The sequence below is a fragment of the Pseudophryne corroboree genome (genome assembly GCF_028390025.1).
Source record: "Pseudophryne corroboree isolate aPseCor3 chromosome 3 unlocalized genomic scaffold, aPseCor3.hap2 SUPER_3_unloc_21, whole genome shotgun sequence".
Taxonomy (NCBI): domain Eukaryota; kingdom Metazoa; phylum Chordata; class Amphibia; order Anura; family Myobatrachidae; genus Pseudophryne; species Pseudophryne corroboree.
This window is the reverse complement of record NW_026967510.1, coordinates 467985-535011: the sequence shown is the minus strand read 5'-3', so window position 1 is coordinate 535011 and position 67027 is coordinate 467985. Positions and strand designations below refer to the sequence as shown.

The following is a 67027-nucleotide window of genomic DNA, read 5'->3' as shown; positions in this document are numbered from 1 at the left end:
CCGTAATACAGGTGGAGCAGACCCCGTCGTTACCGTAACATAGGTGGCGCAGACCCCGCCGTTACCTTAATAGAGGTGGCGCAAGACCCCACTGTTACCGTTATACAGGTGGCGCAAGACCCAGCCGTTACTGTAATACAGGTGGCGCAAGACCCAGCCGTTACCGTAATACAGGTGGCTCAAGACCCAGCCGTTACCTTAATACAGGTGGAGCAGACCCCGCCGTAACCGTAATACAGGTGGCGCAGTCCCCGCCATTACCGTGATACAGGTGGCGCAGACCCCGCCGAACTGTTATTCTATAAACGGGACATTACATGTGTTGTGTCCTCTGGCATTGTACTATACAGGTGGAGCGGCATATGTTGTATTAATATTCAGTGGAGCTGTATTAAAATACAGGGGAGTGGCATGTGTTGTCCTACTGTACAGGGGGAGCGACCTGGGGCATCCTCCTATACAGGGGTAGTGGATTATGACATCCTACTATACAGGGGGAGCAGCCTGTGTTGCCCTTTTATACAGGGGAAGTGGCCTGTGGTGTCTTGTTACTATTATTTTATAGGGCGAGCGACATGTATTGTCTTTCTATACAGAATGAGTGGCCTGTGTTGTCATATTACAGGGGTAGCATCCTGTACTGTCATAGTATACAGGGGGAGCGGCCTGTGTTGACATAATATACAAGTGGAGGGACCTATGGTGTCTTGTTACTATTATTATATAGGGTGAGCGGAATGTATTTTCTTTCTATACAGAAGGCGTGGCCTGTGTTGTCATAATATACAGGGGCAGCGGCCTGTGTTGTCATAATATACAGGGGTATCTTCCTGTGCTGTCATAGTATACAGGGGGAGCGGCATGTGTTGTCATAATATACAGGGGTAGCATCCTGTACTGTCATAGTATACAGGGGAGCGGCCTGTGCTGTCATAATATACAGGGGTAGCATCCTGTGTTGTCATAATATACAGGGGTAGCTTCCTGTGCTGTCATAGTATACAGGGGGAGCGGCATGTGTTGTCATAATACACAGGGATAGCTTTCTGTGCTGTCATAGTATACAGGGGGAGCGGCCTGTGTTGTCATAATATACAGGGGTAACTTCCTCTGCTATCATAGTATACAGGGGGAGCGGCATGTGTTGTCATAATGTACAGGGGTAGCTTTCTGTGCTGTCATAGTATACAGGGGGAGCTGCCTGTGTTGTATTTATTATTTATTAGCAGTTTCTTATATAGCGCAGCATATTCTGTTGCGCTTTACAATTAGAACAGCAGTAATAGAACAAAACTGGGTAAAAACAGACAGACATAGAGGTAGGACGGCCCTGCTCGCAAACTTACAATCTATGAGAAAATAGGCATAGATACACAAGGATAGATGCTACCTGTTGCATAATGGTCCACCAGATTGCTAGTTTATTAATGGGTTGTATGATATGATCACCCAGCGATGAGGTATAGATTGAGAACAGCAGAGGACTTAAGACTGAGCCTTGCTGTACTCCAACTGGTAGAGGTAGAGAAGAAGAGGTAGAATCAGAGAAGTAAACACTGAAAGAGCCATTAGATAGGTAGGATGAGAACCAGGAGAGGGCCGTGTCCTGAAGACCTAGAGATTGTAGTATTTGAGAAGAGAGTGGTCAACAGTGTCAAAAGCAGCAGAGAGATCTAGAAGAATGAGTAATGTGTAATGGCCTTTAGATCTAGCAGTGACCAGATCATTCACTACTTTGGTCAGTGCCATCTCTGTGGAGTGTTGGGCATGAAAGCCTGACTGAAGTGGGTCCAATAAAATGTGGGAGTTAAGAAAGTGTGTGAGGCGAGTGTAGGCAAGTCTCTCAAGTAGCTTGGAGGGATATGGTAGCTGAGACATGGACGGTAGTTAGAGAGTGTGTTTGGGTCAGAGTTGTGTTTGTTTAGTAATGGGAGTAATCACTGCATGCTTAAACAGAGAAGGAAAGATACCAGTAGAGAGAGAGAGATTACAGATTTTAGTTAAGGTTGGGATAAGCACAGAAGACAAAGTTTTACTGACCTGTGAGGGTATAGGATCAAGAGGAGAGGTAGTGGAGTAGGAGGATGAAAAGAGTGTTGATACTTCATCTTCACTTGGGATCAAATGAAGAGAAAGTGCCAGAGGGTTCAGGTAGGGAATTGAGCAGGTCACTGGCTGAGGAAGAGCATACCATTCCATCTCAGATTTTATCACTCTTATCCTTGAAGTAGGAGGCAAGTTCTTGTGCACTGATACACAAAACACTATTATTTGCAGCGCCTGCATCAATTAAATAAAATCAGAAAAAATATTTTAAAAAATTCAATGGTGGGGACAATGCTTGGTATACGTTCACCAATATATAGGAGTTGTGTATTGCTCCTATTAGGAATAACTAGATGAAAGAAATATAATAGGGGCGCTTATATATCAAAACACTGTACCCAACAAGATAACAGCCATGGAGTCCCAATAGTTATTAAAATGACTTTATTATAAATAACAAATACTTTTGTATCTGTATATATTGCTATTAAATATTAACTATTCTTGTACAATTGTGTAGCAATTTCATAACACTTGTATAATTAATTAACAGTACTTACACATTCATATAAAAAGCAGCTAGAAACCAAATACATATATTAATGTAATTGTTCAGTGGTAATATGACCAATATATCCAACCGGGCGTCCCCGGAAAGAAAATATTCGTTGTGGCTTAAAAACAACTGCTGGAAGATAAAAAAACGTTTATATGCCAAGCCCAGGTGGGTGCCGGCACGGAACTGAGGAGAAGAGAACCGTCAAGTCCATTGGTGGAAAATCCGTTATGCGCTTGATGTATATTCTCCTCCAGGATTACATCACCTCTTCCACTATAGCTGGATTGTATGGGTAACGGTCCCAAGATGTTATCACTGTTGATAGAAGCGGCGTGTGGACCGTGTCCACAGCGGGGATGGTATTGCCGCTAAATAGTGAAGATCCCGTGGTGGATATATAAACCACAGTCAATTTTTCAGACTGGGGGCAGTTTGGATTCCCGTCTCTTATACGGGACTTGAGGTGACTCGTACCTTGTTTGTGCTGCCACTACAGCTTTATCATTGGGCTGATTGGCACTGGGATAAGGGCGCTGTTGGTATTGTCGGCATGTGAACCGCTGTTACGGCGAGATCGATAAGGCCGCTGTATAAGGTCATATGGTGAGAGTCCCGTGGTGGATGATATAAGCTGCAGGCAGGGGGATTAGCTTCCTGACTCCCGTGCAGGGCTTGAGATGGATTGATCGGTAATGTTCAAACAGGGCCGGTATATGGAGTAACCACCTGGACTGGTTTGTGCTGTTGTAGGCACTGATAGTAGCTAGTGGGGGAGGTGAGGGAGGGTAAAGAAGTGATTTAAATGTATTAAAAAGTTGCTTGGGGTTGGTGGCATGAGAAGAGATGAGAGATTGGAAGTATGTTTGTTTGGCAGTGTCCAGGGCCTGATGATAGGAGTGGTAGGTGGTCTTATATCTGAGGATTCTGAGATTTACGCCACTGACGTTCTAGTTTACGTGACAGTTTTTGTAGGTGTCTTGTTGATTTAGAGTTCCATGGTTGGCATCTAAGCCTATGTAGAGTGTGATGGGTAGCTGGAGCCACTTCATCAAGAGTGTGATGGGTAGCTGGAGCCTCTCTAGGGTCTTGTGCAGGTAGGATACAACAGTGTCAGGTGTGGTAAATGTAGGGATTGATGAGAGCAGTTGTTGCAGAGAAGTGGAAAGTTGTTGAAAATTTATATTGTTAGTATTTCTGCGGGTTAGAGGAGGCTTGCTAGGTTTTAGTGTCATAGAAGTTAGAGTAATAGAAGAGATTGTGAAGGTGATCAGGTTTTGATCAGAGAAAGGGAAAGGAGTGTTAATGAATTCAGAAACTGAGCAGAGCCTGGTGAACACAACATCAAGGTAGTGGCCCTCCTGGTGAGTAGAGGAGTCAGACCATTGGGTGAGGCCAAGAGAGGAGGTTAGAGAGAAGAGTTTGGAGGCATGAACAGAGTGTGGACTGTCAAGAGCTATATTGAAATCGCCCATAATGATGGTGGAGATGTCAGAGGATAAGATGCGTAGAAGCCAGGCAGAAAAATCTTCTAGAAATTGTTGTTCGAGTCGCCCAGGAGGGCGATAGATAGCTGCAAAATGCAGAGAGAAGAGGTGAAAATCCTGGTAGAGTGAACTTCAAATGATGTGAATGCGAGTGATGGAACCTGAGGTAGAACAGTGTATGTGAAAAATTGGAACAGTAAGATTCCAACCCCACCACCTTTACAATTACCAGGCCTGGGGGTGTGTGTGTGAAGTGGAAACCACCGTGTGACAGTGCTGCAGGGGAGGCCGAGTCTGATTGTGTGAGCCATGTTTCTGTTATAGCCAGCAGATTAAAGTTGTGAGAGATAAAGAGGTCATGGATGGATGTTAATTTGTTGCAAACAGAGCGTGCATTCCATAAGCCACATTTTAGTGACTTGGAGGGGGATGGGAGACACGTGATATTTATGAGATTAGATGGATTTCTATTTTGTTTTGAGATAGCTGAGTGTGAGAGGGACAGGTAGTTGGAGGCCTGGATTTGGTGATATGGCACCAGCTAATAAAAGCAGAAGAGTGAGATAAATATTGGTGGATGTTTGCGAGTGTTTATTCTGGTGACCAATTGCGGTTGTCAAAGTACTTGCAGAGAAGTAAGTATAAAGCTCGTGAGTGTTTAGAAGAGGGGAGTGGAGAATAGAAGCTGTAATGTGCACAGAGGGGTGAGTTTTAGGGTGAGTGTAGAATGTGTTACATTTGGTGAGAATTCCATGAATTGAAATAAGAAACAGAAGTTTGATGAACATGCTGTGGTCGTTTGTGAGACAATGTTGGGTTAAGTGGTGTAGGAATAAGTTGTTTAAGTAAGTTACCTTTCCTTGATGGTGCTCAATGTATGTTCAGCTGTTTTTTTAACTGTACGGATAACACACTCCTTAATTCCACACTTATTAAATTCCACGCAAGCGACCCCCAGCAAGCTGACCCCTTGACATTATACAGTAACACCAGGGGATGTGTCTGGGTGATGACTGGAGAGGTGACTGCTGGGAATTGGACATTATACAGTAACACCAGGGGATGTGTCTGGGTGATGACTGGACCGGTGACTGCTGGGAATGGGACATTATACAGTAACACCAGAGGATGTGTCTTGGTGATGACTGGAGAGGTGACTGCTGGGAATGGGACAATATACAGTAACACCAGGGGGTGTGTCTGGGTGATGACTGGAGAGGTGACTGCTGGGAATGGGACATTATACAGTAACACCAGGGGGCGTGTCTGGGTGATGACTGGAGAGGTGACTGCTGGGAATGGGACATTATACAGTAACACCAGGGGATGTGTCTGGGTGATGACTGGAGAGGTGACTGCAGGGAATGGGACATTATACAGTAACACCAGGGGATGTGTCTGGGTGATGACTGGAGAGGTGACTGCTGGGAATGGGACATTATACAGTAACACCAGAGGACGTGTCTGGGTGATGACTGGAGAGGTGACTGCTGGGAATTGGACATTATACAGTAACACCAGGGGCTGTGTCTGGGTGATGATTGGAGAGGTGACTGCTGGGAATAGGACATTATACAGTAACACCGGGGGATGTGTCTGGATGATGACTGGAGAGGTGACTGCTGGAAATGGGGCATTATACAGTAACACCAGGGGATGTGTCTGGGTGATGACTGGAGAGGTGCCTACTGGGAATGGGACATTATACAGTAACACCGGGGGGCGTGTCTGGGTGATGACTGGAGAGGTGCTTACTGGGAATGGGACATTATACAGTAACACCGGGGGACGTGTCTGGGTGATGACTGGAGAGGTGACTGCTGGGAATGGGACATTATACAGTAACACCAGGGGATGTGTCTGGGTGATGACTGGAGAGGTGACTGCTGGAAATGGGGCATTATACAGTAACACCGGAAGACATGTCTGGGTGATGACTGAAGAGGTGACTGCTGGGAATGGGGCATTAAACAGTAACACCGGGGGACGTGTCTGGGTGATGACTGGAGAGGTGGCTGCTGGGAATGGGACATTATACAGTAACACCGGGCGCGTGTTTCTGGGTGATGACTGGAGAGGTGACTGCTGGGAATGGGACAATATACAGTAAAACCGGGAGACTTGTCTGGGTGATGACTGGAGAGGTGACTGCTGGGAATGGGACATTATACAGTAACACTAGGGGATGTGTCTGGGTGATGACTGGACAGGTGACTGCTGGGAATGGGGCATTATACAGTAACACCAGGGGATGTGTCTGGATGATGACTGGAGAGGTGACTGCTGGGAATGGGGAATTATACAGTAACACCAGGGGATGTGTCTGGGTGATGACTGGCCAGGTGATTGCTGGGAATTGGGCATTATACAGTAACACCAGGAGACGTGTCTGGGTGATGACTGGAGAGGTGACTGCTGGAAATGGAACATTATACAGTAACACTAGGGGATGAGTCTGGGTGATGACTGGAGAGGTGACTGCTGGGAATGGTGCATTATACAGTAACACCAGGGGATGTGTCTGGGTGATGACTGGAGAGGTGACTTCTGGGATGGGGCTTTATACAGTAACACCAGGGGACGTGTCTTGGTGATGACTGGAGAGGTGACTGGTGGGAATGGGGCATTATACAGTAACACCAGGGGATGTGCCTGAATGGGGCATTATACAGTAACACCAGGGGGCATGTCTGGGTGATGACTGCTGGGAATGGGGCATTATACAGTAACAGCGGGAATGTGTCTGGATGATGATTGGAGAGGTGACTGCTGGGAATGTGCATTATACAGTAACAATAGGGGACGTGTCTGGTTGATGACTGGAGAGATGACTGCTGGGAATGGGGCATTATACAGTAACACCAGGGGATGTGTCTGGGTTATGAATAAAGAGGTGACTGTTGGGAATGGGGCATTATACAGTAACACCAGGGGATGTGTCTGGGTGATGACTGGAGAGGTGACTGCTGGGAATGGGGCATTATACAGTAACACCAGGGAATGTGTCTGGGTGATGACTGGAGAGGTGACTGCTGGGAATGGGGCATTATACAGTAACACCAGGGGACGTATCTGGGTGATGACTGTATCACTGTGTGTGTCAGATGCCTATAAGGTGTCAGGATGTCACTGTCTATGTCTCCGTGCAGGAGGCAGAGTATATAGAGAAACACACGGGTCTGTACAAGGATGTGATGATGGAGAATCACCGGCCCCTCACATCACTGGGTAAAAGTAGACTGTCATGTATTGTACAGGGGAGAGCAGGTATGGGGGCCCCCTATATACACATATCATCTCATAATCACATATATACACTGTACTCAGTCACTGTTTGTCTCATACAGATGGGTCCAGTAACAGAGATACCCCAGAGAGATGTCCCCGTCCTCTGTATTCCCAGGATTGTACAGAGGAGAATCACAGGATCCCACAGGAGGATCAGGTAGGTGGGATTTAGGGTCTCACCAATATACTAAAGTGACTGTCACTATATGATCTGTAGAAAAGCTGTGTGTGTATTATGCACTGATATTATACTGTTCCACCTCAGTTTAATCTGACTGTATGCAAATGTTATTATAGTGTTTGTTTGTTTTTTAGGTAGAACGTCTGTCTGATATTAAAACAGAAGATACAGGGGGAGAAGAAGAGACGTATGTGACTGATATAAAGGCAGAAGATATAGAGGGAGAAGAAGAGATGTATGTGACTGATATAAATGCTGAAGATATAGAGGAAGAAGAAGAGACGTATGTGACTGATATGAAGGCAGAAGATATAGAGGGAGAAGAAGAGACGTATGTGACTGATATAAAGACAGAAGATTTAGAAGGAGAAAAAGAGACGAATGTGACTGATATAAAGGCAAAAGATACAGCAGGAGAAGAAGAGACGTATGTGACTGATATAAAGGCAAAAGATACAGCAGGAGAAGAAGAGACGTATGTGACTGATATAAAGGCAGAAGATATAGAAGGAGAAGAAGAGACGTATGTGACTGATATAAAGGCAGAAGATATAGAGGGAGAAGAAGTGACGCATGTGACTGATATAAAGGCAGAAGATACAGAGGGAGAAGAAGAGACGTATGTGACTGAAATAAAGGCAGAAGATATAGAGGGAGAAGAAGAGACGTATGTGACTGATATAAAGGCAGAAGATATAGAGGGAGAAGAAAAGACGTATGTGACTGATATGAAGGCAGAAGATACAGAGGGAGAAAAAGAGACATATGTGACTGATATAAAGGCAGAAGATATAGAGGGAGAAGAAGAGACGTATGTGACTGATATAAAGGCAGAAGATATAGAGGGAGAAGAAGAGATGTATGTGACTGATATAAAGACAGAAGATATAGAGGAAGAAGAAGAGACGTATGTGACTGATATAAAGGCAGAAGATATAGAGGGAGAAGAAGAGATGTATGTGACTGATATAAAGGCAGAAGATATAGAGGAAGAAGAAGAGACGTATGTGACTGATATAAAGGCAGAAGATATAGAGGGAGAAGAAGAGACGTATGTGACTGATATAAAGGCAGAAGATATAGAGGGAGAAGAAGAGACGTATGTGACTGATATAAAGGCAGAAGATATAGAGGAAGAAGAAGAGACGTATGTGACTGATATAAAGGCAGAAGATATAGAGGGAGAAGAAGAGACGTATGTGAGGGGTGATCAGCAGTGTAAGGAGGAGGAGATCCCTACAGATATCAGCACAGGTGAGTAATAAACACTTATTACAGAAGTAACCTATTCTCCTTGCTCAGTCACTACAGCAATCTCTTATCCTACACCCTCCTCCGCCATCAGCCCTGTTCTCAGTTGGGTGTTTCTAACACAAGGCTATCCATGACAAATATCACATGTAGAGAGATATTACACACAACACTATAATGTTATTAAACGTAACAAGCAGAAGTTTATTATTAGTGATTATATATACATTTGTATATATGTATGTATATAATATAATTAGTAATGTTTTTTGTGGAGTTCCTAATTTATATGCATTTTGTTAGATGATGCAGGTATGAAATATTTCCTGCTATACAGTAGACCTGAGCTCACCAAATACAATTCGTATAAGATTCAGAAATAACATAAAATTTGAATCTAGAACTTCAAGTAAAACAGAGTAAAAGCTTATCACAAGTACATATCTGTATAATCATAAGACAAGCATTTTGCACTTGTTGTCACCCTTGCATGGGTGGGCTTGTTCTTATCCACTCCAATTCACTCTAAATCCAACGCGTTTTATCAATAGTGACTTCTTCAGGGGTGTTTTCTGTTAAAGGTTTTATCCTTAAATATCAGTTGTGTAGACCTGAAATAATTGTGTAACCTTCAGATGGTAATTGTGAACTTGTTCATAATGAACACATTCCTAATTACTTGTGAATAATAGTTCCTGTTCTGTGCAGTTCTGAGGTTATGACTTTAGGAAATGTAATGGCCACATCCAATATTGCTCAATCTAAGTAGTCTCCCAGTAGCCTTACTACATACATAAGTGTGTCTTGCACTCACTATTTTAACTAACAATAATAAACAGTGGAGTATTAGTTCATGTATTGCTCAGTGCATTTAAGCCTACAGCCCCCGTCAAGGGAACCTCCTATACTGCAGGTCCTACGCTATTGCTCAAAATAATTACAGGTTGAGTATCCCACATCCAAAATTCAAAATCCCACATTTTTGGTTCCCCATCTGAGATAATTACATATATATTATTTATGTGTATATATAGATATATCAAATAATATACATATATATATGTGTCATTATCTCAGTAGGGGAACCAAAAATGTGTGATTTTCAATTTTGGATAAGGGATTCTCAACATGTACCATAAAAACAGCTATCACATTAGTGTTAAACTTTAGGTTTGCTCTCAGCGGTGGAAAGGTGGCTGAAAGGCTTGGATTGTTTTTCAGAGCACCAGTCTGACGTGCCACCACATCTCACGTGGCCCTCCAATTCACCAGATCTGGGACTGTGGGACTGTTTGGCTGGGTCCGGCATTGTACTGTTGGTGCAGTTCCTGATACGTTTGGAATGATTGGTGGTTGCTAGGCGCGCCAAATGCCCATGGTCCCGATTTGTCATAATCTACTTTCGCCCACTGTTCCGCCGCTGAGATTCTTGGTGTCCAGGCTTCTTCCACTGTAGATGGATACTGCTCACTGTCTACAAGAGATCACCAACAAACAAATGCCGGTGTCGGCCAAAACCAATGGCTCCCTTTTGCCAGTTGCATCATGTACACGACCCATGGTTCCATCTGAAAAAGAAACAATATCTCAACAAATTTGCATTGTATCAATACCTCAGGCATTCACAATGATCATCCAGTAGTTTTAGTGTCACCATCTACATGCATGTGCACGTCCCGTGGCTTTGTACTTTATATATATATATATATATATATATATATATATAATATAGGCAAATAAGCGACACTCACCAGGCTTCTTATAGATTAATAAAACGGTCCTTTATTGAATCCTACGTTTCGGGAATAACCCCGTCGTCAGGGACAGCATAGACATAAATACAATGTGATATGACAAACATATATACCCTCCCCCAACTGCAATCAAACAGTCTTACCTGTGACACCTGGAGGACGCCAGCCTTCAGCATCGCGGGCCATCCCGCCGCCCATGTTTCCACCTTCTGCTCGACGGGACCCGTGACATCATCTGGCGGCGCACACAGTGCACGCTGCTCGGTTGCTAAACAACACAACAACAATCAATGTTGTAATTACATTTAAAACAAATTTATCACAGCAATAGTCCTTAAACGTTTATATTGTGTATAACCTTAATATTAACATCTATTCAAACACACTTTAATGCTCACCATCTAGCTAATTCTCACTGTAAACGGATCAATTAATGAGTACTGTTATAACCATATGAATTAAAGAAAGCATTGTAACCCGAGGCTTTCATTTAACCCTCGAGGTGCTATCGTATCTAGGGCACTGATCCACCTACACTCTGTTTGCAATAATATTTTAGCCCGATTACCCCCCCGAATTCTCAAGGGGACATGGTCAATAATGATTGATCTCATGCTGGCTATACTATGTCTTGCCTCAGAACAATGTCTGGCAACAGGCTGATCGCTACTGCCAGACTCCAATGCATGCCTAATTGCTGTCCTGTGCTGCGCCATGCGCTCTTTAAATTGGCGCTGTGTTTTGCCGATATAAGCCAACCCGCAAGGGCAGGTTAGCATATATACGACAAAAGTGGTACTGCATGTTACTGGATATTTTATCTCAAACCGCTTTCCTGTATGGGGATGACAAAATGTATTACCCACTGATAGGGCTCTGCGGGTGACACATCCCAGACATCTGTAGCAGCCGTTCTTTCTGCTTAGAAAGTGTGATGTGATGCGGCGCGGTGGTGGTGCAGAATCTGGAGGATTACAGATTGGAATGCAATAGACTATTATCGGATGTTACTACTTACGAATTACTACCTAGGGACCCCAGTGGGGTGTTTAAGAAGGAATTAGATACCATGCTATTACAGGCAGTCAGAGATTACATTATTGATGATCAATTACGGTTAGCATTAACGGTTGACTTTCCTGTTGTGCCCTTATTCTATGTGGTCCCAAAAATACACAAAGACCTTAAAAAAAACCCGGGGCGCCCCATCGTATCGGGGAGTGGCTCATTATATCAACCTATCTCTGTGTTTTTGGACTTGATTCTTAATCCTTGCATTAAACTAATACCTTCATATTTACAGGATACCACTGCATTGTTGAACAAACTGGATGAAGTAGTGGTTACCCCCAACTCGGTGGCACTTTGTAGTGCAGACGTGACTAGCCTCTACACCTGCATACCTCACGATGCGGGTGTGGAGGCGGTCAGGGCACTCATAGTGGATAATCCCCACTATGTGGGACCACCAGTTGATTTCTTTTTGAAGTTGTTGTTTATGGTGTTGACCCGCAATTTTTTCTTACATGACGGTAGATTTTATCTACAGAAGGCGGGTTGCGCGATGGGGTCCTCAGTGGCCCATCGTACGCGAACGCATTCATGTACGCTGTAGAACAACAACTCCTCTACAGACAGGGAATATTATTGTCTAATATCCAGCTATATGTAAGATATATAGATGATTTGCTTATTATTTGGTCAGGTACCACAGCGGATCTTCGTAAAATATTAGATGAACATAACCTGTCTGACAGTGTGGTTAAACTGTCATATGATATGAGTATGGAGTCGGTACATTATTTGGATGTCAAGATCACAGTAGATGAATATAATCTGAGCACTTCGTTATTTGTTAAGAGTACTGACAGAAATACGATCCTAAGAAATGACAGTTTTCATCCTTTGCCTCTTCGTAATAGTCTGCCCTACTCACAGATGTTGAAGGCCAGACGAATTACATCAGATCCTACCATGATTGATTCAGCTTTGAATTTGATGGTAGATAAATTCCTGGAAAGAGGATATGACAAACAGTTGCTAGAAAGCACTAAAAACAGAATATTAAAAATCCCACAAGCTGATACACTTAAATATCAGCCGCAGGTAAAGCCTAATAGTGGTCCAGAAGTAGTGCCATGGGTGAGTCTATATACGGACAAGAGTCCTTTTCTCACTAAAAAGGCCAAAAAATGGTGGCCCATGGTAAACACAGATGGGGATTTACCATTATTACGACAAGCCAGATTATTGCCCAGTTACACCAGAGGCAGGAATTTGAAAGACCGATTAGTTAAATTAGACATCACGGGAATGGATAAAAAACACACATCACACTTTCTAAGCAGAAAGAACGGCTGCTACAGATGTCTGGGATGTGTCACCTGCAGAGCCCTATCAGTGGGTAATACATTTTGTCATCCCCATACAGGAAAGCGGTTTGAGATAAAATATCCAGTAACATGCAGTACCACTTTTGTCATATATATGCTAACCTGCCCTTGCGGGTTGGCTTATATCGGCAAAACACAGCGCCAATTTAAAGAGCGCATGGCGCAGCACAGGACAGCAATTAGGCATGCATTGGAGTCTGGCAGTAGCGATCAGCCTGTTGCCAGACATTGTTCTGAGGCAAGACATAGTATAGCCAGCATGAGATCAATCATTATTGACCATGTCCCCTTGAGAATTCGGGGGAGTAATCGGGCTAAAATATTATTGCAAACAGAGTGTAGGTGGATCAGTGCCCTAGATACGATAGCACCTCGAGGGTTAAATGAAAGCATCGGGTCCGAGGTGCGTCCTTTCTTGCCAGAGGAGGGGCAGAGGAAAGAAGCTGCACAATACAGCTAGTTCCCAGGAACAGAAGTCCTCCCCAGCCTCTACAAAATCCACCGCATGTCGCTGGGGCTCCACAGGCGGAGCTAGGCCCGGTGGGGGCACTTCTTCGAAATTTCAGCCACAAGTGGGTTCACTCCCTGTTGGATCCCTGGGCAATAGATATTGTGTCTCAGGGATACAAGCTGGACTTCGAGGAGATGCCTCCTCACCGACGGCCCTGCCAGCTTCCCCCCACGAGAGGGAAATAGTGTTAACTGCAATTCAACAAGGAGGGGGTTATTATTCGACCATGTTGTAGTCCCGAAACCGGACAGTTCAGTCAGACCCATATTGAATTTAAAATCCCTGAACATATACTTGAAAAGGTTCAAGTTCAGGATGGAATCGCTGAGAGCGGTCGTCGCAAGCCTGGAAGTGGGGGATTTTATGGTGTCTCTGGACATAAAGGATGCATACCTTCATGTCCCCATTTATCCACCTCATCAGGCGTACCTCACATTTGGGGTACAGGATTATCATTACCAATTTCAGACGTTGCCGTTTGGTCTCTCCACGGCACCGAGAATATTTACCAAGGTAATGGCGGAAATTATGGTACTGCTGCAGGAAGCAAGGGGTCGCAATTATCCCGTACTTGGACAATCTCCTCATAAAAGCTTGATCAAGAGAGCAGTTGCTGATCAGCGTAGCACTTTCTCTGGAAGTGTAACGGCAACACGGCTGGAGTCTAAATATTCCAAAGTCGCAGTTGGTTCCTACAGCTTGTCTGCCTTTTCTAGGCATGATTCTAGACACAGACCAGAAAAGGGTTTATCTCCCGATAGAGAGAGCTCAGGAGCTCATGACACTGGTCAGGAACCTATTAAAACCAAAACAGGTGTCAGTGCATCCCTGCACTCGAGTCCTGGGAAGGATGGTGGCATCATACAAGGCCATTCCCTTCGGCAGGTTCCATGCGAGGACCTTTCAATGGGACTTACTGGACAAGTGGTCCGGATCACATCTTCAGATGCATCGGTTAAGCACCCTATTCCCCAGGGCCAGGGTGTCTCTCCTGTGGTGGCTGCAGAATGCTCACCTTCTCGAGGGCCTTAGATTTAACATTCAGGACTGGGTCCTGGTGACCACGGATGCAAGCCTCCGAGGGTGGGGAGCAGTCACACAGGGAAGAAATTTCCAAGGTCTGTGGTCAAGTCAGGAGACATCAACATCCTGGAACTAAGAGCCGTATACAACGCCCTGCTTCGCGACCAACCGGTTCTGATTCAGTCAGACACCATCACCGCAGTGGCTCATGTAAACCGACAAGGCGGCACAAGGAGCAGGGTAGCGATATCGGAAGCCACCAGAATTCTTTGCTGGGTGGAAAATCACGTAAGCGCACTGTCAGCAGTGTTCATCCCGGGAGTGGACAACTGGGAAGCAGACTTCCTCAGCAGACACGACCTCCATCCAGGAGAGTGGGGACTTCATCAGGAAGTCTTCACACAGATGAGGGCATCATGCCTCAACAAAAAACTACAGAGGTATTGCGCCAGGTCAAGAGACCCTCAGGCGATAGCTGTAGATGCCCTGGTGACACCGTGGGTGTTCCAGTCGGTCTGTATTTCCTCCTCTTCCTCTCATACCCAAGGTGCTGAGAATAATAACAAAAAGAGGAGTGAGAACGATATTCATTGTTCCAGGTTAGTCACGAAGGGCCGTGGCCTCTTCCTCTAAGACAGGACTTGTTGCAACAGGGGCCCTGTCTGTTCCAAGACTTACCGCGGCTGCGTTTGACGGCATGGCGGTTGAACGCCGGAACCTAGCAGAGAAAGGCATTCCGGATGAGGTCATTCCTACGCTGATAAAGGCTAGGAAGGACGTGACAGCTCAACATTATCACCGTATATAGCGAAAATATGTTGCTTGGTGTGAGGCCAGGAATGCCCCTACAGAGGAATTCCAGCTTGGCCGTTTCCTTTACTTCCTACGGTCAGGAGTGAATTTGGACCTAAACTTGGGGTCCATTAAGGTCCAGATTTCGGCCCTATCCATTTTCTTTCAAAAGGAGTTGACTTCTCTACCTGAAGTTCAGACGTTTGTAAAGGGAGTGCTGCATATTCAGCCCCCTTTTGTGCCTCCAGTGGCACCTTGGGATCTTAACGTGGTGTTGAGTTTCCTGAAATCCCACTGGTTTGAACCACTTAAAACGGTGGAGTTGAAATATCTCACGTGGAAGGTGGTCATGCTATTAGCCTTGGCTTCGGCTAGGCGTGTGTCAGAGTTGGCGGCTTTGTCACATAAAAGCCCCTCTCTGGTTTTCCATGCGGATAGAGCAGAATCGCGGACCCTTCCACAATTTCTGCCGAAAGTGGTTTCATCCTTTCATATAAACCAACCTACTGTGGTGCCTGTTGCTACTACAGACTTGGAGGATTCCGAGTTGCTTGATGTAGTCAGGGCTTTGAAGGTTTATGTAACCAGAACGGCTAGGGTCAGAAAAACAGAGTCTTTGTTTATCATGTATGCTTCCAACAAGCTTGGTGCTCCTGCTTCAAAGCAAGCTATTGCTCGCTGGATCTGTAACACGATTCAGCAGGCTCATTCTGCGGCTGGATTGCCGCTGCCAAAATCAGTTAAGGCCCATTCCACTAGGAAGGTGGGCTCTTCTTGGGCGGCTGTCCGAGGGGTCTCGGCATTACATCTTTGCCGAGCGGCTACTTGGTCAGGTTCAAACACTTTTGCAAAGTTCTACAAGTTTGATACCCTGGCTGAGGAGGACCTCCTGTTTGCTCAATCGGTGCTGCAGAGTCATTCGCACTCTCCCGCCCGTTTAGGAGCTTTGGTATAATCCCCATGGTCCTTACGGAGTCCCCAGCATCCACTAGGACGTTAGAGAAAATAAGATTTTACTTACCGGTAAATCTTTTTCTCGTAGTCCGTAGTGGATGCTGGGCGCCCGTCCCAAGTGCGGACTTCTTCTGCAATGCTTGTATATAGTTATTGCTTAAATAAGGGTTATGTTATGGTTGCATCAGGATTGACCAGTTGCTCTTTTGTTGTTCATACTGTTTACTGGGTATGTTTATCTCAAGTTATATGGTGTGATTGGTGTGGCTGGTATGAATCCTGCCCTGGATTGCCAAAATCCTTTCCTTGTACTGTCAGCTCTTCCGGGCACAGTTTCTCTAACTGAGGTCTGGAGGAGGGACATAGAGGGAGGAGCCAGAGCACACCAGAATCTAAATTCTTTCTTAAAGTGCCCATGTCTCCTGTGGAGCCGTCTATTCCCCATGGTCCTTACGGAGTCCCCAGCATCCACTACGAACTACGAGAAATAGATTTACCGGTAAGTAAAATCTTATTTTTACAGCTGTCCTATGGACTCTTTTGGACCCTTTCTTGCCCCTCTGTGTGTTTTGACACCCCAGTGTGTAGGTTGCAGAGCCGGGGAGCCATTCATTTTGCTTTTGCAGGTTGTGGCCTACACCCGGATCCAAAGCCGCGGACTAAAGTTGTGCAGTGATCCCACAGGAACCGGACCTCAGCGAGGTAGCGCTGCTACTCACCAAGGGCTGTGCGCCCTGTCCATTCTTGTGCCTAGCCGTGCTGTTGGAGTCGTGTGGAGAGGCTGACTGGGGATCAGCGGTGACCACAGCGGGAGACACGGAGCGGAGCTGCTCTCCGGGCATCTGATGGGGCGCATACTACGGGGATTGGTGGTCTCAGCAGGGAGGCGTCAGGTTATTCAGCTCACCCACCCGCAGCCTGCCTTCTCCTACTGTCCGGCCGTTGGAGCCCTGAGTCGTGGCAGCGGGGAATACACAGAGCGCTTGCCAGTCATCACTCCAGCAGTGTCCCGGCATCTCCCCCTCTCCTCCTAACCCATGGTGCTATGGGGGAATCTGGTGGAGCTGTGAATTATAGAGGACATATACGTGGGGTTCCTATGCAGCCAGATACGCTACCCTGTGCCACTGCATCCTAGTACCCTCTCCTCTCCTGCCTTATTACTGACCTGGTTCACCCACCATAGCTGGACAGTTTCTTTAGATTTGGGCTTCCCTGCCAGAAGTGACCATCTTGAAAACTGGCAATATAGCCACATGCCCTCCTGAAACCAGCCGCTTCTCTGGGAGCTACAGACACTACCAGCCCATGATCAGTGCCCTTCACTACAGTCTCTGTGATTTCTGGTAGGGACTTCGGCCCTACCAGTAAGTGGTTGCCTGAACTGCTTTTATTATTATTATTGCCTGGCCTCCACTCCTGCTCTGTCGACTCCCTCTGGTGGCAGACTGTGCTGACTACATCCTCCACACTATTTGACTGCTGCTGGGTTTTTTTTCCCTCCTGCTCCCCTCAATCCCCGTAAGATCCAGTTAGAGCTCTTGGGGCATCAGTATAGCTATGACGTAACAGTCCATGTATCCAGGACAGTAGCAGGCTCCAGTTGCTGGCTCCTATAAATTACTTTACCGCTCAAGGATGTCATCTTCTTGCTATTACCCATAAACAACTGACCTCACAATGTTTCTGTAACCGATGGCCACTGGGGGTCTATGCTCACTGATGTCTCCCTATTTCCACACTTCAATACTTCTGCTATGTCGCTACTGGCCTCCTGACCTTGGCCCTCATTCCGAGTCGTTCGCTCGTTCTTTTTCATCTCATCGCAGTGAAAATCTGCTTAGTACGCATGCGCAATGTTCGCATTGCGACTGCGCCAAGTATTTTGCTATGAAGAAAGGATTTTTACTCACGGCTTTTTCTTCGCTCCGGCGATCGTAGTGTGATTGACAGGAAATGGGTATTACTGGGCGGAAACATGGCGTTTTATGGGCGTGTAGTTGAAAACGCTACCGTTTCCGGAAAAAACGCAGGAGTGGCCGGAGAAACGGGGGAGTGTCTGGGCGAACGCTGGGTGTGTTTATGATGTCAAACCAGGAACGACAAGCACTGAACTGATCGCACAGGCAGAGTAAGTGTGGAGCTACTCTAAAACTGCTAAGTAGTTTGTGATCGCAATATTGCGAATACTTCGGTCGCAATTTTAAGAAGCTAAGATACACTCCCAGTAGGCGGCGGCTTAGCGTGTGTAACTCTGCTAAATTCGCCTTGCGACCGATCAACTCGGAATGAGGGCCCTTGTTCTCTAATCTCCGTAATGTTATGCTGAAGAATGGGCAGAACTGGAATATCAACTCATAAGAAAGCTAAACCTCGTCCTCAACAGGAAACCTCTCAAACTGACTTGAGACCTTTTCTTCTTCCTAATCAACTAACATGGAGCCCCAGTCCTGATCATTCAGAATCTTCTCCCATCCCGTCTTTTCCTTCAAATCCTTCCATGATGGCTTAAACCCATTGTTTAAACCTATGGCAAGCCAGGTGGGCTCTATTCTTCTCTCGGTTTTCCTTTAAAGTCTTTAACGCTCAGGAACCTTAAATCGAAGAGCAGATGCACTTTCTCGTTCTTTTCAAATGGATGATTCACTCAACTCCTCTGAGAAACAATTTATTCTAAATCCAGCTTCATTTGCTACAACTCGTACTGTTCCTCTACTTCCTCCGGGGAGAACTTTTGTAGCACCAAAATTTTGCAGGAAATTGCTTATGTGGGTTCATTCTTCATCTTTCATGGGTCATGCCGGTGGTCTTAAGACTCTCAAGTTCATTCAGCGATTCTACTGGTGGCCTCATCTTAAAACGGATGTCTTTGAATTTGTAGCAGCTTGTTCCAAGTGTGTTCAACATAAAAGTCCATGAACATTTCCCTCGGGTCTTCTTCATCCACTTCCAACACCTCAAAAGCCTTGGACTCGCATCTCTATGGATTTCATAACCGATTTGCCAGTCTCCAGAGGCCACAACACCATTTGGGTCATTGTGGAATGATATTAGAAGATGGCTCACTTCATACCCCTCACCGGTCTTCCCTTTGCTCCTCAACTATCCAAATTGTTTTCCTCATAGATTTTTAATTTGCATGGCCTTCCACAGGAAATAGTTTCTGATCAGGGTCCTCAATTTGTCGCCAAGTTCTGGAAAGCTCTCAGCTCTGTCCTAGGAATCAAGTTGAACTTCTCTTCAGCCTACCATACCCAGACTGACGGACAGACTAAAAGAGTCGACCGAGATCTGGAAACTTTCTTACGGATGTTCATGTTCCCTGCTCAGGAAGACTTGATGGATTACCTCCCATTTGCTGAGTTTCCATACAATAACCTATATCATTCTTCTACCAATTCCACTCCTTTCTTCATTAATTATAGTTTTCATTGAGTTCCTTACTTCTAATCTCTCCCACCTCTTGAGGTTCCTGCTGCTCTTCGTCAGTTCACTAAGATTTGGAGACAAATTCATAAGGCGCTACTTATGACTTCCCAGAAATAAAAGACCTACTCTGATCGGAAACATAGGGCTGTTCCTAGTCTCAAAGTGGGAGATTGTGTTTGGATATCCACCAGAAACCTCAGACTCAAAGTTCCTACCAAAAAGTTTTCTCCAAGATTCATCAGCCCGTATCCTATTAAAAGAGTGTTGAATCCTGTTTCTTACAAGGTGAAACTGCCTCACTATTTGAAAATTTCCAATACCTTTCACATTTCTCTGCTAAAGCCTCCTGTACTAAATCATTTTCGGGCAGCTTTCCCTTAACCTCCCAAGGTTCAAGCTGCTCAAAATGAGGAATTTGAGGTTCATAACATTCTTGACTTCCACAAGAGGTATGGTCATCTCCAGTATCTCATAGATTGGAGAGGATATGGTCCGGGGGAAAGATCTTGGGTGGCTGCAGAGGATGTTCATGCTCCAAGACTGAGTTGTGCCTTTCATGCCAAGAATCCCACTAAGCAGCGTGGGTGTTTAAAGACTACCCTAAAAAGGGGGGTACTGTCAGCATCCAGAGTTTAACCACTGGTTCTGGTCCCTGTGGCCTTCCTCTTAGGTGGCTGGTGTCGCTGCGATGGATAGGAGCTACAGCAGCGAAGTCCTCCGGTGCGGCGTCTGGGAGGCTGAGGCCAGAGGTAGATGCTGGTTCCACATGTGCCCTCTGTGCAGGGAGCCACCATGTTGGAGACCAATCCAAGTCAATAGGTATCCCAGTTCACATCCAGCCACTCCGGTACAGGCTTCCCTTATAAAAAAGGGGTTAATGATTAGCTATGTTGTCAGTACTTCAAGTTACTTGCTGCTGTAAGGTACTCTGTGCTTCCAGGTTAACCCTTGGTATCCTGGTTCTGTTGTGTCCACCTGGTGGTCAGTTCTGTTATTGCAGTCCTTTGCTCCAAGTCCACCTGCTCTTGTGGTTTAACCACTGGCCCTCTATCTGGTAGAGGGTCTCCATTTGCTGATGGTGCTCACAGCGATCCTCTCTTCAGCATCGTTTACAAATCACAAGTCATCTCTTCAGTCAGTGTTCTTCAGCATCGTTTACAAATCACTAACCTTTCGTCTTTCAGAATTCACTCAGACTTCTCTCCTAGTCGTTGTGTATGATTGAGGTCTCATTAAAACTGAATTCCTCTTTCTTCGGTGTATCATTCATGGTCATTGTCCTCATTCCCTACCCCTCTTCATCCTTGGGCCTAAGTCTTCAATCCATGAGTAAGAACTACATTCAGCCACCTCGTTTCCTTCCTTTGCCTATAGCTGCTCCCTCAGTCAATTATCAGTCGTCAGATCCCCAACTCAAGCCAAGCGTGACATGGAAGAAGGGGAATTCCTGGTTTCTCTGGATATTAAAGATGCGTATCTTTACATCCCAATATGGCCGCCTCTTCAGGCTTACCTCAAGTTTGCACTTAAGGACAGTCAATACCAGGTCCAGGCCTTGAATTTCGGTCTCTTAACAGCACTGAGGGTGTTATCAGGGGTGATAGCAGAGATGTTGCTACAACTCCGCAAGCAGGAAGTGAACATTGTTCCATACTTGGACGATCTCATAATGGCTATATTCAGAGCACAGTTGATGGAAAAGATCAGCCTTCCAGCACGACTACTCACAGATCATGGGTGGAGTCTCAATCTGCAGAAATCCCACCTAGGACCTACGCAGAGGCTTCAGTTCCTGGTAATGATACTGGACACGGTGTCTCAGAAGGTGTTCCTTCCTATGGACAAGGCAAAGATAATTCAGACGATGGTACGTTCCATTTTGAAGCTGAACAAAATTTCGGTACATCTTTGCATACGCTTACTGGGAAAGATGATGGCCTCCTACGACACAATTCGGTACGGAAGATTCCATGCATGACCATTCCAGCTGGATCTGCTGGACAAATGGTCTGGGTCATATCTGCACATTTGCCAGATGATATGCCTTTCACCAAACGCCAGGATTTCCCTCTTATGGTGGTTGCTGATCTCCCTCCTGGAGGGTCGACACTTCAGAATCCAGGATTGGATTCTGTTGACAACGGATGCAAGCCTCCATGGTTGGGGTGCAGTGACCCTAGGGGCTCGGTTCCAGTGAAGGTGGTCTGATCAAGAGGCTTCCCTTCCGATAAATGTTTTGGAACTCAGGGCGATTTACAATGCCCTTCTGCTGACCTCTTTATGTTCTTCAGTATCAGGCCATACGGTTATGGTCGGAAAAAGCACCAACTGTGGCGTACATAAACCAACAAGGAGGTCCAAACAGCAGAGCTGCAATGAGGGAGGTGTCATAGATACTCCTCTGTGGGGAGCGAAATCCCAAGGCCATTTCCACCATATTAATTTCGGGAGTAGACAATTGGGGAGCAGACATCCTCAGAAGACACGATCTGCACGTGGGGGAATGGGGTCTCTACCTGCAAGTGTTTCAGCAGATATTTCATCGGTGGGGCTACCCGCAAATCAACTTGTTGGTTTCTCAGCTCACCAAGAAGCTTCTGCGTTACTTTTCTGGGACGAGGAATCCACAGGCCGCAGCAGTGGACGCCCTGTCGACACAGACGATTTACCGGTTGGTGTACTTGTTCCCTCCAGTTCCTCTAATTCCAAGAGTTTTCAAAGGACTTGAGGGGACAGGGTTCAGGCAATTCTGATTGCCCCAGACTGGCCACGCAGGGCCTGGTATGTAGACATTCTAGCCTTATTACTCGTAGGCCCCTGGCCTCTGCCAATTCAGGATAATCGTCTTACACAAGGGCTGTTCGTCTATCCAGACTTACCACGGCTACGTTTGATGTAATGGAAGTATATTGGGATGAATTGTGCCAGGACAGACATTCCGGGCAAGGTTATCTCGACTATGCTCCAAGTCGGCCAGATAGTCGCATAGAAACATTACCATCGCATATGAAAGAAATGTGTCTCTTGGTGTGAGGGTCAACAGTATTCTGCTATGGATTTTTATCTGGGACATTTCTTGCACTTCCTGCAGGCTGTTGTGGATGTGGGCCTACGTTTAGGCTCCATAAAAGTTCAAATCTCAGCCATGTCTTTTTCTTCCAGGGAACAATTGGTTGTTCTCCCAGTGGTCCAGATGTTCTTGACAGGTGTCCTTCATATTCGACCACCCTTTGTGCCTCCCACAGTGCCGTGATTTCTCAATTTGGTTCTGGCCTTTCTCCAATCTGTTTGATTGAACATTTCAACAAGGTGGACATGGAGTATTTGACATGGCAGGCTATCATGTTGTTGGCCTTGGCCTCAGTGAGGCGTGTTTTGAAATTAGGGGCCTTATCCTGTAAGAGTCCTTCTGTGGTGTTTCATGAGGATAGAGCAGTGCTTAAAACTCACTAGACATTCTTGCCTAAGGTGGTGTCAGCATTTCATATCAATTGGCCTATGGTGGTTCTGGTTGTCACTGGCACGTCTGTTACACCAATGTACTTGGACTTGGCTTTGGAGATTTATGTCAAGAGGCCAGCTCGTTTCAGAAAATCAGACTCGCTTTTTGTTCTCTATGATGCTTCAAAGATTGCTTGTCCTGCTTCGAAGCAGTCTATTGCATGTACAATCCAACAGGCTCAATCTTCAGCGGCTTTGCTGCTGCCGAGGTCTGTTCAGGCCCACTCCACACGGTAGGTGAGTTCTTCCTAGGTGGCTGCCCGGGGTGTCTCAGCTTTGCAGTTATGCTGGGCAGCTACTTGGTTGGGTTCGAACACGCTGTAAACTTTTAAAGGTTCAACACCTTGGCTACTGAGGACCTTCAGTTTGGTCAATCAGTTTTGATGGGGTCTCAGCAGTCTCCCACCCGGTTTGGAGTTTTGGAACTTCCCCATGGAACTAAGACCAACCCAGTATCTTGTTGTGATCATAAAGTACAAATGGTGCGTCTGACTTCCTGTGATGAGTAGTTCTCTTCACATAGATTTTCAAAGCCCACACGACATCCAAGGACTTTGTGGTAATTGAGGTGTCAGTAACCACTGGCACCACAATAGGTTGGTTGATATGAAAAGCCAACACAACCTTAGGGAATAATTGCTGACGCATTCTGAGCTCAGCTCTATCCTCATGGAAAATCAAGTAGGGGCTCTTGTGCGACAATGCCCCCTATTCTGACACACGTCTGGCAGAAGCCAAGGCCAACAACGTGACTGCCTTCCAAGTAATAAACTTTACGTCCACCTCCTGTAAAGGTTCTAACCAATCCAACTGCAGGAACTGCAGCACCACATTAAGATCCCAAGGTGCCATAGGAGGCACAAAGGGTGGTTGGATGTGCAGAACTCCTTCCAAGAAAGTCTGAACCTCAGGGATAGCAGCCAATTGTTTCTGGAAGAAAATAGACAGGGCCAAAATCTGGACCTTGATGGAGCCCAAGTGCAGGCCAACATCCACACCTGCTTGCAGAGAAAGGAGAAAATGTCCCAGTTGAAACTCCACCGTAGGAAACTTTTTGTATTCACACCAAGACACATACTTTTTCCAAATCTAATGGTAATGCTTAGACATTACCCCCTTCCTAGCTTGGATCAGAGTAGGAATAACCTTATTTGGAATGCCCTTCCGAGCTAAGATCTTGCGTTCAACCTCCATGCCCTCAAACATAGCCGTGGTACATCTTGATAGGAAAACAGCCCCTGCAGTAGAAGGTCCTCGCAAAGAGAAAGAGGCCTCGGATCCTCCAGCAGTAATACCAGAAGATCCGCGTACCAAGCCCGCCTTGGCCAGTCCAGAGCAATGAGGATCGCCGGAACTATTGATCTTTTTATTAGTTTGAGAATCCTTGGGATGAGTGGAAGTGGAGGGAACACATACACTGACTGTAACACCCACGAAGTCACCAGGGCATCCACCGCCACTGCCTGTGGGTCTCGTGAGCTGGAACAGTACCTCCGAAGCTTCTTGTTGAGTCGATAGGCCATCATGTCTATCTGAGGTACACCCCATTGGCGTGTTACGTCTGTGAATACCTCTGGGTGGAGGCCCCATTCTCCTGGATGGAGATCATGTCTGCTGAGGAAGTCCGCTTCCCAGTTGTCCACTCCCGGAATGAAGATCGCTGACTGTGCCAGCGCGTGTCTTTCTGCCCAGAGGAGGATTCTTGTTACCTCTGACATTGCAGCCCTGCTCTTCATTCCACCCTGCCTGTTTATGTAGAACATTGCTGTGATGTTGTCTGACTAAACCTGAATGGCTCGATCTTGCAGAAGATGAGCCGCTTGTAGTAGGCCATTGTATATGGCCCTTAGTTCCAGAATGTTTATTGGAAGGACCGATTCCTAGCTTGACCACTTTCCCTGGAAGTTTTCCTCCTGGGTGACTACTCCCCAACCTTTGAGGCTTGCATCCGTGGTTAGAAGAATACAATTCTGAATCCCGAACCTGCGGCCCTTGAGCAGGTGAGAAGTTTGCAGCCACCAGAGTAGTGAAATTCTGGCTTTCGGCGACAGGAATATCCGCTGGTGCATGTGAAGATGCGATTCCGACCACTTGTCCAGGAGATCCAGCTGGAAGAACCGTGCATGGAATCTTCCGTATTGTAGAGCCTCGTAGGAGGATACCATCTTCCCCAGAAGGTGAATGCACTGATGAACCGATACCCAGGGAGGTTTCAAGACGTCCCAGACCATTGATTGGATCACCAATGCTTCCTCCAACAGTAGAAACACCGTCTGCACTTCCGTGTCGAATATCATCCCCAGGAAGGGCAGTTTCCTTGTCGGTTCCAAATGTGACTTTGGAAGATTCAGGATCCACCCATGATCCCAGATTAGTTGAGTTGAGAGCGCAATACTCTGCAACAGCTTCTCTGTGTAAGATGCCTCTATCAGCAGATCATCCAGTTATGGAATTATGTTCACTCCCTCTTTGCGTAGGAGCATCATGTCCGCCATGACCTTGGTGACCACCCTTGGTGCTGTGGAGAGGCCAAATGGAGATGTCTGGAACTGATAGTCACAGTCCTGTAGTGCAAACCGTAGATAGGCGTGGTGAGGTGGCCAGCTCAGAATGTGAAGGTACGCATCCTTGATATTCAGGGATACTAAGAATTCCCCCTCTTCCAGACATGAGAATCACCACTCTCAGAGACTCCATCTTGAATTGGAAAACCCTCAAGTAGTGGTTCAACGACTTCAGGTTCAATATGGGCCTTACTGAACCGTCCGGTTTTGGTACCACAAACAGGTTTGCATAATAACCCTTGGTTTTCGGGTAAGGTGGAACTGGACCAATGACAATTGTTTGTACCAATTTTTGAATGGCTTCCTGTAGGATAGCACTTTCTGTCAGCGAAGCCGGTAAGCCTGATTTGCAGAATCTGTGAGGTGGGAGTTCCTGAAACTCCAGTCTGTACCCCAGGGTAACAATATCCGTCACCCAGGGGGTCTAGGCATGATGACGCCAAGACGTGACTGAAATCTTTTAGTCTCGCTCTCATCTGCCTGATCTCCAGGCTGAGAGGTCCACCATCATTCTGAGTATTTGGAGGAAGCAGAACCTGGTTTCTGTTCCTGGGAACCTGTTGGTGAGGTCTTTTGGATCTTCCTCGACCTCCTCTAAAGATGGTGGGAGGGGGTTTGGATTTGCGGTCCAAAAGGACTGCAGTGTAGGTGTAGGATAAGATTTCCTAGCTGGGGCTGCTGCAGAGGGAAGAAATGTCGACTTACCCACAGTCGCCATGGAAATCCACGCATCCAATGCATCCCCAAATAGTGCCTGACCTGTAAATGGCAGGTTCTCCACACTTTTCTTGGATTCTGCATCCGCAGTCCATTGGCATAACCAGAGTCCTCTGCATACCGAGACAGCCATTGAAGTAGCAGGCAAATGTCCTTCATGGCCTTAACCATGAAACCTGCAGAATCCTGTCTGTGACATAAAAACAAGTCAATGTCACTCCTATCCATAGTATCGAAGTCCTCTGGTAATGTGCCTGACCACTTTACTATGGCTTTAGAAGCCCACACACAAGCAATAGTGGGCCTTAAAGCCATGGCTGTAGCAGTGTATAGTGATCTCAATCTTGCGGTCAGCCAGCTCCTTTAAGGCGATTGAATCAGGGACAGGTAAAACCACCTTTTTAGACAGCCTAGATACAGAAGCAGGGAAGGTAAGCGAGGATTTCTTATTTACTGTAATATAAGATTCCTCTACTTGTTCTGGACCTTCTCAGAAATATGCAAAACATCCCTAATGGCTTCAATCATTAGCTGCACCCCTTTAGCAATGGATGCATCCCCCCCTGCATATCCCCATCACCGTCCCCTGTATCAGAGTCGGTATCAGTGTCAGCTTGCATTATCTGGGCAAGTGTACATTTTTTGGGGTATGTAGGTGGGGTTTTAGAGGAAGTAGTGGGAGCTGAATACTTCAAACCCACTACAGATTGTCTCAAAAACTGCGTCTCTTTCTCAGTATGTGACATCCTTGTTGAAATCTGGGATATCATTCCCCTTATAGAATCCACCCATGGGGGTTTGGATTCAGAAGGCTGAGACAGCACATTGCAGTCCTGAGTACATGGAATAGACTCCTCAGGAGAAGATAAACAGTCTGCAGCACAGGACACAGAGTCCTTAGACAAGGTAATGTGGATATACACACTTACACACACACAGGTAAATGTCAGATACAGTTTCCCCCAGAGTACCTTCAGAGAGTCACAGAGTATAAGGAGCCAGCCACACAGCGCCCCTGTAGGCAGTTATTATGATAACAGCTTGGCACTGACTAACTAACCTTAATAGGTCAGTGTCCTAGTTCCTATGATCTGCAGGGAGAAAATGGCGCTGGTGAGTGCTGGATCCACTCTGAGGAAGACCTGCCCCTTGTAATGTCGAGCGACTTCCCGCACTAATTGTTTATACTGGCCTGAGGATTTTAGTGCTAACAGGGGGATTAGCGCCTGTTAACTGTGTGACCAGTGTAGGGTTTATCCGTGTTGGCTCAGGACGCCCCTCAAAGCGCCTACACTGTGTGTTGCTGAGCTTTCCTGGAGTGCAGACTGTCAGAGCTGCGCTCCCACCCTTGTGCCGCCATACCCTTCCGCTAACCGGGACACCGGCGCTGTGCTCACCACTTTTCTTTCTTCTGGCTTTGTTAGGGGGTGGCGGCCGTGCTGCAGGAGTGAGCAGTCGCCTCGTGGGCTTGCGATCAGCACCATCAGGAGCTCAGTGTCCTGTCAGCGGAGTAGAGAACCATTAACTCTTCAGGAAGTTGGTTCCTATTCCTGACCCCCCCCCCCTAAGTCCCACGAAGCAGGGAGGCTGTTGCCAGCAGCCTTCCTGTAAGCTAACTCTAGAAAATAAAAAACTAAGAAAAGTCCTATGAGCTCCCCTAGCAGTGACCGGCTCCTCTGGGCACATTTTGTAAAAAAGTCTGGTAGGAGAGGCATAGAGGGAGGGACCAGCCCACACTATTAAACTCTTGAAGTGCCAGTGGCTCCCAAAGGACCCGTCTATACCCCATGGTACTAACTGGACTCCAGCATCCTCTAGGACGTAAGATATAGTAGATTATAACCTAGCAGATGATTATGATGATTGCAGGGGTATCATATGGTGTATTGCATGTAAAGTACCTTGTTTCACACCTACTCTGCTGTAGCAATATACCTTATATACGGGTGAGTAACACATGTACAGGCTTACCAGCGTATGAACACACACATAAAGGAATGCTACATTACCAATGCTTCCAGGAGTAACGTTAGGAGACATTTCTCTGATCCATCAGCTCATATGACTGATGTTATTGTTCAGCTAGAATCTCCAATTCATACGATATGTTCCCCATCCATTGTTTTACATTGGTGCTGACATAGGACTTGGCGAGTGACTACATCTCCATTTATACTTCATGGTTAGTTACCAGTACAAGAGAGAGAGATCTAAGTCTTATTATAATATTACATTTGTTATTGTGAGTGTTCTCAGGAGGGTGGACACAATGATTATAAAGACACAATATTATAAAGCCTTCATTAAAAGTTATGTTTTACTATACACACACATTTACAATTAAGTGTCCCAGAAAGTCTTCTCCTATTGTTTACAAGATTAATATTGTTACAGAAAACGTCACATTTCCATAATGTATTTTTATTTCCAGCAGATGGACACACAAGCAGGAATATCTCAGAAGGACATCTTATGTTATCCCCGGATTGTGACATAAAAGATAATGACAGTAGACAGGATTCTCCTGGAGCTAACCCCATTACCCCAATTATACATCCAGCTCTATCAGCTGGTCCCCCTGATCCTGGGGAATGTTCTCCTGATCACTCTGATATTGGTGCATCTGTTACAGCTCTGACAGTAGATACAGTGTTTCCGTGTTCTATAGATGCCAAATGTTTTACACAGAACACAAACCTTATTACCCATCAGACAGGTAAGGCAGGTGAGAGGCCACTGATATGTTCAGAGTGTGTGAAATGTTTTACATGCAAATCAGATCTTATTAGACATCAGAGAAGTCACACAGCTGAGAGGCCATTTCTATGTTCTGATTGTGGGAAATGTTTTGCACACAAATCATATATTGTTATACATCAGAGAAGTCACACAGGTGAGAAGCCATTTTCATGTTCTGAGTGTGGGAAATGTTTTGCACACAAATCAGATCTTGTTAAACATCAGAGAAGTCACACAGGTGAGAAGCCATTTCCATGTTCTGAGTGTGGGAAATGTTTTGCACACAAATCAGATCTTGTGATACATCAGCGAAGTCACACAGGTGAGAAGCCATTTCCATGTTCTGAGTGTGGAAAATGTTTTGCACACAAATCAGATCTTGTTATACATCAGAGAAGTCATACAGGTGAGAAGCCATTTCCATGTTCTGAGTGTGGGAAATGTTTTGCAAACAAATTACATCTTGTTAGACATAATAGAATTCACACAGGTGAGAGGCCATTTTCTTGCTCTGAGTGTGGGAAATGCTTTATCCAGAAATCACATCTTGTTATACATCAAAGAAGTCACACAGGTGAAAATCCATTTCCGTGTTCTGAGTGTTGGAAATGTTTTACACACAAATCAGATCTTGTTATACATCAAAGAAGTCACACAGGTGAGAGGCCATTTTCTTGTTCTGAGTGTGGGAAATGTTTTATCCAGAAATCACATCTTGTTATACATCAAAGAAGTCACACAGGTGAGAATCTATTTCCATGTTCTGAGTGTGGGAAATGTTTCGCACACAAATCAGGTCTTGTTACACATCAGAGAAGTCACACAGGTGAGAAGCCATTTCCATGTTCTGAGTGTGGGAAATGTTGTTTAAGTAAATCACATCTTGTTATACATTATAGAAGTCACACAGGTGAGAAGCCATTTCCATGTTCTGAGTGTGAGAAATGTTTTGCACACAAATCAGATCTTGTTAAACATCAGAGAAGTCACACAGGTGAGAGGCCATTTCCATGTTATGAGTGTGGGAAATGTTTTACATACAAATCACATCTTGTTATACATCAGAAAACTCACACAGGTGAGAAACCATTTCCATGTTCTGAGTGTGGGAAAGGTTTTACAAACAAATCGCATCTTGTTAGACATCAGAGAAGTCACACAGGTGAGAAGCCATTTCCATGTTCTGAGTGTGGGAAATGTTTTGCACACAAATCACATCTTGTTATACATCAGAGAAGTCACACAGGTGAGAAGCCATTTTCTTGCTATGAGTGTGGGAAATGTTTTACATGGAAATCACAACTTGTTACACATCAGCGAAGTCACAAGTGAGAAGCCATTTCCATGTTTTGCGTGTAAGAAATGTATTGCACACAAATCAGATCTCATTAAACATGAGAGCAGTCACACAGGTGAGAAGCCGTTTTCTTGCTATGAGTGCGGGAAATGTTTTACACAAATCACATCTTGTTACACATCGGAGAAGTCACACAGGTGAGAATCCATTTCCATGTTCTGAGATTGGGAAATGTTTTGCACACAAATCAGTTCTCAGACATAACAGAAGTCGCACAGGTGAGAAGCCATTTTCTTGCTCTGAGTGTGAAATGTTTTACACAGAAATCACAACTTGTTACACTTCAGCGAAGTCACACAGGTGAGAAGCCATTTCTATACTCTGAAAAATAAATCAGCACAATAGACATCTTTCAGGTGAGGAACCATTATAATCTTCTGGAGTATACTCATTATTGCCATGCATTGTTCTTCAAGGTTCTTATCCTATATCCTATGCTTTTTGCAATATACATGCTACTGCCAGGTGAAATAATCAGATGGCATGCCCTCATCTATCACTGCTATGCAGATTACCTGCCCCGTTACTTCCATCTGCAGATGAAGGACTGTTACCAGCAGTACCAAGAATCCCCAAGCAATTCTGAGATGTCAGGGGGAGACAGGGTTGGTGGCACTAGTGCTGTAGCGGGGGCTGCCGGAGGCACTGTCTGTGGGTAAAATTGTCCCCAAGTAGTGCTGAGGTGGAAGAGGGGGTACACAGGGTGGCTGGCAGTAGTGGAGACGGTGGCAGTAGTGGGGAAGGACAAGGCGGTTAGCAGTATTGGGGGAAAGACTCGGGGGGAGATAGGGCTGGTGGTGGTAGTGGGGGGAGACAGGGCGGATGGCTGCAGTGCAGTACCAAGGGATGTTGGAAGCAGTAAAGAGGTGTATGGATCCCACACAGAATCAGCTGATAATTAGACTTGATGATTATGTGTCCTTATTTCTAATGCATCCCTTGTATGTGTTACTGTTATTTGCTGTGTCAGCCTTTATGTGTGTTCTGTGTAATAATCCTGAAAGTAGTGCTGCTACCGATCTCATATCATTTGTAGTAACTTGGAAAAGATGAGATATGAGGTGCACTCTGGAAGCTTATAGGGGGTTAAAGATGAACGCACATGTGACATCACGCAGCCCCCGGAAAATGGTCCTGGTCCGCCTGCATTCACCCCTCAAGTATGCGGCCGCAATGTGCGTGTTCGCATGGCTGACGCACATGTGCATTTTGCCAACACCAGCAAATTGCTGTGGCCCACTATTGCGGTTGGGCCTGAATGACCCCCATAGGCTTTTGGCTCTCCTGATATGTATCTGTTTTACTTCCCTGCCATACTAACCCGTAACATGAATTATTTCTGTGCTTTAAAGGATATTTTATCCATGTGCAGAGTAATGTATTTTTTAAGTTTAAAATATAGACAAAAATTTGTATTAAAGATATGAAATAAAGTTGTTTAAAAACAAAAGATTTCCATTGAGCCTTTTTATTTGTCTGTGTATTATCTTATTTTCAGATAATTGTCGCTATGGTGACAGAAACAATTTCCTGTTAATGTGTCATTGTATTGTTACTTTTGTGTCCACATAATATCAGTATTGTTGTGTATAAATAACTCGTGGGTACACACACTGCCATTGTGACTATGCAATTTCCCTTGAACTGGCTGGAGCCCAGAACCACGAATAGTGACTGTATATACTTGCGATTTTGGCTATGTCTGATTTTGACAGCTCATTTGAATAGTGGGATGACATTACGGGGAGGGACTTTTTCTGTATGCATTTCGAGTATGGGGTGACTTTCAAGGCATGCCTTGAAAAAGAGTCACCCCAGACTCGAAACGCGTTGCCCAAAGGAGGTCTTTGCTCAGGTGAGGTGGATATGTCTCTCATGTCTTTTTATTTCTCTATATTTGGGATTTGGAGCTTTGTTACCGGACCTCAGCTCAACAAAATCATATATTCTTCCTTGCTGGGATCTCGCACAGCCCCCCTTTCCCCTTACGGCTTGTATGTTTATTTATTTTTTAAACCATTTGTGAAATTATTTGTACCTATACTGCATCACTGTACAAGTCTATTTGACGCAGAGACCTTTATACATGGAGTTATGCTGTATTCATTGTGAGTAATGGTACGCTTGAGACGTACCTTATGATAACGATACCTTGTTATACTGTTCCTCACTATGTAAGTGAGGTATGCTGTTCCTAAGATCACCTGCATATCTTATTTGTGGGGTTAAGATATAAAGAAACCATTATAAAGGTTATAGCACATTATATTGTGTAAGTGAGGTACACCACATCTACTCTACTAAAACAAGATCATTCACTTTCATAAGGAGTACCGCATTATAATCTCATGTATGGAATAATCTTGAACATACAGTGGAGCAAAAAAGTATTTGGACAGCCACCGATTGTGCAAGTTGACCCACTTATAAAGATGAGAGAGGTCTGTAATTTCCATTATACACTTCAACTGTGAGAGACAGAATCTGGAAATTACATTGTATGATTTTGAAACAATATATTTGAATATTCTTGCAGAAAATAAATATTTGGACAATCAAAAAGTTGAACTCAATACTTTGTAATATAACCTCGGTTGGCAATTTCAGAGGTCAAACGTTTCCTGTAGTTCTTGACCAGGTTTGTACACACTGTAGCAGGTATTTTGGCCTTCTCTTCCACCATGCAGATCTTCACTAGATCTGTCATGTTTTGGGGCTGTCGCCAGGCCGCACGGACTTTCAACTCCCACAGATATTTTTACTGGGTTGAGGTCTGGAGACTGGCTAGGCCACTCCAGGACATTGAAATGCTTCTTACAGAGTCACTCCTTAGTTGCCCGGACGGTGTGTTTGGGGTCATTGTCATGCTGGAAGACCCAGCCACGTTCCATCTTCAATGCTCTTACTGAAGGAAGGAGATTTTTGTCCAAAATTTCACGATACATGGCCCCATTCATCCTCTCCTTAATACGGATCAGTCGTCCTGTCCTATTTGCAGAAAAGCAGCCCCAAAGCATGATGTTTCCACCCCCATGCTTCACAGTGGGTATGGTGTTCTTGGGATGCCATTCATCATTCTTCTCCCTCCAAACACGGCGAATGGAGTTTATTCCAACAAGTTCAATTTTACTGTCATCTGACCACATTACATTCTCCCAATCCTCCTCTGGATCATCCAGCAGGTCACTGGCAAACTTTAGACGGGCCTGGATATGTGCTGGCTAAAGCAGGGGGACCTTTCGGGCACTGCAGGATTTTAATCCATGACAACATAGTGTGTTACTAATAGTAACCTATGTGACTGGTCCCAGCTCTCTTGAGATAATTGACCAGGTCCCCCTGTGTAGTTCTGGGCTGATTCCTCACCGCTCTCAAGATCATTGATACCCCACGAGGTGAGATCTTGTATGGAGCCCCAGGTCGAGGGAGATTGTCAGTGATCTTGTATTTCTTCCATTTTTTTTATAATTGAGCCAACAGTTGATCTCTTCTCACCAAGCTGCTTGCCTATTGTCGAGTAGCTCATCCCAGCCTTGTGCAGCTCTACAATTTTGTCCCTGGTGTCCTTAGACAGCTCTCTGGTCTTGGCCATGGTGGAGAGGTAGAAGTCTGACTGAGGGTGTGGACAAGTGTCTTTTATACAGATAACCAGTTCAAACAGGTGCCATTAAAACAAGTAATGAGTGGAGGATAGAAGAGCTTCTTATAGAAGTAACAGGTCTGTGAGAGCCAGAAATCTTGCTGCTTCATAGGTGTCCAAATATTTATTTTCCACAGGAATATACAAGTAAATTGTTTAAAAAATGTACAATGTGATTTCCTGTTTTTTTGTTTTTTTTTACAGATTCTGTTTCTCACAGTTGAAGTGACCTATGATGGAAATTACAGACCCCTCATCTTTTTAAGTGGGTAAACTTGCACAATCGGTGGCGGTCCAAATACTTTTTAGCCCCATGGTAGATACATCCACATATTTCATTGGAAGTTTCTACACATAATTTCCGTACCATTATGTCTTCTATGTACCTGTGAGTCCACTCTGACAGCACAGAAAGTGGATATCTATTGGATCAAGGAATTCCAGTTGTCCTAATTAACTTAGGATAAGTATTAAATATAATTTTCCGTATCATTTACCACACTTCCATTTATATAGGCACAGATGCGCCATCCTATTCACGTTCCCCTGTTTCTATAGTTCTAATTTGGACGTGTTGGGATAAGTCCTTTTTGTGAAATTAAGAGGCAGCCACTGTACCAAACGAAGCACCAGGAAGACTCCCACCTACATTTTACAACAAGAAGAAGAGAATTGTTTGGGCCAAGAAACACAAGGAGTGGACATTAGACAAGTGATAAAATGTACTTTGGTCTGAGTCCAAATTTGATATTTTTGGTTCCAACTGCCATGACTTTGTGAGACCCAGAGAAGGTGAGCGGATTGTTTCTGCTAGAGATGAGCGGGTTCAGTTTTACTCTGTTCTCAAAACACCATCTTATTGGCTCACTGACATCACGTATTTGGGATAGCCAATAAGAAAAATCCGGTTAAAACCAAACTGGCGCTAATTCTGGTGTTACATCCTAACCCACTCATCTCTAGTTTCTGCATGCGTGGTTCCAACTGTGAAGCATGGCGGAGGAGGTGTGATGGTGTGGGGGTGCTTTGCTGGTGACACTGTTGGTGATTTAGTCAAAATTCAAAGCACACTTAACCAGCATGGATACCACAGCATTCTGCAGCGCCATGCCATCCCATCTGGTTTGCGCTTACTTGGACCATCATTTGTTTTTCAACAAGACAATGACCCCAAACACACCTCCAGGTTATGTAAGGGCTACTTGACCAAGAAGGAAAGTGATGGAGTGCTGCGTCAGATGACCTGGCCTCCACAATAACCTGACCTAAACCCAACTGAGATGGTTTGGGATGAGTTGGACCGCAGAGTGAAGGAAAAGCAGCCAATAAGGGCTCAGCACCTCTGGGAACTCCTTCAAGACTGTTGGAAAACCATTTCAGGAGACTACAACATGAAGCTGATTGAGAGAATGCCAGGAGTGTACAAAGCTGTCATCAAAGCAAAAGGGGGCTACTTTGAGGAATCTAAAATAGAAAACAGAGTTTGATGTACAGTAACACTTTTTTGTTTACAACATAATTCCATATGTGTTCTTTCATAGTTGTGATGTCTTCAGTATTAATCTACAATATAGAAAATACTTAAATAAAAACCATTGAATAAGAAGGTGTGTCCAAACTTTTGACTGGTACTGTACATACACTACCACTATCTACAGGCCAAACAACACACATAGTTCTGGCTGCAAATATTACTATTGCGTATTTCGTGGTGGTCAGCGCGCTCTAAAGGGTGTGCGAGGGATTGGATTGATTGGAGAGGTGGATGGTGGTGTGTGAAGTGATGTGTTCTCTGTGTATCTATTTGTAGGGGATGTGGTAATGATCACTCGATGTAAATGAAATATAGGATTTTATTTGGATGTAATAGGATTAATATTCCATAGTCAATAATGAATGTCCCAGGTTGGTTCACCACTTATCAGGTGTGTCTTGCAGACTACCCTTTCTCTGAGTATACCCTCCTATTGGTATACTGATGGAGCTACAGCTCAGGTAAATGTTAGGTATGCCCTAGGGGCCACCTTTACCATAGGTGTGGATGGTCCTATGTATCCTCTGATGCTGTGTCTATTGTTAGGTTTGTGGTTAAGTTTATGGTGTGACTAGTGCGGCGTCCCGCCTGTCAGACCCTTCCGTGTGTGGCAACGAGTGGCGTGGTCATATACTGTGTAATGAAACTTACCGCCGGGGGCAGGTGCTACCTGCCGCCGGTGACCAGTTCTTAGCCGTCCTCAAGCCTGTGTTCCTCGATGTATCCTCTCTGGGTGTCCTCCGTGTCTCAGAAGCCGCGCACCTTGTCTGTAAATGCCGGTCTCCTAAACTCCCGTCCCGTCCTCTGACTTCCTGGTTCGCGCGTCACGTGCCGGGTCACGTGAGCGCGATGTGTGCGGAAGCGTCTCCTTCTCCAGCCGGAGAGAGGAGAATGTATGTGGCAATGTCGGTAGTAAAGTCTGTGGGTCCCAACGCGTTTCAGCACTGATGCCTTTTTCTAGGGTTACCCATATGGTGTTCAGTGGCTTATTTATGCTGTGATCGCTTTCCTGATTGGTCCTTCCTCGGTGTCCCAATCTCTATTCTGATACGGCCACACAATAACAACACACATGCAATATATTAACAAATATCCAACCATGTTCACAGTACCATTAACTGTGACAATTACGACCACACAATAACAACACACATGCATTATATTAACAAATATCCATTCATGTTCACAGTACCATTAACTGTGACAATTCCTTCTATCACAATATAGAAAATATTCACAGTATCACTAACGGTGACAATTTCTTTATATCACAACAAAAAACATTCAGTATCTCCCCTCCAACAGTACATTTTTTGGTACACAACCTTCTTCCACCATGCAGGTTAACACACATCAACATAAATACAAGGTTTCCTATGTAAAGGATATCCGATTAACACCCTATTCATGTACACAATCAAAACAGTCACACATCCAATCACTGACACCTAATCTGGATGATTGACATGTCCGCCTCCCAATCAGAATAGAGATTGGGACATACATTCTCCTCTCTCCGGCTGGAGAAGGAGACGCTTCCGCACACATCGCGCTCACGTGACCCGGCACGTGACGCGCGAACCAGGAAGTCAGAGGACGGGACGGGAGTTTAGGAGACCGGCATTTACAGACAAGGTGCGCGGCTTCTGAGACACGGAGGACACCCAGAGAGGATACATCGAGGAACACAGGCTTGAGGACGGCTAAGAACTGGTCACCGGCGGCAGGTAGCACCTGCCCCCGGCGGTAAGTTTCATTACACAGTATATGACCACGCCACTCGTTGCCACACACGGAAGGGTCTGACAGGCGGGACGCCGCACTAGTCACACCATAAACTTAACCACAAACCTAACAATAGACACAGCATCAGAGGATACATAGGACCATCCACACCTATGGTAAAGGTGGCCCCTAGGGCATACCTAACATTTACCTGAGCTGTAGCTCCATCAGTATACCAATAGGAGGGTATACTCAGAGAAAGGGTAGTCTGCAAGACACACCTGATAAGTGGTGAACCAACCTGGGACATTCATTATTGACTATGGAATATTAATCCTATTACATCCAAATAAAATCCTATATTTCATTTACATCGAGTGATCATTACCACATCCCCTACAAATAGATACACAGAGAACACATCACTTCACACACCACCATCCACCTCTCCAATCAATCCAATCCCTCGCACACCCTTTAGAGCGCGCTGACCACCACGAAATACGCAATTGTAACAGGAGGTGGGACACCTCCAGGTCAGCTGCACACTCAGCCACCATCCCCCAATGTGAGCGCAGCCTTCAACCATATTTAATTTATGCAAATATTACTATACATTTACCTGCAAACAAACACACTCATGCAACAAATGCCACAGTGTGCATTACTCACCGTCAAGTATTTGGTGGCACAGCTGAGCCAGCAATTGCGGCTGACGGCGGTGGAGGTCAGACCACTGCCACTCGAGTTGTACAATGGTCCGCCATGTGCGGCCCTTCGCCCATGCGCCACGTGTGGATCTCCGCGTAGGCCACACACTTTCGGGCATTAGACACGTATGGGCCCGCGCAGCCTATGCAGCGGTCCATGACCATGGTGAGGAGCCGCAGCTCCCGCATACTAAAGGCGACAGCTCACATGGTGCCAATGGCGTATTCATCAGAAATGATAATATTTCTACTGTCTGCCTGCTGTTGATTGGCCATCAGCTGTGATGCTGACATATATTGATAAACTTTATTGCTATTACTCCAAGTTAACAGTCTGGTACGTGTTCTCAGTTGCGAACGCAATTGTGAGTGTATGCTACTGGAGCTTTTTTTTTCCAAAAACAATTTTATTGACAGGAGATCATAATCACAGAGAGAAACATTTCACACTTCAAATGAACAGAGATCAAAAATACAGTATGTACAGAAGAATGTGAACAGGGAATAATTGGGGAACATTCGGCTTTAAAAGGGGTGGCCGGTATCCAACACAGTCATATTGTACCAGGTGGTGAGGCTAAAACTTTGACGTAGGAGTGATTTGGTGTTTGGGGGAAGCGTTAAGAAATAGGACAACCAGGTGGCAAAAAAAGTTGCAGTCCATTTTTCTTTTTGCAAAGAAACTTCAGACCAATCCATTGTAAATAGATAGGATAACCTGGGATATAAAAGAGCAATGGGAGATATCCACTGAGATAATGTTGTCTTTTTAGCTGAGGCAGCCAGTTTATTAAGTAATTTCAGGTTAGATCTCGATTCGGCGGGGACTATACCCCAAAAGGTCCATATATCTTCTATGGTAAAGGCTAGATGTAAATCACGAGTAATGTAGTCTTGAAGGGCTGACCACAAGGATCGAACCCGGGGACAAGAGCATAGACAGTGTTTAATATCAGCCTCCAGGTCTCCACACTTAAAGCAAGCCGACATGTCTGCTCTGCCCATCAAAAATTTTAAGCTTGGGTGTAAAATAAGCCCTGTGTAGAATTTTGTGGTTCATTTCCATATATGATCTAGAAACCATTTGTTTGTTCAAAGTCTGGTAGGCAGAAAGCAGAGACTTCATAGTGAGACCAGGGAAATCATTCTCCCATTTCATCAGTTCCCCCAAACCTCCCTGAAGGGTTGGTACTAGGCGGGCTTGGTCATAGATGTATGAGGTAGTGAGTGGAGATCCCGGGTTTCGTCGTATGACACTGTCAAGGTCTGTGGACATACCTCTATCTCCCAAAACAGTTGTAATTGAAGTAATGTAACTACAGGCCTGTAGGAAGGGGAACAAAGGTATGAACAATGTCGGGAATTTTTCTTTAAGTTGTGTACGTGTTAAAAGAATGAACGATTCTGATTGTAAAAATTGGAATATATAACAAAGACCAGGGGGGTAATTTCGAGTTGTTCGCTCGTTTTTTTTTCTGCAATGGAGCGATTAGTTGCGCATGCGCAATGTCCGCAGTGCGACTGCGCCAAGTAAATTTGCTATTAAGTTAGGTTTTTTACTCACGGCATTACAAGGTTTTTTCTTCGTTCTGATGATCGGAGTGTGATTGACAGGAAGTGGGTGTTTCTGGGCGGAGACTGGCCATTTTATGGGTGTGTGCGAAAAAACGCTGCCGTTTCTGGGGAAAACGCGGGAGTGTCTGAAGAAACAGGGGAGTGTCTGGGTGAACGCTGGGTGTGTTTGTGACGTCAAACCAGGAACGAAACTGAATGAACTGATCGCACTGGCAGAGTAAGTCTCGAGCTACTCAGAAACTGCTAAGAAGTTTCTATTCGCAATTCTGCAAATCTTTCGTTCGCAATTTTACTATGCTAAGATTCACTCCCAGTAGGCGGCGGCTTAGTGTGTGCAAAGCTGCTAAAAGCAGCTTGCGAGCGAACAACTCGGAATGAGGGCCCATGTCTCTGCCTTATCTTAAATATTGGGGACATGAGGTAGTGGTGGTGGAAGTCAGGGTTTCCCCATAGTGGTAAAAATATAGATTAGTAGCGTAACAAACGTAGTCTAGGGTGCAAAGTACGCCAGGCAACACAAGCAGAGTAGATTAAGCAGTTGGATTTAATTGATGGCAGGAGAGCCTGAGGTGGCGTGTGTAGCAGAGACGTTAAGTTCCAACCAGGTGTGAAAGCCTGATCTAAGTGACTATTGGAATAAGTTTAGGTGCCGCTGATCCAATCTGAAGCTATTCTGTAATTGGCCGGTAGGGCATAGGAACGCAAACATGGTAGGTTAAGTCCTCCCAGTTCAGGCTTTTGCTAGAGTTTAAATAGGGAGATTCGGGGGTGTTTATTTGCCCATATAAATGCTTTATTTAAGTTTGATAATAGGTTTTTAGAAGGATAAATGGGTAGGGTTTGGAGGACATAGAGAAATTGAGGAAAAGCCGATGATTTTAAAGAAATGGCAGCGACCAATATACGTTAAGGGAAGGTGGTCCCATTTGGAAAAATCTAGGAGAGTCCTTTGAAGGAGCGGGTTATAATTACAATCATGTAGTAGGGACGGGTGGTGTGGTATCTGTATACCTAAATACGTGAGGCAGTTATTCTGAGCCCAACGGAATGGGAAAGAGTCTCGCCATCCCCGTTGCCCCTCCGGTAAAAATGCTAACGCCTCTGTTTTAAGGTAGTTGGTCTTAAAACCTGAAACCGTTTTAAAGTCCGCTAACAAAGTAAGGACTTGTGGGATAGCCATTTTGGGGTTGGAGAAGTAGAGGAGAACGTCATCTGCAAAAGAAGAAAACTTCACCTCCACCTCCCCAATCATTATCCCTCGCCAAAGAGGTTCCTTAATGAAGTGTCTAAATAGGGGATCTATTGCAAGGTTAAACATTAGGGGGGAGAGAGGGCAGCCCTGCCTCATTCCTCTGGCTAAATCAAAGCAGCGGGTGTGTTAGAATTGACAGTCAGAAAGGCAGTAGGGGTATCATAAAGAGTAGAAAACACTTTTAAAAAGGGATACCATAGCCCTGTACCTGGAAAATTCGGGAAAGGTGTGCCCAGGATACCTGGTCAAATGCCTTGTCGGCATCGCAACTTACCACTATGTTATCTACCAAATTGGCTTGGTGTGTCGCCGTCATGGCCGCTAGAAGTGTTTGAATGTTACGAACTGAGTGGGGTAAATTTACTCAAATGGGATTCATGTGCAAGAGACACTGGGGTAAATTTACTAAGGTGGGAGATTTTTAGAACTGGTGATGTTGCCCATAGCAACCAATCAGATTATATCTATTATCTGCTAGAAGCAGCTAGATAAATGGTAAGTAGCATCTGATTGGTTGCCATGGGCAACATCACCAGTTCTAAAAATCTCCCACTTTAGTAAATTTACCCCAGTGTATCTCTTGCACATGAATCCCGTTTGAGTGGGGTAAATTAAGTTAGAGAGTATGGGCTGGACTCATGTAGCAATAATTTTTGTGAATAACTTAAAGTCCTGGTTAAGCAGGGATATTGGCCTATAAGAGGAGGAAAGGGTGGGATCTTTGGTTTCAAAAGTAGAATGATTCTGGCAATATTAAACTGTGGGGGGGCTGGGTTGCCTTGGAGAATAGAATTAAATAGCTGGGCAAGAAGTGGAGAGACTTGTGACGAAAGGGATTTATAATATGTAGCGGATAGAGCATCCGGTCCAGGGGACTTGCCTATTGGGAGTGATTTAATCATCTGTTCTATTTCTTGTGTCCTTATGGGGGACATTAAAAAGTCTCTGTCACTATCCGTGAGGACTGGGAGGTTTAGGCAAGCCAGGAAGTCCATTCTTGCTGCTGGGTTATCTGCAGAGGTGCTATAGAAAGATTCAAAGTAGGATAAAAAAGTTGAGCTTATATCAGTGAGGGAGGTGGAGAGGGAGACATTAGGGAGTTGAATAGAAAGGATAGGGGATGCTGTTATGGATGCACGCACCATGTTGGCTAGGAGATTTCCTGGTTTATTTCCCCAACGAAAATAGCGATTTTTCTGATAGTTAAGATTCAATTAGGCTCTCAGAACAGAGGGTGTCATATAGGTCTTTAGCCTGTTTGTATAGAAGGTGGGATGATTCTGAGGGGTCGGCCAATAAGGTGGAATAAGCTGTTGAAACAGCCATGGAAACTTGGAAAAACTTTTTTCTTTTTAGCTGCTAGATACGCTATAATGTGGCCTCTCAGGACTGGTTTAGACGCCTGCCAGAGGAGATTAATATCTGTGCTATGGACATCATTGTCACAATATATTTAGAGAAGGACTGTGCTAAGTGAGCTTTAAAATCATCTGTAGATGCTAAATAGGGAATTTCCAGTTATAAGAATAAGTTTTAGGTTGAAGTAAGGTAACGGACATCCAAATGGGGGCATGGTCCGACAATAGAATATTCTTTATGGCTATGTGTTCTATTTTATGTAAGAGAGAACTTGACACCAGCCAATAGTCTAGACGGGAGAAGGAGTTGTAGGGATGGGAGTAGAAGGTGTATTCACGGGAAATGGGATGGTAAAATCTCCAGGAGTCAATAAGAAGGGAGACTGTGGGGGGAGGGGGGGGGAAGGAGGGGGGGGGGGGGTCTGTTGGTAAGGTGATGCGGAACTCCTGAGACATCCAGTGCTGGATCCAAAATTACATTAAGGTCCCCGCCCAGAATTCGGGATCCCTCTGCCCATACCTGTAATTTAGAATAAACATCAGAAAAAAAAGATGGATTTGGGCCTGTGGGGGCATATAAACATACTGATGTATACAATTCATCCTTTAAATCGACTTTCAAAAAGAGAAAACGGCCCTCTAGGTCGCACCATTCATCATGTATGACGTAGCGGACCGATTTACTGACCAATATTAGAACCCCACGGGATTTACTATGATAAGAGGTGGAGTGAAAACCCTGGATCCAAGTGTCCCGCAGTGTATTAGGATCGGAGGCCCTCCAGTGAATTTCCTGGAGGAAAACAATATCTGGGTGGAATTTTTTCAGGTGACTCAGTACTTTTTTTCATACGTCCTAGAGGATGCTGGGGTCCACTTCATGAACATGGGGTATAGATGGTTCCACAGGAGCCATGGGCACTCTTACAACTTTTCAATGGGTGTGAACTGGCTCCTCCCTCTAAGACCCTCCTTCAGACCTCAGTTTTAGAAATGTGCCCAGGTCGACTGGATGCACTGTGAGGAGCTCTACTGAGTTTCTCTGAAAACACATGTTAGGTTTTTTATTTTCAGGGAGAACTGCTGGCATCAGACTCCCTGCTTCGTGGGACTGAGGGGGCAGAAGCAGAACCAACTTCCTAAAGAGATTCATGGTTCTGCTTCTGGCTGACAGGACACCATTAGCTCCTGAAGGGTACTGAACGCTAGCCGTGTCTAGATGCTCACTACCACAGCCCGCCGTCACCCCCCTCACAGAGCCAGAAGTCAGAAGACAGGTGAGTAGAATAAGACAGATCTTCTATCAAGAAAAGTGATGGCTAGGGTACAGTGCGGCTGGCGGGAGCGCAACGCACCATTGCTGCCCACACACACAGGCACTGCAGGGTTCAGGGCGCGGGGGGCACCCTGGGCAGCAAAAACACCTCTATAAACTGGCAAAAAGGGGGCATAGGATGCCCAGGCACAGCCCTACCCCCTCTGAGGTAAAAAGGGCGGGGCTTCTTCCTCAGGCAGCCAGCACACTGCTCAGTGCCATTTTCTCCTCAGGCTGCAGAGACATCACTGTCCTCATTCACTTCTGACTACAAGTGTCAGAGTGCAAAACAGGAGGGGGCACAAGTGAATTTGGTGCTTTACAGGTGTGTTTTACTGTGTATAAAGCGCTGCATGTCAGTGGGCATTCTGTGTTCACAGGCATTAGATACTGGCGCTGGGCTTGTGAACTGGCTGCTCTTAAACTGTGTCCCTCTGTGTTATGCACACCAGTGCCTGCAGGAATGTACTGGTGTCTGAACTGTTATGCACACCAGTGCCTGCAGGAATGTACTGGTGTCTGAACGGAGAGGGATGCAAAACAAATGAACTCACAGACAGACTGGGGAATATGACATTAGGTACACAGAAGGTGATAGGGTAACAAAATAAACACAAAGTGAACAGAGAAGCCCAGAGGCTAAGGAACTGGGTGTCTCCCTAGTATTAGGAATGCTCAGATGGGAAAAAGCAAAATGTTGTGTTTTAATACGTAGAGAACCCGAAATGCTGTTGCTAAGGGCAACAGCAAAACCCTAAAGGGTTACCAACGGGTGTGGCAGTAAACTCCTTGGTCAGAGATGGAATAATAGACACAAGGAGAGTCTCCACAATCCTAATCCTCACTTGCAGTGCACAGGTTCAGCTTACTGCCACTAAACTGACACCTGAACACCTTGCACAGTGAGAAAGGATTTTGGCAGGCAAGTCTGAGAATACAGCCGCAAACTTGCTAAGTTCATAGAGTAGCAAAAGAACCCCAGCAAGTTAAACGACTGACTCCAGTCTTACTGCTAGGTCTGGATTGGCAGAGTGTAGTACCAAATCCCCAGGCCTATTTGCAGTAAGCAACAACAAATACAAAGCTACACAGTACTGGCTAACTTTCAGGAACTGACTAACCAACAAAGATTCAGCAGCATCTGCTTACCCTGAGAAGAAGCCTCATAAAGCAGGTGCTGTCCACGCCCCACTCAGACCTCACAGACTGTGAGCACAAAAACCAGCACCGGATCCCCTGCCGTGCACAGAGCCTGTAACCACTGCACAGCAAAAGACCCGAACTGAAGTATCAGCTGCGCTCAGGTTACTCCACTAGCACTTGTCTGCCGGTTGCCATGACGACGTGGCAGCACAGGGCAGGAGACCCTAACACTCTGGCAGGTTTTACTGTGGGTCTGTCCCCTATTAGTCCCAGTGTGTCTGTGTGTGTGTTGTACACGTGTGTAAGACATGTCAGAGGCAGGGAGTTCCTCCCCGGAGGAAACCATTTTAGGTACACAGAAGTGTAATGTGGTGGCGCTGCCAGCACACCAAGAGCCTGCATGGGTGAAAGAAATACGTGATGGTATGCATTATATCAATAGGAGATTAGATAAGTCTGAATCTCATGCTGAGTGCTGGAGAAAATCTGTGGAAGATGTGATTTTTCAGGGCTCTGTTCTTCCATCCGCAGGCGACCCCTCTGGGTCACATAAGAGACCATTTGCAAATATTGTGAATATTGATACCGATACGGACACTGATTCTTGTGTCGACGATAGTGACTCCAGAGAAATAGATCATAAATTGGCAAAAATATACAATATATGATTGTGGCTATAAGGGACGTTCTGGAAGTCACGGAAGCCGCTCCTGTACCTCAGGAGAAGGCTTATTTCTATAAAGAAAAGAAATCTAAGGTCACTTTCCCTCTTTCTCACGAGCTAAATACTCTCTTTGAAGGCATGTGGGTGAATCCCGAAAAGAAATTTCGTATTCCCAAGAGGATTCAGATGGCTTATCCTTTCCCGGTAGAGGACAGGAAAAAATGGGAGTCACCCCCTGTGTTAGACAGTGCAGTGTCCAGGTTGACAAAGAAGGTAATTCTCCCTGCACCTGGCATGGCTTCACTAAAAGAGCCAGCAGACCGAAAGATGGAAACTACATTGAAATACATTTATGTTGCCAATGGTACACTGCTCAGGCCCACAGCGCGTGGGTGAGTTGCACTGTGGAAAAATGGTCAGAAAGCGTGTCACCAGAAACTGACACGATTGATAAAGATGAGATGCTCCTTAAGTTAGGGTATATCAAAGACGCTGCCGCATACATGCTAGAAGCGATGAAAGATATTGGACTCTTGAGTTCATAAGCCGCTACCATGGCAGTATCGGTTCGGTGGGCGTTGTGGATTCGCCAGTGGAACGCGGATGCAGATTCCAAAAGAAATATGGAGGCTCTCCCGTATAAAGGTAAGGCTTTATTTGGCAATGGACTGGATGTGTTAGTCTCGGCGGCTACCTCAGGTAAGTCGACATTTTGCCCTCTGCGCCTGCACCGGCAAAAAAGACATATCACCCGCACATGCAGTCCTATCGGCCCAATAAATACAAAAAAGCGAGAGGTTCCCCCTTCTTTGCGGGTAGGGAAAGGGAAAGAAGTCCACAGCAGCTTCAGGTTCCCAGGAGCAGACGTCTACCCCTACTTCTGCCAAATCTTCAGCATGACGCTGGGGCTCCTTTGCAGGAGGCCGCTCGGGTGGGGGCACGTCTCAAACTGTTCAGCCAAGGTTGGATTCTGTCTGGCCTGTATCCCTGGGTGTTGCAAATAGTGTCCCAGGGATACAAGCTGGAGTTTCAAGACGTTCCCCCATGCCGATTTTTCAAATCAACCTTGCCAGCTTCTCTTCAAGAAAGAGAAGCAGTATCAGCGGCAATCCAAAAATTATGTCAGAACCAGGTCGTAGTCCTGGTGCCTTTGCCGCAACAAGGGGAGGGGTTTTATTCAAGCCTCTTTGTAGTTACGAAGCCGGACAGCTCGGTCATACCGATCCTGAACCTAAAAAATTTGAATCTCTACTTGAAACGGTTCAAGTTCAAGATGAAATCACTCCGTGCAGTGATTTCGAGTCTGGAGGAGGGGGATTACATGGTGTCGGTAGACATAAAGGATGTTTACCTTCATGTTCCCATTTATCCTCCTCACCAAGCCTATCTGAGATTCGCGGTTCAGGATTGCCATTACCAATTCCAGACGTTACCTTTCGGTCTCTCCACGGCGCTGAGGGTATTCACCAAGGTGATGGCGGAGATGATGGTTCTCCTGCGTCAAAAAGGAGTCAATATAATCCCTTATCTGGATGACCTCCTGATAAAGGCGAGATCCAGGGAGCAGTTGTTACAAAACATCACGCTCTCCCTGTCGATACTCCAACAACACGGATGGATCATAAATTATCCAAAGTCACAGTTGGAACCGACGACAAGATTGTCTTTTCTCGGGATGATTCTGGACACAGAAGTTCAGAGAGTATTTCTTCTGGTGGAAAAGGCTCTGGAAATCCAGAAAATGGTAAAACAGATATTGAAACCATCGAGTGTGTCGATCCATCAGTGCATTCGGTTGTTGGGGAAGATGGTGGCGGCCTACGAGGCCATACAGTTGGCAGGTTCCATGCCAGGGTATTCCAGTGGGACCTGTTGGACAAGTGATCGGGATCCCACCTACACATGTACCGGAAGATAATCCTGTCGTCAAAAGCCAGGTTTTCACTCCTGTGGTGGGTACACAGTTCTCACCTACTAGAGGGACGCAGGTTCGGGACTCAGGACTGGATCCTGGTAACCACGGATGCAAGTCTCCGAGGTTGGGGAGCTGTCACTCAGGGGAAAAGCTTCCAAGGAAAATGGTCAAGTCAGGAAGTCTGTCTTCAAATAAACGTGCTGGAATTGAGAGCCTTAATCAAGCGGTACATCTTCAAGATCATTCCGTGCAGATCCAGTCGGACAATGTAACAGCAGTCGCGTACATAAACATGCAGGGCGGAACAAAAGCAGAGCGGCAATGGCAGAGGTGACGAAGATCCTCCTCTGGGCAGAAAGACATGTAAAGGCTCTGTTGGCAATTTTTATTCCAGGAGTTGACAACTGGGAAGCAGACTTCCTCAGCAGACACGATCTCCATCCAGGAGAGTGGGGCCTCCACCAAGAAGTCTTTGCAGAGGTGACAAGTCTTTGGGGAGTTCCTCAAGTAGACATGATGGCATCTTGTCTCAACAAGAAGCTTCAGAAATATTGTTCCAGGTCGAGAGACCCCCAAGCAATAGCAGTGGTTGCGCTAGTGGCCCAGTCGGTGTTCCGGTCGGTGTATGTCTTCCCTCCACTTCCGCTGATCCCAAAGGTGCTAAGGATCATAAGGAGAACAAGAGTTCGAGCAATCTTCATTGCCCCAGACTGGCCAAGGAAGGCTTGGTATCCAGATCTTCAGGAGTTGCTCATAGAAGATCCTCGGCCTCTTCCTCTTCGCGAGGACCTGCTGCAGCAGGGGCCGTGCGTGTATCAAGACTTACAGCGGCTACATTTGACAGCATGGCTGTTGAGCGCCGGATCCTAGCCCGTAAGGGTATTCCCAAGAAAGTCATCCCCACCCTTATTCAGGCCAGGATAGGCGTCACGTCGAAACATTACCACCGTATTTGGAGAAAATATGTGTCTTGGTGTGAATCCAAGGAGGCTCCTACGGAAGAGTTTCAGTTGGGACATTTTCTCCATTTTCTGCAGGCTGGTGTGGAGGCGGGCCTCCGATTGGGGTCAATCAAGGTCCAGATTTTGGCCTTGTCAGTGTTCTTCCAAAAACAATTGGCCTCTCTTTCAGAAGTTCAGACCTTCGTGAAAGGGGTTCTGCACATCCAGCATCCATTTGTGCCTCCAGTGGCACCATGGGACCTTAATGTAGTGTTGCAGTTTCTTCAATCAGATTGGTTTGAGCCTCTACAAGAGATAGAGTTGAAGTTTCTCACTTGGACAATGGTGATACTTTTGGCATTGGCAATCCACACAGCAGGTGTCTGAGTTGGGAGCCTTGTCTCACAAGAGCCCTTACCTGATCTTACATGAAGATAGGGCAGATTTGAGAACTCGTCAACATTTTCTTCCAAGGCTGGTTTCATCTTTCCACATAAACCAGCCTATTGTGGTGCCAGTAGTTACTGACACATTCACTGAGTCAAAGTCTCTAGATGTGGTTAGAGCTTTGAAGATTTATGTCGCTAGAACAGCTCGAATACAGAAAACAGAGTCTTTGTTTGTCCTGTATGCTCCCAACAAGATTGGGTGTCCTGCTTCCAAGCAGACTATTGCGCGTTGGATCAGAAGTACGATTCAGCATTCTCATACTACGGCTGGATTGCCGTTACCGTCATCGGTGAAGGCCCATTCGACTAGGAAGGTGGGCTCATCCTGGGCAGCTGCCCGGGGGGTCTCGGCATTGCAACTTTGCCGAGCAACTACTTGGTCGGGGGCAAACACATTTGCAAAATTCTACAAGTTTGACACCTTGGCCCATGAAGATCTCAAGTTCGGTCAATCGGTGCTGCAGGGTCATCCGCACTCTCCTGCTCGTACTGGAGCTTTGGTATAAACCCCATGGTCATGAAGTGGATCCCAGCATCCTCTAGGACATATGAGAAAACAGGATTTTGATACCTACCGGTAAATCCTTTTCTCCTAGTCCGTAGAGGATGCTGGGCGCCCGTCCCAGTGCGTACTTTACCTGCAGTTTTGTTTTAGAGTTACACATGTTGTGTTTTATTAGTTTCAGCATGTTTGCTGTAATTGGTTCATGCCTGTTGGCGTGTGTTATGTTGAATGCCATGTTGTACAGCATGGTTGAGGTGTGAGCTGGTATGTATCTCACCATTAGTATTAAAGTAAATCCTTTCCTCGAATGAAACTGAGGTCTGGAGGAGGGGCATAGAGGGAGGAGCCAGTTCACACCCATTGAAAAGTCTTAAGAGTGCCCATGGCTCCTGAAGAACCATCTATACCCCATGGTCATGAAGTGGTCCCCAACGTCCTCTACAGACTAGGAGAAAATTATTTACTGGTAGGTATCAAAATCCTGTTTTTACGTTTAATGGGGGTGTTAAGCCCTTCTACATTCCAGGATACACATTTAAAAGAGGTCTTAGGGTGAGGGGGAGCAATACTCGGGAAGGACGACATGGTACTATCCTATACCTTTCCTGGGAAATGCCAAACAGTAACATGAGATCATAACGGACATTGGCCCATCCCAGCAAGTAGGCCAACTGGAACATGTAGATAATATACCTTGAACAAACTTGTAATAGATATCTAAGGGTGAAATGTGTGAAGGGGAACATGAGAAATACAACAAATATAACCTGTCAATCATTTTCAAAATGTTAGGAACCCAATGTGGAGGCCTGAAAGGCCCACTATATCCACTAATAATAACTGCAAGATAAGAAAGGAGAAAAAGGCCGGAGAAAAAGAAAAGAGAAGATGAAAAGGCATGGAAAAAGAGAAAAAGAAAAAGGAGCACTAGGCCCCAACTCTGCCAAATAGGCTAAGGGAATGCGGTCCTTTGCAGTAAATGCAGGACCTCCCTGACATCACAAAATCAATAAAGAACAAGATTAAGATCAACAGTGTGTTAAAACAATAACATCGATACTTATCAAACTCAGATATCAATCTGCATCAGCAACAGAGGACCGCAGTGAAACTGAGTCCAATGAGGCCACAAAGTTTCTTGCAGCGTGTGGAGTATCAAGAAAGATGGCGGTACCATTGTAGTGCACTCGGAGCTTAGTGGGATATAAAAGCGCAAAACTAATTCCCTTGGAGTACAGTTCCGTGCATACTGGGGAGAATTCTCGGCATTTAGTGGAGACTTGGAAAGAAAAGTCTTGGAATAATAAGAGCCTAGCGTCCTCATATTTGAGATCTTTCAGCTTTCGGTATGCGTCTAGGATTGAAATCTTGTCAAGGTAATTCAATAGGCGAAATATGACAGGACGGGGGCGCTGTGGTTGTTTATCGTGCCAGTCAGGGCCGATACGGTGTGCCCTCTCCACCTGGAGCAGCCTGGCTGATGACGGTAGACCTAGGGCTTCAGGTAGCCAGGAGGACGCAATATAAAGCAATTTTTTAGGTTTCACTGATTCCAGCAAATCGATAAGGCGCTAATTATTCCGGCGATTCCGATTTTTCAAGTTCCTCTAGTTTTTCTTGAAACGCCAGTATGTTAGTGTCCTGTGTATGTAGCAAAGCCTTTACATTCGTTAATTCTTCTTTCACAGTAGAGATCCTATCTTCAGCTTCTATTAAGCGGGAGGTGTGCTGTTTCAGAAGTGCGGTTGCAGAGGTCACTGCTTCAGTGAGTGCGGCTAGTTTAGCATCGAGCAGTGGAGATAGTATATCTGAACCTTCCTTGGCTCTTTTAGCTGCGTCAGAATAGGCAGGAGTCAGGTCAGGGAGGTTTAAGGAATCATCCCTAGAGGGAGATGATCAGAGAGGAGAGGACGTGACTGCGGGAAACTTCTCTTTCTGTTTCTGAGATTGAGACTGTGAATTTTTGGTGCTTCTGGGCATTTTAGCCACATATTTCTCCATGGTGAGGAAGGGTAGTAATGTAAAGTAATAAGGTAGGTTGCAATGGGTTGTCTACAATGTGCTGGTAAATAGTTATCAAGTATGATAGGTGATGTCAGGGGAGGAGATGAGCCACTATTCACATATCACACCGTGGCAGAGCTGTGTGGCTGTAGTACTGCAGGATGGGGGGTCGCCCAGCACAGGCTGTCCAGCAATGCAGGCCCACCCTGAGGTGAGTTGATATAAAGCAGGCAGAGGGTAATGTGGTCCTCGTATTTAAGCGTGGTGTCTCCGTCAAGCATGCAGTGACCAGCGCGGTACCTGCTGTAGTGGGGATCAATGATAACACTCACTAGGGCGCAGGTATAGGTTGCAGTGCCCCAGGTGATTGGAGGGGTTGTGTGCTGGTAGCTGCAGCTTTATGTGGCCCAGTGCTGCTGCAGTGAGTTGGGAGCAGGAGGCAGGAGTCCCAGGCAGAGGTGAGTGGTGTAAGCACGTGGCTCCCCTTAGAATCCTGGCAGTTGGAGCAGTTGCCTGGCTCTGTGCACTGACCCGTGGAAGTGGAGGGGATTGATGGTGCTTTTCCTGCAGGCTGAGTGGAGAGGGCTCTATATCAGAGAGGGAGGTGGGGGCTAGGCGTGAGACACCGTGCACTATGTGTGCCAGATTCTATCAGCCAGGGACCTCACAAGTCACGTCACCCACCACCGCTCCTGGAAGGCGGGTGAGCACAGAAGCTGATGCATGCTGCTAGAGGGTCAGGCTGCCCGGCGCTCCATTGGTGGGGATGCAGCCAGCCGCTGAAGGGGGCCATGTGTTCTCTATCGGGAGCTTCCTGTTCAGGCTCTCAGGCGCTGTAAGCTGGAGGGATCCAAGATGGCGGCCGGTGAATGCAGTCGGCGTCCAACAATCGCCCTCGTTCTGGCAGTAGGTGGGTGGTGGGGAGCCGGGACTAGCGTCCACTTGCCCACAAGTATCTCCTATAACTGCCCCGTTGGTGGGGGGGGCTCTTCCCCGGGTGGAAAAGTGAGAATAGGGAGCCTCTCACTAAGGGGGACGGAGAGCTCACTTAAAATGCGGCCAGTTCCTAAGGCCCGCCCACCGGAAGTCGCTACTGGAACTTTTGCAAACAAACTTATCAAAATGATCTGCTCTTCCTTCAGCTAAACATTGCACGATTGTTGTATAAGTGTGTTTTTATTTTTGTTATAAAAATAATATCTTAAGACACATGAATGCATGATAACAAAAACATATATGCAACAATTTAAAATAAAAACACACAAAAAAGTGTCAATAAACACATTACTACATATTGACAAGAAAAACACTACTGGTGTTGATTAAATATTTACATGCTTTTTTAATGTTTAAACCTTATTTTTAATTTATTTTTCATCCACTAGGGGTCACTGGAGTACTCTTGGGATATGGATGGGGCGTTAGTAGGGACTGTTACATTTAAATATTTAAATTAGTAATCCTCCACCCCCTCCATACTCCCAAAGGTACCAGTGTGTTTTTTGTGCCTCACAGGTAACAGCACACGTGGAGGATTCTCCACAAGTTTCTTCTATTTTTGAAAGATTTTTTCTTTTTTACACTCAATCCCTTCCCAGTTTATTAAGAAGCTTGGGTCCGGGATTGTTGGTGCTGCTGCCTGCAGCAATTGGCTTGTTGGCACTCAGGAGAGGAGCACCGCCATAGACCAAACTCAGCTGAGCTGATTGCAGCCTGGGGCTGCCAAAGGAGCTGGACAGAGCTTGTGAAGAGAAGCCCCATCATAGCCTCCACTAATCTCCGGTAATGAGTGGGCAGGCAGCTCTCACTGCCGCTGCTCCCTTGCTTTGTCTTGCTGGGGGCTGAGGGGCGGTCAGCTCACGCTGCTGCCCGCCATGTGGGGACTATGTTTTTATTTTATTTTACATGTGTGTGTCCCTGCTGCCCTGCCCAGCAGCTGCCACTGGGCACTAAGCCGCCACCGCTCCCCTGCCTCCTGCCCACCTCTGCTGCCCCCTCCCTCCCACAGTTAGCTCCTGCTAACCGCTACCCTCCAGAGCTCCGGAGCCACAAACGGTGGCTGCCGCAGCTCTGTCTTTAGAGGGGGGAGGCTGACCGTGGACAGCTCTCACTGTTGCTGTGGTCTGTCAGTGAAGGGGGAGATCGCGGGGGAGAGGGAACGATTATGCCTGCATAGCAGCAGGAGGCCCCATAACTAAGTTGCATTTTTATGCAGCAAGCAGCTCTCAGGCTATTAAGCCTGTGTCAATTATGGGTGTCTCAGTTATTTTAATGTCTGCTGGGCAAATACACTATCAGGCTCTTAAGCCTGTGTTGCAGATGGAGGTGTATATATATATATATATATATATATACATAGATAGATAGATAGATATATCAGCTAATACTGTAATAAGTCTCATCTTGCATGCTTTATTATACATGTGTATAGGCAAGCACATGTCAGGACGCCATTGTAACCTCACTTCCTGGTTCTTCTTGCAGGAAGTTTGGTGCCGGTACTACAACACTCAGCCACTGGAGGAGCAGTAATGTTATTAGGAATTTTCAGAACAGCACATGTTTAACTGATTTAGTGTGTCCTCAGTGCACAGCACTTTTAGTTATACACACTTTAGTTACATTTTTATTGAGTCATGGGACTTGTTTGTCTGTCTTTGTATACCTGTCCGTCTATGTACATAATGAGTAAAGCTCATGCAAAAGCAAAAAAGCAGCTTGGCTGCAAGGTCTGTCAGAGTGTGTTGCCTGAGGGAACTACCACTTGCACAGTGTGTCTTGCAAATACGGCTACAAATACGAACCCTCCTTGGGCAATGATGACAGGTGTGATGACTGGCTACAATCAGAGTTGGCTGCTGCATGTCAGGAGCGTGAGATGGCTAGAGCTGAGGTTAGATTGCTACCATCTCAGCTGCTGAAGTGGGCTCAGGAGATGCCAAGGACTTTGCAGGGTTTACAACATTCCATGTCTAGTTCCACCGACGGTGGACTCCTCTGTGTCCAAACTTTCCAAGAAGTTAGCCATTCCAGTCCAGGCTGCTACGACGCTTAAGGACCCGTCAGAGCGTAAGCTCGAAGTCAATGTATATAGCAGTAGGAGTGTTGCTTAGACCTGCTTTAGTTGGTATTTGGGTTAACAAGGCTGTAGTTGCATGGGCAACACAGCTCAAGTTGGCCTACAACAGTATCTCCCCTTAGACCAGCTTATATTTCTTGCTTATCACATTTGTGAATCTGCTGAGTATTTAGGTACGTCGGCCAAGTTCTCACCTTTCTGCGTCTCTAGTTGCGGCCTGCCGGGCCCTTTGGCTACATTCTTGCCAGGCGGTGGAAGAGTCAAAACGAGGAATAGAAGCATTGCCTTACACTGGCAATATATTGTTTGGTCCTGAAGTAGACAAATGGATATCTCAGGCCACTGGGGGAAAGTCTGTTTTCCTGTCATTGCCCACACCAATTCAACAACAAAAATACGCTGGACCAGCGTTCAAATCCTTTAGAACTCAGGCCTTTGAAGGCCATGCTAGAGGAACAACCACACAGAGTAGACGTGGTAGAGGACGTGGTTTTCAACAAACCGCTAACAGTCATCAGGACACAAAGGTTGCTGACAAGCCAGTGGCATGATGGGATTCCAGCCAATCTCGGATCTTCTGTTGTGGGAGCACCCCTTCAGACGTTTCACTTGGTGTGGTTTCAGACATCCACAGATTGGTGGATCCACAATTTAGTGTTCAAAGGTTACAAACTAGCGTTTGATTGTCTACCACCAATGCGGTTTTTCAAGACAGGCCAGTCTGTGTCAGGAGACAAGAAGGTGGTTCTGCAGACCACGATTCAGTCTCTCGTAGATGCAGCAGTTTTGATTCAGGTTCCAGTTCAACAGGGTCAAGGTTATTATTCCAATCTTTATGTAGTACCAAAGCCAGACAGCTTGGTCAGACCAATATTGAACCTGAAGGAGCTCAATCAGTACGTCTCACTACAGATTCAATATGGAATCCCTGCGGTCAGTGATTGCAGGTTTAGAACCACAGGAATTCATGATTTCGCTGGATATCAAGGATGCGTACTTACACATTCCGATTTGGCCACTGCATCCGGTGTACTTAAGCACTACCGTTTGGCATCTCGTCAGCACCTCGGGTGTTGATGAAGGTGATGTCTGTGATGATAGCTCATCTCAGATCCCTGGTAGTGATAATAGTTCCGTACTTAGACAATCTTCTCATCAAGGCTCCGTCTCAACAAATACTCCTTCAAAATACCTTACTAACGTACAATGTACTGGTTCGGCACAGTTGGATTGTCAACAAATCAAGCCTGGTCCCATCTCAAAGACTTCAATTCCTAGGAATGATTCTGCATATGGTGGATCAACGAATTTACCTGCCAGAACAGAAAGTACAAAGTATTCATCATCTGGTGCAGCTGATGCTCAAACCACGGACAGTCTCGGTGCATCTGTGCATTCGACTGTTAGGAAACATGGTGACATCTTTCGAAGCACTCCAGTTCAGAAGGTTTCACTTATGTCCTTTTCAACTGCATCTTCTCGCACAGTGGTCAGGCTCGCATATACAAATCCATCAGTTGGTGCAGTTGTCTCAAAGGGCCAGATGTAGCCCTGCTCTGGTGGCTCCACATACACAATCTCACCGCAGACATGTTTGGAGTCTGGAGTTGGATAATTCTGACAATAGATGCAAGTCTCAGAGCTTGGGGAATAGTGGTCCTCAATTGTCAGCTTCAGGGTCTGTGGTCAAATGAGAAAGATTACTGTCGATAAATTTCCTGGAACTCAAGGAAATTTACAAAGCACTGCACCAGGCAATGCACATGCTCCAGTCTCAGACTGTCCAGGTTCAGTCAGACAACATGACGGCAGTCACATACATCAACAAACATTGGGGGTAATTCCAAGTTGATCGCAGCAGGAAATTTTTTAGCAGTTGGCCAAAACCATGTGCACTGCAGGGGGGCAGATATAACATGTGCAGAGAGAGATAGATTTGGGTGTGGTGTGTTCAATCTGCAATCTTAATTGCAGTGTAAAAATAAAGCAGCCAGTATTTACCCTGCACAGAAACAATATAACCCACCCAAATCTAACTCTCTCTGCACATGTTATATCTGCCTCCCTACAGTGCACATGGTTTTGCCCAACTGCTAAAAAATTTCCTGCTGCAATCAACTTGGAATTACCCCTATTGAGGAACTTAATTCTACTTGGTATGTTGGACCTTCTTGGGCGGCCCTTCGTGGCACTTCCACTGAACAATTGTGCCAGGTGGCTACGTGGTCCTCTGTTAACATATTCATCAGGTTCTATTCCTTTGATACTTCCACCTCCCAGGATGCTTCCTTTGGATGCCGGGTTCTTGTGCCCGCTACAGTATGTCCCCTCCCATGAGGAACTGCTTTAGGACATCCCCGATGTTATTCCCTGTGGAATACCAGTGTACCCGGCTGCAGAAAAGGAGATTTATGGTAGACTTACCATGGTTAAATCTCTTTCTGTGAGGTACACTGGGTTACGCAGAGCGTCCACCCTGACGCACATAGCTTCTTTGGGTTTATAGGACATTAGTCACTGGTCCCTTCTCCTGTCATCAGAATGTGGTTCTATGTGACTAACATCTACCATCTCTTACCTGCTACTGGTTAACAAAACTGAGCTCCAGTGCCTGGAGGCGGGGCTATATAGAGGAGGCGGTGCGGTGCATCCTGGGAACAGTCAAAGCTTTAGCCTGTTGGTGCCTCGGATCAAGATCCAACTCTACACCCCAATGTTATCCCTGAGGAATACAGTGTACCTTGCAGAAAGAGATTTAACTATGGTACATCTACCATAAATCTGCTTTTTATATTTAATGCGTTAGAATACCGGTAACCAATGGAGGGACTGGCAGAGCTGATCTGTAGACGATGAATGTCTAGCGAGGTAGATTAGCCTTGCAGCTGCAAGACTAATTACAATAATCAATGCGGGAAATAATGAAAGCATGGATTAGAGTTTTTGCTGTGTCTTGTGTAAGATATGGTTGTAGGTAATATTGTGTAATGGGCATTACGGTGTGTGGTATAATGTGTAATGGGCATAAGTGTGTAATAATGTGTAATGGGCATTACAGTGTGTAATAATGTGTAATGGGCATTACGGTGTGTAATAATGTGTAATGGGCATTACGGATGTGTAATAATGTGTATTGGGCATTACGGTGTGTAATAATGTGTATTGGGCATTACGGTGTGTAATAATGTGTAATGGGCATTACGGTGTGTAATAACGCTGTTCCTGGCTCTACTGTATCTGATCAGCTGGTCTTATGCCCGATTCCTCTTTGTGCTGTTGGCATAGTCCGCGCTATTAACATGCCACGGGCACTTTTTCTCGTGATACAATTCAATGAATCCAGACCAGAATTTGTGATTTTTTTCTGCTGACATATCTGTGGGAAAATATTATACACAATTTATCTACAAAGTATAAGTGTAATGTACACACCTGTGTCATACAACCTGTACAGTAACGCACAAAAAGCAACTTCATTTATGCACACAGCTGAAAATTAAAACAAATCTGCAGTGCCATTACCCATTATTACACACTATTATGCCCATTACACATTATTACACACTGTAATGCCAATTACACATTGTTCATTACACATTATTATACACCGTTATGCCTATTACACATTATGCTGCACACACTAATACCTATTACACATTATTACATACCGTACTGTTCATTACACATTATTACACACCGTAATGCCCATTACACATTTTTACAAACTGTAATGTCTATTATACATTATGCTGCACACCGTAATGCCCATTACACATTATTACACACTGTAGTGCCCATTACACATTATTACACACCGTAATGCCCATTACACATGCTGCACACCGTAATGCCCATTACACATTATTACACACTGTAGTGCCCATTACACATTATTACACACCGTAATGCCCATTACACATGCTGCACACCGTAATGCCCATTACACATTATTACACACCGTAATGCCCATTACACGTTATTACACACTGTAATGTTCATTACACATTATTATTAGATATGAGCGGGTTCGGTTCCCTAAAAACCGAACCCCCCAACCTCCACGCTCTGAGCCCAGATCCGAGTCCGATTCGGGACTTCCAGCCAGACTTGGAAACCAGAATGAGGCAAAACATCATCATCCCACTGTCAGATTTTTGCGGAATTTGGTTTCCACATAAACAGCCACACATCTCTGCCATTTTCACTCCAGACTTGGAGAGTGAGGGAGACAGACCTCTGTCTCTCTCTGTGGGTGGTGGCATTGGGTGGGGTTAGTGTGTGCTCTGTAGGGGTGCTGCTGCCGTCACTGTGGTGTACCTGTGCTGTGTTAGGGGTGCTGTCCTGGCTGTCACTGGTGTTTCATGTGCTGCAGCTGTACATGTGTGTTGCTGTCCCGGCTGTCACTGTGTTGTACAGGGTGCAGGAGTACTGTCCTCCTGTATGTTGGGAAATATAGGGGTGCCGCTGTTCAAATAACATTACACTGGTTCTGTATGCTATAAAAATTCAGGGGTGCAGTTAAAAATTAAAAGCACACTGCTCCCGCATGCTGTCAAATATAGGGATGCTGCTGGCTATGCATGTTATAAAAATTCAGGGTTACAGTCATTAAAAATTAAAAGCACACTGCAGTATGCTGTAAAATATAGGGGTGCTGCTGGCCCTGTATGTTGTAAAAATTCAGAGGTGCAGTTGTTAAAAATTAAAAGCACACTACTACTGTATGCTATAAAATATAGGGGTGTTGCTGTTCAAATAACATTACACTGGCCCTGTATGTTGTAAAAATTCAGGGGTGCAGTTAAAAATAAAAGCATATTGCTCCTGTATGCTATAAAATATAGGGGTGTTGCTGTTCAAATAACATTACACTGGCCCTGTATGTTGTAAAAATTCAGGGGTGCAGTTGTTACAAATAAAAGCACACTGCTGTATGCTGTAAAATATAGGGGTACTACTGTTTGAATAATATTACACTGGCCCTGTATGCTTAAAAATTCCCGCCACCCGCTATTTCACAGCTCTTAGAGCCTCCACAAACCGCCCCTCCTGCAGCAGAACCCCCATTGAGCAAGGGGAACCGCATGGAGAAGTTTCTCTGTGCCTCCATGCCCCGCAATAAGAAGAAAAAGAACGGGAGAGGTGAATCCAAGATGGTGCCCGCAAAGACGCTGGGTGCAGCGGAGACTCCCACTCGCAGGGAAAAAGCTGGAAGTGCCTGTGCCTCCCATCTTGGCTTAGAGAGGTCGCTGGATATGTCAGGGAGTGAGTATGCTGCACCTTCACTCACTATGCATACCCTACACACGGACACTACTCTCCCATCACCCACCAAGCCAGTGACATATGGAGACATGGTAGCTGCAATACGGGCTGCTACAGCCCCCCTTTTGGCTGCACAGACAGCTGATATAGCCAAGTAGATTGATTCTCTTACAAAGCGGATTCATAAGTGTGAATGCCAAGTTGGTGCTTTATGTGGTGATGTTTCTGATTTGCAAGTCTCTTATGTTATACAAGCTAAAGCACAGCAGCAGATTTGGATGAAGATCGACGATCTTGAGAATCGATCACTTCGTAATAATATGAGAGTCTGAGGCTGGTAGGCATACCAGAATCTCTTAAAGGCGCAGAGTTGATAAATTTCTTAAAAGTTACCTTACCTTCAATTCTGAATATTGCTGAATCCTGTACTGATATGGTGATAGAACGCGCGCACAGGATTGGTCCAGAGCGAAAACCTGATTCTAGACCCCGAGTGGTCATATTTAAGACACTTAACTATCTACATAAAGATGCCATTTGGTCAGCCTCTCGACATCATCGTGGCCTTATGTGGCAAGGCCAAAAGATAATGCTTTTCCAGGAATATTCGGCTGAGCTGAGTAGGGCTAGAAAGGAATTCTCATTGTTGTGTTCCCAATCAGTGGCAAAAGGACGGAAGTTTGCGTTGCTTTATCCTGCACGTCTACGCTTGTATGACGGAAATTCACATGTTGACTTTACCACTGTACAGGATGCAGATGCATACCTTCAGCAAGCTGATAAAGAATTACGTCATGATAACGTACCCTCTGATGCGGGGGAAGACTGAGTTTTAATACATATTTGGGGTTTGGTTTGGCCTGATGTTCTTTCTAATGTTTTGGTGGTGTGTGGCCGGATGAGAGGCCTTTCGCGCTGAGTATTGCTAGCTATGTTGCTGGTGATCCCGGGAATTCTGTACGCTGTTTCAGGGGTTCCATTGGACCTTAATGGGCCCTCTGTTGCCCCTGCCAGGAGACATGCAGGTTCTATGTCTGTTGTTTGTTTTTCTTTTCATGTTATTTTTTCTGACCTTTTCCCTTCCTTTTCCTACCCTCTCTCACTGATCCCTGGTGATCCGGTGGTGATTATTTTATGGATACGATATGCATACATTTATTGTTAAGGTTTTTATATGTATTACTGCCTTATTACACTCTTACTCTGTTGCAATGACAGTTCTTACAATTGGTTCATGGAACATAGGGGGAGCGAATACTCCACAAAAACGTAGAAAAATATTATTATATCTCAACAAACAAAAAATTGATTTAATGTTTCTTCAGGAAACGCACTTACTTGAGCACAATGTTATTCGGTTTAATATGCTGGGCTGGACGATACTCGGCTCAGCTTCATACACATCAAAGAAGAGAGGAGTGGCAATATTAATTAAGAGAAATATCTCCTATGAAGTGTTTACAACTAAAGCTGATCCTGAAGGTCGATATTGTGTCTGTGATGCAAAAATAGCTGGTACTAGATATCTATTATGTGCTGTGTACGTTCCTAATGTATATTCTGAAAACTTCTTCCAATTACTTACAGCAGAACTACAATTGTTTGGCAATCAGCCTAATTTAGTCTGTGGTGATTTCAATCTGATTTCTTCATCCTCATTAGATAGACAGATTGTGCCGAGTAGATGCCGACGCCTCCCGAGGTTAGGTATTCCTGCCTTCATGAGACGGATGCAGCTATTAGATGCATGGCGCTCCTTCCATCCGACTGAAAATGTATTTTCCTGTCTTTCCGCAGCATACCATACCTTCTCCAGGATAGATTATATCATGGCATCTACTTCTTTATTTCCCAAACTGAAACAGGTGGAGATGGAACCGATATGTCTATCAGATCATGCTTTATGAAGACTATTTTGCCGTCGGGGATTGACACTGGTCCATATAGACAATGGAGATATCCCACTGGTTTATCATTTATGTCAGAGTTTCAGGATAATGCGGTGGGGGCATGGGAATCTTATAAAATGCACAACTCTGACATGTTAGAGGACAACCCGGCAATTTATTGGCAGGCATCAAAAGCAGTTCTTAGGGGGTCTATGATATCTTATGCAGCAGCTAAGAGGAGGGCTCTGTCCCAGGAGTATATTGAGACGCAGCAGAAATTAACGTCTACTTACCATACCCATCAAACACATCAGACCGCTGCCACGAAACAAACGTATCGCGTGGCAAAGACTCATTTTGTAGCAATAGTTACTAAGTTAGAGGGGGTTTATTCTTTCAAAAAAGATGCCAGCCACATTAAATTTGGTAATAAATGGGTAAGCTATTTTCAGAGGCCAAAATCCCCCCATAGTGATTCATCCTTTAAGATTGCCTGATGGAAAAAAGACTACCTGTAGTGCACAGATTGCGGAGGTCATGCAAGACTTTTATGGGAAACTTTATGCATGCACAGACAGCAGACCCTCTATTGCAACTGTGCATGACTTTTTGGAGGGATTGGATGTTCCCCAGTTATCAAATTTGGCGGTGATATCCCTAATCTCTCCGATTACGGAAGCGGAGGTCCATCAGGCAATTAGACTTTTAAAATTGGGAAAAGTCCCTTGCCCGGATGGCCTCACGGCTGAATATTACAAACTCCTTGATGAACATATTACACCAGTACTCATGACATTGTTTAATGTTATATTGAGCTCCGGTCAGATGCCTTTAAACTTTAACTCTGCCTCAATCAAAGTGTTGCTAAAACCAGGTCAGGACCTCAGTAATCCGGGGTCGTATAGGCCCATTTCCCTACTTAATACCGACTATAAATTACTCACAAAAATTTTAGCCACTCGCCTGAAGCAGATTCTCCCGGGAATTATACACAGTGACCAAACTGGGTTCATAATGGGTAGAACTTCTATAACAAATATTAGACGAGTATTATCGGCAATTTACGACTCCTCCCAACCTGATGTTAAGGATGATAGAGCGATAGTGTTCTTGGATGCTGTGAAGGCTTTCGAAATGGTGCTGTGGGATCATCTCTATGACACCATATTGAAATTTGGATTCCCTGCTGAGTTTATAGGATATATATCCACATTATATACTGACCCTCGTATGCAGATATCATGCAATGGTTATCTATCACACAACCGTTCAACTTTAAATGGGGTACTAGACAGGGTTACCCACTGTCCCCACTCCTTTTCGTGCTGGCGTTGGAACCCCTGACCCTTTCTTTGCGTCAATCCCCTATATTTCAAGGTATAGTGATAGGAGATATAGAGCTGCGTGTAGCTTTATTTGCTGACGATATGTTGCTTTTTTCCTCTGACCCCTCTCACTCGCTGCCAATTGTTTTTGACATAATTGATAGGTTTGGAATATTATCTGGCTATAGGATAAATAAAGATAAGTCTGAGATAATGCCACTATCTGGGAATCTTTCCTTCCTCTCCAGTATAAATGATCTTGGACCTATTAAGATAGTGCGGACTCATTTTAAATATTTTGGGATGCATATACCGATGACCTTGTCTTCTTTGTATAAAGTCAATTTCTCCCCGCTTATTGTGGCTGTTTCTAAATGACTTGAGGCATGGCACTTGTTGCCCCTCTCACTATTTGGCAGGGTTGCAGTGATTAAGTCTGTCATATTTCCTAAGATCTCCTATTCTATGCAGCTGTTGCCAATTATGCTATGTAATGCAGATGTATGGCGGCTTGAATCTATGATTGGTAGATTTTTATGGAGGGGAGGGAAACCTAGAGTGGCGAGAACCAAAATGTGTGTCAAAAGGAAACAAGGGGGACTGGGTCTCCCAGATTTTAAGTTGTATTCCCAAGCCTTTTTCTTCCGCTATATTGTAGACTGGTTATATGAGCGGAGTAATTTTGTCCTGTATGAATTGGACTGCGCATTATTAGCGCCGTACTCCCCAAATGCTTTGCTTCACACCCCTAGAACTCACCTACCTCCTCAATGTTTGATGAATCCGTTATTTTCTGACACTTACAGAGTATGGCAGGCGATCAACAAATGATTTGGCAGACACTCAGGTTATTCTAAAAATATTGCATTATGGGGAAACCCGATGTTTCTGCTTGGTATGACAGAGACTACACTTCTCAGACTTAGACATAGAGGCATACACTCTACAGCAGATGTCTTTGATCCGAGGGGTAGAATGTAGGACCACCTAGAATTGAAAGAGAAATATGGACTTGCAGCCAACACTTCTTTTGCATACTTCCAAATTAGGCATTATGTTCACTCATTGTCCCCGCCTTCTGTCGCCAAATCTGTCCCAGATTCATTATCGATAATTATTGATCTTCTTAAGTCTGTTCCATACAAAACAAAATACCTATATGAAGATCTCCTTAAAAGAATCATCTCCTAAAATATGGAGTAGCTTGGAAAAATCATGGCAGCAGGATCTTTCCATTAATGATTTTCATCACAGGTTTATTCTCTATGACATGACCATGAAACACTTAAAAAACATTTTAAGGTGGTACACAGAGCCTATGCCTCTCAAGCTATTTACTATAAATTCCACCCTCCGATGTTCATTGTCTGAAATGTAGGGGATCCACTACTGATTATATACATGAAATTTGGGGATGTGGTGTCATAAAGAAATTTTGGAATAAAGTCTTACGTTTTATAAATAGTACTTTTGGACATAATTTATCTTTATTGCCGTTGTATTTACTTTTTGCTAATTATACTGAATGGGTTGCTGAGGGCATGTCAAAGACAATGGGGCCTGTCTGTAATGGTCACTATAGTTACTATTGCGAAGAAAATAATTCTGTCATATTGGATCACAAAGGCTTCTCCTTTTGTAGCAGAACTTAAGACGTTGCTCTTGAAAACTAGATATATGGATAGACAAACAGCTTAACCTGACCTAGAAAAAGGGACTATTTCATTTTACAGAAAATGGGGTCCATATATTGACACCCTAGATGAAGCTACCCAAACACGGATGTTTAAACTATTTGACAAAACAAATTGGTGGGCGTATCGGTGTATAGAGGGTCCGATACTTAATGTCTCTGGACACTGAATGGGTCGGATATGTGAGGATTCTTCTTTATATAGTTAACCTGAGTTGTTCTACTTATGGTGCTAAGTATTATTTCACCTCTACTAGGTAGACTATATTGTTTATGCACCACCGGATCAGATGATTATTGTATGCACTTAATCACCCCCCCCCCCCTCTTTTCTTCCGTTTCTTCATATTCTTGTTAATTACTTTTGTATTTGTATGGTTACTGTTCTTGTATGTTTCTATTAGAAAATAACCAGTGATATGAGACAAATATGGATTTTATTAGATAATGTACTTTTGTTACACGGAGATCAATATACCTACTGGGATACACGAATATAATGTATGAGAAGCAGCGCTTTATGGTATGCTACTTTGATGTATTCATAATTCCTCTTTTGCCTCTTTCACAAGATGCTGTATTGTTTCCCTATGTACATTTTGTGATAACTGTCTCAGTGTCTTCTCAGGAAAAAATCCAATAAATATATTTGAAAAAAAAAATAATATATATATATATATATATATATATATAAAAAAAAGATATAAATAATTGTATAGTGTTATGGTATAAATAATGTAAAGTCAGTGTTCTAAAGACACAGGCTCATTGATGAATTCTGTCTTGGTCCAAGCTCCTTTGCGCAGAATATTGGGAGTGGTTCCTTCTTTGATAATAAATTCTATAGGCTGAATATTATCACAACGGAGAACTCTCTATTATTATTATTATTATAATTCGGCTTTAACACCAACCTTCTTGTATTGGGACTGTTTGCCATCTCCTTTTCCTTTTGTTTTCCCTTGAGACGGAAAGGGCTGAAAAGCTGGAATTTTAGGCTTGAATTTGTATGTGGAAGGAAACTGCACTTTTTTGGAGTCTGCTTCTGACTCTTCAAACAGGCTGCTCTTCCAAAAACATTGCAGCCTGTTTGATATGTGCAAGATGGGATTTTTGCTCTCTAGATGAAATTTAAAGATCCCTTTCCAATGCATCAGCCCAGGCAGCCACTGCTTTTGCCAGCCAGGCTGAAGCTTTTACTGGTCTTATGATTGCCCCAGATAGGGGAAAAAAATTTTTTTTTCCGAAAACCATCAACTCTCCTATCCATGACATAATTTAATGATGTTGAAGGCAGAGGTAATGTAGATATCCCCAGTAACCAAATGACATGCGTATCTACTTTGGGGGCCACTTCCCTGTTTAAACAGTCCTCAGCCGGAAGAGGATAATTGGAATTCCAGTTCCTTGGAATTCTAAATTTCTTACTGGGAGTAGCCTCTTCCATAATTTCCTTTAGCTGTTCTGACCCAGGAAACTCAGTCCTGACTGTTTTGGGACATTTAAACACAGGTAACTTGGATTTCAACACAGGCTCTGCTGATTCTTCTAAGGATAGAATGGCTTTCATCGCATTAATTAACTCAGATATGTCCGCTGAACTGAGACCTTCCTCCTCATCTTCGTATGCAGAACCAGAGTGTAATGAGTCTTCATTCTCCAACGAATCCTCATCTGAAGCATGTGTAGACTGTGAAGATGTTGTTTCATGTCTGTGATTTACTTACCACTGGCCTTTCAGCTTGTTTTTGATGAGAGGCTGCTGCTTCCCCTGCTGGATGTGATAAACCCCAGGTGGAATGCTGCATGTAAGGGTTAATAGTGTAACCTATCCCCGGTACAGAAGTTGGAATTATCTGCTCATCTATACTGGATAATGTCTGTACAAAGGTAGCCCATGGGGGTTCAACTTGCACCTGGGTACTCCTTGGATTTTTCAAGACTTTGTTGAAAGATAAAACAATTTTTCTGAACCAGATCCTGAGAGGTTAGCCCAGCTTTGACAAACATGATATGAGTGTTGGTGCTGCTGTGAGTGTATTTTCCTCACCCTTGCCGCTCTTAGACATGATAAATAATCACACACTTGCACAGTGCACTACACAATTTGGAACTGTAATCACTTTAAATTTTGTTAAAGTGACATAGAATCCGACCCTACCTTGCTTTGTACAAGCATTGAAGATCAGAATAGACAGAAAAAACTGACAGAATGATAGTAAATTCAGCAGTCACAGGTTATACATTAGTATAATAAATATGAGCATGTAATCAACTTGTAATCAACTACAAATACATTTCAAGTATGTAGGAGAAACCTATTACTGAGAAAGAGCATCGAGCGACTGGAACCGGAAGTGACGTTGGGCGCGCACACACGAGGGCCCCCACAAGGATGGAGCGGCAAGGTGCTAGAGCCGCGAGCCGGGGGAGCCAGAAGCCGGCAGCAAGGGGGAAGCCAGCAGCCAGCGGCAAGGTGAGCCAGCAGCCAGGTGGAAGCAGC

The 67027-nt window shown here is 45.0% G+C and overlaps 1 protein-coding gene across 1 annotated transcript; it reads left to right on the top strand.

Moving 5' to 3' along the window:
• The first annotated feature begins 7193 nt into the window (after positions 1-7193).
• On the top strand, positions 7194-31310 carry LOC134983686 (oocyte zinc finger protein XlCOF7.1-like). The gene is made up of 4 exons (XM_063949345.1): positions 7194-7317; positions 7437-7538; positions 7697-8812; positions 28879-31310. The coding sequence occupies exons 1-4, from the start codon at positions 7194-7196 to the stop codon at positions 30516-30518; spliced, it is 2982 nt and encodes a 993-aa protein (XP_063805415.1). The 3' UTR covers positions 30519-31310.
• Positions 31311-67027: the final 35717 nt, after the last annotated feature.

Excerpts from the sequence above, each read along its gene's own strand:
- LOC134983686 (XM_063949345.1), top strand. The coding sequence starts at position 7,194 with ATGCCTATAAGGTGTCAGGATGTCACTGTCTATGTCTCCGTGCAGGAG. Across the intron at positions 7,539-7,696 it reads CCCACAGGAGGATCAGGTAG|AACGTCTGTCTGATATTAAA; the intron begins GTGGGATTTAGG and ends TTTTTTAGGTAG. Across the intron at positions 8,813-28,878 it reads CCCTACAGATATCAGCACAG|CAGATGGACACACAAGCAGG; the intron begins GTGAGTAATAAA and ends TTTTATTTCCAG.